Source organism: Diabrotica virgifera, chromosome 9 (genome assembly GCF_917563875.1).
Source record: "Diabrotica virgifera virgifera chromosome 9, PGI_DIABVI_V3a".
NCBI lineage: Eukaryota > Metazoa > Arthropoda > Insecta > Coleoptera > Chrysomelidae > Diabrotica > Diabrotica virgifera.
The window spans coordinates 140,096,033-140,168,121 of NC_065451.1; the positions used below are offsets into that span (position 1 = coordinate 140,096,033).

The 72,089-nt window shown below is 32.1% G+C and overlaps 4 protein-coding genes across 5 annotated transcripts; 1 reads left to right on the forward strand and 3 right to left on the reverse strand.

The window, feature by feature from the left end:
• The first annotated feature begins 19,689 nt into the window (after nt 1-19,689).
• On the forward strand, nt 19,690-22,874 carry LOC126892514 (putative nuclease HARBI1). Of its 2 annotated transcripts, XM_050662070.1 has the most exons (4): nt 19,690-19,987; nt 20,084-20,335; nt 21,999-22,134; nt 22,198-22,874. In XM_050662070.1, the coding sequence occupies exons 1-4, from the start codon at nt 19,703-19,705 to the stop codon at nt 22,722-22,724; spliced, it is 1,200 nt and encodes a 399-aa protein (XP_050518027.1). In that variant the 5' UTR covers nt 19,690-19,702; the 3' UTR covers nt 22,725-22,874. The 2 variants fall into 2 exon arrangements, with proteins under 2 accessions (XP_050518027.1, XP_050518026.1); XM_050662069.1 differs by having other exon boundaries at nt 21,999-22,874.
• Nucleotides 22,875-33,829: 10,955 nt separating this feature from the next.
• Nucleotides 33,830-34,407, reverse strand: LOC126891464 (uncharacterized). The gene has a single exon (XM_050660641.1). The coding sequence runs from the start codon at nt 34,405-34,407 to the stop codon at nt 33,841-33,843; it is 567 nt and encodes a 188-aa protein (XP_050516598.1). The 3' UTR covers nt 33,830-33,840.
• A 38-nt stretch (nt 34,408-34,445) lies between these two features.
• Nucleotides 34,446-39,464, reverse strand: LOC126891465 (uncharacterized). Its single transcript, XM_050660642.1, has 3 exons — nt 38,296-39,464; nt 38,075-38,200; nt 34,446-34,587 (listed from the first exon to the last, which is right to left on the reverse strand). Exons 1-3 carry the CDS (start codon nt 38,384-38,386, stop codon nt 34,472-34,474), a joined length of 333 nt encoding a protein of 110 aa, XP_050516599.1. The 5' UTR covers nt 38,387-39,464; the 3' UTR covers nt 34,446-34,471.
• A 14,788-nt stretch (nt 39,465-54,252) lies between these two features.
• LOC126892718 (uncharacterized) lies at nt 54,253-57,293 on the reverse strand. The gene is made up of 4 exons (XM_050662357.1): nt 56,498-57,293; nt 56,160-56,352; nt 55,424-55,927; nt 54,253-55,358 (listed from the first exon to the last, which is right to left on the reverse strand). The coding sequence occupies exons 1-4, from the start codon at nt 56,735-56,737 to the stop codon at nt 54,721-54,723; spliced, it is 1,575 nt and encodes a 524-aa protein (XP_050518314.1). The 5' UTR covers nt 56,738-57,293; the 3' UTR covers nt 54,253-54,720.
• Nucleotides 57,294-72,089: the final 14,796 nt, after the last annotated feature.

The following is a 72,089-nucleotide window of genomic DNA, read 5'->3' on the forward strand; positions in this document are numbered from 1 at the left end:
TAACAACTAGCCATGTTTTTCATCAATACAGATTTTAAATAAGTATAACAAACTTTAAGGGGTAATTTGCATGAAAAAATAATGACAGTTTGCTTTATAAAAGTATGTTCGCAAATGCTTTGTTTCTGAGATACAGGGTGTTGAAATTTTTCTTACAAACTGACGGTTTATGTATTGCTCTAAAACCGGTTGAGATATGAAAATTAAATTTGGTGGGTTTGAAGAGGTAGCTATTTCGCATTTTTTGACATACAACTAAGAATTTTGTATTCACCAAAGGCGCGCATACGGGTAATATGACTCGTACGTGTAATGGTCTGAACTTTTTATAGAAAAAATTAGTAAACCAGAGATATTTTAAATTAAAAATCATTTTTCTATTCCGCGTTAAATTTGCAACAAAAAACCTTTCTTGCCTTTTTTTCATGTGAGGCGCTGTTTTTATGCAAAAAATTAAAACATCTTAACGTTTACACAATACCCTCCTGGTCAAAAAATTCCGGACACTTGCATTTTGTACATTTTTTTAAATTCTCTATCTGTTAAGGGGTTTAAATGGGGGGAAATAAATATAAATAATAAAAATAATTTATTTAAAACACTAAAAAGTAATAACAGGGAAAATAAGTAACCCACAAGAAAGTAATAAACAACGCAAAAAAATTAACATTGTTGGAAAAATTAAAGAAAAGAAAAAATAACATTTTAATTGCCCACAGTTGACTATTCTTTTGGTTTAGTATCGGGTATTGCCTCCTCTACATCTGCGGAGGCTTTCAGTCCGCCTAGGCATACTTGCAATAAGTTGCTGAATTTGTGCTTGCGGTATATGCTCCCATTCTTCATTCAACGCTATTTTCAGCTCTTGAATTGATACTGGCAATGGTTGCCTCTTTCTAATCTTTTTCCCTAAAACGTCCCATAAATGTTCTATTGGATTCATGTCAGGACTACAAGCGGGCCAATCCAAAACTGGAATTTCGACAGTATTTAGGTAGTCCATGACGATTCGCGCAGAATGTGGACGCGCATTATCCTGCATAAATAAGAAATTATCCCCAACGAAAGGGGCGTAGGGGACAACATTCTCCTCTAGACACTGTCGTATATATCTATCTGCTGTCAGAGATCCATGTTCGCTACACATTAATGAAATAAGTTTCATGCATAATTTACTACTAAGCTGTTATTTTTAATTAATAACAATGAGTGGTTAGATCGTATTGACGCTGCTGTAAATGTGAGTGCGAGTAAGATGCACAATTGGACTGCTGGAATGTCTTCTCTCTCGCACTCAGCATTTACAGCCCCGCACACGTGCATGTCGCTTATTATTTTTATTCAAGTAAAAAATTTATTCAGGATCTTGTAGGGGGCTTTAAACTTTGATTTAGTCATATATTAACTTTCTTAATAATAACTTTTAACCGAGTTATTAAGCCTTGAAATTCGCCATTTTTCGTTTTTTTCAATTTTAAATTGCTTATAAGTCGAAAACGATCAACTTTAGAGAAAAATTATAAGAGACCTTTTTTTGTCCAGAATGGTCCAAAAAATTAAAGAAAATATTGTTCAGGCCAAAAATATTGATTCTTGCAATTTGATTAAAAAAAATTGTTAAAAAAAATTGGCCCACTTTTCACATGGGCGACTTCTTGAACCTTATTCTGGGATGTCTCACGAATGTGATTATGCAAAAAAAATCTCATGGGAATATTTTCCCTTCGAACCCGCCGTTTTCGCCTTGTCTAAACATACGTTTATAAAGCAAACTGTCATTATTTTTTCATTCAAATTACCCCTTAAAGTTTGTTATACTTATTTAAAATCTCCCTATATTGATGAAAAACATGGCTAGTTGTTAAAGTACCTAACTTTTTTATTATCCAACATAAGAGAATGAATCAAAAAACAGAATGTTAAGAAAACATGAGGCTATAGCTGGGTTTTAATTTTAGTATTTTATAAATGCTAGAATATTCTACAGGGTGTGGCGAACTTTTAGAAAAAAATACAGTTTGATTGATACACCCGGTATACAATGACAATTTACCTGTCTAGCAACAATATTATCACAGCGATATTGTTAAAGAATAAGGCTATAACATATTAAAAAAATCACTAAAATCGGACCACAGGTTTATGACATAAGTGACATCAAAAATGACCTATTTTTAAGGTGTCCAGGTTTTTTTTGCCAGGAGTGTATTTGTATCCGGGTTAATAGGCTATTGATTATGTTCAAAATAAGAAAGCTGAAAGGAACTACAACGTTAACGGGATTTTATTGTCTCATATGGTCAACAGACATCTATATTTGAAAAAACCGCGGAGTGCTACCATCTAAATGGGTGCGTTTTTGAGAAAGGGGTGAATTAGTCCCTAGGCACAGGGTGAATTAAGGTGAGTTCCATTCATTTTTGGTACAAACACTTCTACAGGAAAATTGTTCCAGGATAAATTAACTATCAAAATATCATATTTTAAAGTCAAAAGTATTTTTTTTTACAAAAATACATTCAAAAGAAAAGCAAGAAAAAAACTCGAAAGAAAGCAATTTTGTTTTGAGCCCCATAACTTTTTTTCCGCAGGGATATAGGTATAGGCATTGCTTCAGCAAAAAATAACTTCCATCCTTTCTCTTTAAAATGAGGTTTGGTAGAAGACTCTAGGATATATAGTTTCCAAAAGAGAATTTTTCAAAGTTTGCCGCTCACAGAATTTTTGAGCCATTTTCCCAATTATTTCGCAAACATTGTTCTGTAACTTTTTTCTACGCATTTCTAGGTATATGCAGTGGTACATTTAGTAGAAAGAGAACTCAATTACCTTTAAAACGGTCTACAGTATAAGGTCGTACGTCTATTTTTAAATAAGTTGTGCTTTTTCAAGATTTTATGCTTTTAATGATTTTTGATATTTTTTATGATTATTTTTTAAATTTCTCAATATGACTTTTTTTCTTGTACATTTAAGTATATACATTCTGGATTAAAAAAAGCTTATTTTCTTTACTTTAAAATGGTGTATTGCAATCGCCTCTAGGACTATTTTTAAACAAGATATCCGTAGGATATCCAAGGGTATCCGTAATTTGAGAAAAAATTTAAAAAATTTTATTTTTTCAATTAGAAGAATATAATTACATATTGTAACATAATTTTTAATTCCAAATAACTTTTCTTAATAACACTTTTCGATATTGTGAAATATAAGGGTACTTTACTCTTGAGTGAAATTCATATTTTTTAACATACCTCGTACACTATTGATAAAAATTTATATCTGATGATTACATCTTAGGTTTTAGACTATGCAGAGCATTTTATAAAGAATAATTTTTTTCATAAAGTTTAATAATAAAAAGTTTTCCATATGGTTCCAACTTAGTGTGACCTATTGCATGTGTATATGTCAAATTTTGAAAAAGCATATCTTGTTTAAAAATAGACCTAGAATTTTTTACAATACACCATTTTAAAGCAAAAAAAAATAAGCTTTCGTTTTTATTGCACAATGTGTATACCTAAATATACAATAAAAAAGTTATAATGAGAAATTTAAAAATAATCGTAAAATATATCAAAAATCATTAAAAGTGTAAAACTTTGAAAAACCATATCTTACTTAAAAATAGTCACACAGCCTTCTACGATAGACCATTTTAAAGGTAATTGACTTTTCTTCCTACTAAATGTAACATTGCATATACCTAAAGCTGCGTAAAAAAAGTTAAAGAACAATATTTGCGAAGTAACAAGGAAAACCGCCCAAAATTGTTGTGAGTGGCGAAATTTGAAAAATCATATTTTGGAAACTATAAATCATTCAGACTTACACCAAACTCCATTTTAAATAGCAAGGATGGATGTTTTTTTTTTTGTTAAGCAATGCGTATACCTATATCCCCGTGGAAAAAAGTTATAGGGCAAGAAACAAAAATGCTTCCTGTCGTGTTTTTTCTTGCTTTTCTTTTGAATATATTTTTGTAAAAAAAAATATTTTTGACTTTAAAATGTGACATTTCGATAGTAAATTTAACCTGGAACAATTTTTCTGTAGACATGTTTGTACCAAAGGTGAATAGAACTCACTCTAATTCGCCCTGTGCCTAGGGACTAATTCACCCCTTTCTTAAAAACGCACCCCTTTAAATGGTAACACTCCGCGGTTTTTTCATACATAGAGGTCCATTGACTCAATAAAACAATAAAACCCCGTTAACGTTGTAGTTCCTTTCTAAAATACATAATCAATAGCCTATAAGTTTAGAATATGTCAGGATTTGCACCGCGAAACGTTGAAACTTAAACCGATTCATTTCTGGTGAACGCAGCCAATAGTATTTGCCTATATCCAACAATAATTTGGCAACATTGTACCATAATTATTATTCTGACAGGTGGCGCCCCTGGCGGCGTTCCGGAAATATAACTCGCCATCGCCAAATCGCCATCCTCATTCCACGAGGCGTTAATAACCGCTATGAATTCCAAGATTTTATTGGTTAGAACTACCCACGTGATATCTGTGTTCGTATTGGTCAAATGATTAAGAATGACAGAGCGGGATATTTAAATACCAATATTGTATGCAGTGTCGTTTCAAGAAAACAAGTCTGCTGACCGAGGATAACGGATAAATATTTCTTGTTTATCTTACAATTGACAATTTTTGTGATAGAAATAAAAGTGTGGTAGAAAATCAATATTGAAAAACAGTATTGATTAAAAAAACACTATTTATTCGTTTCTACTAGTCTTCTTTCTAGACTGTACCTAGTCTAATAAAATATTTCTTTTATCTCATAAAAAATATAAACAATTATTGTATAGTAATAATATTATTTTAATTTATTTCAGTTGTTCAATACAAACACAGCAGCACTAGAATAGATCTTATAAATTAAATTATAAATGCATGAAAATTAAAAACAGATAATTTACATAAAAGTAAATATACTGGATATGGGGAAAAGTAATTTAGGGGAAATTATATGTTATATTATATAATTATGATTTTCTTAGGCATTTTGTGAAATATAGGGCATGTTGTGTCTTGTGTCCTTTTAAAATATCTGAAATTTCATATTTCATTTACATTTGGATTTTTAAACGTATCACTTATTAATATGTTGCTACGATTTTTGTTTCTTTGTGGAGAAAAACCGTTTGTGTGGTTCAATGCTTTTACATATTGAAACTTTTAAAACACATCAATTTTTTTTATGCAAATTTTGATTAAACTTTTTGTTGCATGTATTTGTTGCATTTGACAAGACAATCCAAACATTGCTGTCACTTAAATTATTTAAATCGGGTGTATGTATTTACAAGCATCCTCAAATCTTCATGATCTTTTTTATTGCAAATTAAATTGATGTTACTTAAATCCTTAAAGTCATAACTGCAGTTTGTTCAATTTATAAAAATCTAGTGGTCACACTATCAGTTTATTTTGATCAAATTTTGTATTGAGAGTTGTGGTAGTATGTACCGGGTGTCCCAATAAGAATGGCTCTCGGCCATATCTCAGGAAGTGTTTATAGTAGAGCTTTGAAATAAAAATTTTTATAACAAAAGTTGCCTCAGGAAAAGCCTGGAAATTATTTTCATAATTCTGGGTCCACCGCTAGAGGGCGTAATTGAATATCAAAAATAAAAAAATCTAAATTTTACAAAATTTTCCTAATGAAGGGGCACTGGAAATCTGATTATTGTATTCTTCATCAAATTCTGCGCATATTTGATTTAACCAGTTTAACTCTACCTTTGCAAATAAGAGGTGGGGGTGAGTGGGAACCTTGTTATGAAAAAATGGCTGTAAGTCCGGTTCTGCTAAATCAAATTTTGAAAACTGGGTCTTGTTGAAGACAGATCTTTTTCTTCAATGTAAGCGTGATAATTTTGAACCATCCTAATAAGTAATAAGCCAGCTGGGAGGCGTTATTTAATTTTTTTCAGAAATCTAGTTTTCTTTCGAAAATATTAAATACAAGTATGCATTTTTAATCATACTTTATAAAATTAGATTAAATTAGCAATGGAATAGCGAAAACCTCAAGATATCTCGAGAAACGTGTAAATTTTATACATAACTTACTATCACCGGTAAACTAAGTTAATGAAAAGTAGTGTGCTGTGGAAAAAAACAAAATAACATTTTCCAGATGTCAACGTATAAAAATATAATTAATTAAAACAACAATATAAAGAGAAACAATACTATTAAAATTAAATATAACACAGAACAAAAATAACTACTTAGTGACGACCTAAATATTCAAATTGTTGCCCATCATACACTACTCTAGAATACATTATCCAGAGAATACTAAACGCAATTCAAAGCATATCGAGAGCAGAAATTGAGACTGCTGTTCAATCTACTGTTGAAAGAGTAAATTTTGCAACGAAAATGATGGGCAAAAATTTGAACGTTTATGTCATCACTAAATAGTTGTTTTTATTTCTTTGTAATAGGGCTTTTCAACGCTTCTCATTTGTTTCGAGCCTCTGTCATATGCCGTATAATCCGTGTATAATATTAATATACGAGATATGAACGAGGCTCGAAACAAATGAGAAGCGTTGAAAAGACCTAATATACGTTGACAGCTGGAAAATGTTTCTTTGTTGTTTCCATAGCACACTACTTTTAATGAATTTCGTTTACCGGTGACAGTAACAGTTATGTTTTTAAATTTACACGTTTTGTAAGATATCTCGAGATTGAAAAAAGGTATTAACATGCGGTTTTCGCTATTCTGTTGCTAATTTTGTCTAATTTTGTAATATGGTATTAAAAATGCATGTTTGTATTTAATATTTTCCAAGGAACACTAGATTTCTGAAAAAAATTAAATAACGCCTTCTAGCTGGCATATTACTCAGTAAGTTGGTTCGAAATCATAACTCTTACATTGACGAAAAAGATCTGTCTTCAACAAGACCAAGTTTGCAAAATTTGATTAGGCAGAACCGGACTCACAGCCAGTTTTTCATAACAAGGTTCCCACTCGCCCCCACCTCTTATTTCCAAAGGTAGACCTAAACTTGTCAAATCAAATATGCGTAGAATTTTATGAAGAATACGACGATCGGATTTCCAGTGCCCCTTCATTAGGAAAATTTTGTAAAATTTAAATTTTTTAATTTTTGATATTCAATTACGCCCTCTAGCGGTGGTCCCACAATTATGAAAATAATTTCCAGGCTTTTCCTGAGGCAACTTTTGTTATAAAATTTTTTATTTCAAAGCTCTACTCTAAACGGTTCCTGAGATATGGCCGAGAGCCATTCTTATTGGGACACCCGGTACATATAGTATTTTTACTACAAAAGCGATATTAGGTAGGTCAAAATTTTTGACGTGAGAACTGTCAAAACATTAGAATGTGACTTTTCTTTATTGTCATGTTTATTATAAACATGGCAATAAGGAAAAGTCACATTCTAATGTTTTGACAGTTCTCTTACGTCAAAAATTTTGACCTACGTAATATCGCTTTTGTAGTAAAAATACTATATCGATACATTTTTGGCAAAGTAACGTAAGTGACATTTTTGAAAATCATGTTTTTCCATTAAACTAACGCTATTATTGTTCAAAAGGCACTGCCAAAGTGTAGTAAGCCTATACATATATTATGTTTAAAGTAATTCTAGGCTTACTACACTTTGGCAGTACCTTCTAAACAATAATAGTGTTAGTTTAATGGAAAAACATGATTTTCGCCAAAAATGTCACTTACGTTACTTTGCCAAAAATTTATCGATATATCAAAACCCACAAGCATTCCAACACTTTAACGAATAATAAGCCCCAAACTCTCTCTCTATTGTAGAAGGGAGACAGTAACTAACCAAAAAGAAATCAAGTCTGGATTAGGAAAAATCTAGAAAACAAACAAGAGTAACTATTGGCTACAAAAGCTGCTGTACAAAAATCAGTGTGCACGCTGAAGAAAGCAAAGCAGGGAATGATCAACGAAACAATTTTAATGTGTAGCTAGGCCACGACTGATAAACATATACAGGGGCTCACAGCTTAAATGATGCAGTCGCTACTCAATAAAGCTAGCTTGTGTCAGTGGCTCAATATTTATTAGAAAAAACTTACATACTGAAAGTAGGTAAGTTAGTATGAGTCTTCTAAAATAGCATAAGCTATGTTTTGGGTTTCAAATATGCAATAATTAACACTCCCAGCGCCTGTGTATCCTTTTAGATACACACTGTCCTCAACACTGTGTACCGAAAAAGATACACATGGCTTGTTGTGTTCGATCTGTTGTGTCACCTAAAAGGACACACTTTTTTAAGTTTTTATATGTAGAAAATAATGCTATGGCCTGAGCCAATTTCCTGGTATAACTGGGTTTGGCCTTACAACATGAAAAGATAGGTTGTATGTAACTAGAAATTCGTAAGAAAAATGTTGCCATGTATGGGCCAAAACAACTTGCTCCAACTCATTATGCAGGGAAAGATTCAAGGAAAATGAAGCATTGGGAGATGCTATACGCTGCACGGATGTACATCAAACGAACTTTTCAGAGCAGCCGTCTCCAAAGTCCTAATAGCTATAGTTCGTCCGCTACAACTTTTCCCATGTGTCACGATTCATTTTCAAACAAATTAAGTCAAAACATAAAGTAAAACGTACGCTGATGTGTGTAGTATTGTATATAGTATACAGTATACAAAATGTATATACACATCGACATTCGTTTCACTTAATGTTTTGACTTAATTTGCTTGAAAATGAATCGTGACGCATGGGAAAAGTTATAGCGGACGAACAATAAGATGTATTGTCAGAGAAATAGCAAATAATCCCAAAAAAGTGCATCAAAATTGAGAGATGAGGTGGAAAGACAGTTTGGAAAAAGATGTAACCCTGAAACAATTAGACGGATATTACAAAATAATAATCGACATAGCTGAACTGCAAGTTCTTTATTAATTTTAGCTGATATCAAAATCATACACAAAATAATTAAAGGATTATTGTTATTTAAGTATATGGTATATCTGAAACCCAAAACATAGCTTATGCTATTTTAGAGGACTTATTTAGAAACTTACTTTCAGTACCTATGTAATTTTTTCTAATATTGAGTCACTGACACAAGCTACAGTTTTATTGAGTAGCGACTGTATAATTTCAGAATTGAGGCTGTGAGTCACTGTAGGTGCAGTACAATAATTTTGCTTATACAAATTATCAGTAATAAATATATTTATTTACATCAAAATAAAAATTCCATCACATAATGATGTCTAACAGCTGATTGTCACTCTGACCAATACGAACACAGATATCACGTGGGTAGTTCTAACCAATAAAATCGTGGAATTCATAGCGGTATTTAACGGCTCGTCTCATTCCAGCTGCGGTTAAAACTCGCCCTGATGGAATACAGTGTTGCCAAATTTTGGCTGAGAGAAATGTCACTTTTGGCGGGCAATTCAAATTTCAGGAAGTCACTCAAGGACAGTAGACTTTAAAAAATAATATTTTCATTTTCAGTAATTTCAGTATTTATGGAGGACGGAGGCTACTGATTGATAATTCCGTTCATCTTAGATGTGTTCAATTGTATGTAATTATTATAATATGTATAATATGCAAATATTTGTTTGTATTATTGTTTTTAGACTATAAATAACAGAGATATAATATAATACCATACATTAATTAAAGAATAGGATTGCAATTGATGTCTATAATTTTTTTGTTGGAGTGTTCAAATGCCAAGAGCCAGGAAGGATGTAGTAAAACTGGAGAACAAAAAAGGAATACATGATATGGATTAATAGTAATAAGGTGTAAGGCGTACAGAAAAATTAAACGAAAGCTTAAGAGATAACCAAAACAATGATAATAAATAACAAGGAAGGCCTAAACAACAGAGAAATAAAGTGCAATCAGATAACATTAAAAAAAGTATCAACCTATGCATACCTAGGTAGGGAATATAATAACTCACGACAGGAAAATAGACGCTGAAATTGCAAACGAAGGAAACAAATCGACACGAATATTTTATACCTTAAATAAACCCATACTAGGACATAAAGACATACAAATGGAAGTGAAAAGGAAGATGCATAATACAATAACACAAGACCAGTAATAACCTATGCAAGTGAAAATTGGACAATACAGAAGAAACATGAGTCAAAAATAGAAGCAATGGAGATGAAACACTTAAGAACGATTGCAGGAAAATGAAAATGGGGTAGAATAAGAAATGAAGAAGAACATAACTAGAGCCGATAGTATATCACATCCAAAATAAACAACTGGAATGGTAGGGACATATCATAAGAATGAAACCAGAAAGGATGGCCAGGAAAATTCTGAAAATGGGAAACGCAACAAAAAGGAGAAAAGGACATCCCCGAAAGAATTGGAGGGATCAAATAGAGGATATAGTACATGTACGAGGGAAAACGAAAGAAGAAATGAAAAGCCTAGCCAAAAACAGAAAAGCATAGAAAAATGGGTGAAAGAAACAACGGACCATAATCCGACACCGTAATAGGCATAAGGAAAAAAGACAAGAAGAATAGATAAACTGAAAGAACATTCATGAAAAATTCTTATTTTATGTCAATTCTATCTATAAAATTTACATTTATATATTGAATTTAAAAATATGGATTTGTTGATACTTTTTTCAAAAAAAAAAGAAGTTTGATAAAGAAACAACAGTTCAGAATAATTATAATTATTTTATTTGTTCTTAAAAATATTACAAAACTAAAATAAAATATACAAAACTACAACCACCCATTTAAGATGAATATACCTTGGGCCGCCCTTTAATGGTAAATTAATTTACAAATGCTTGCATGTAAGAACAATGTAAAATTAGTATGGCAGAGGATCACCAGGATATAATACGAAATTAAATAGCATTTCAACTTATTTTTGTAACTCCACACAGAAAGCAAACATTTTGTTTTTTTTTTAACTTAAAACTTTGGTTTAATAGTAAAGTTTTTAGGAATAAAAATTAAAAGGGACACCACTATCTGCACATAATCAGTTGCATTTATTTTGTGTATCTGATGAAACACATTTTTTTAATACTTAAAAACTTAAGTAACATCAATTTTTTGGTGGTTTCGGTCTACCTGGGGTAAAAACTGAACATACTTTTTTATGAGAAAATGGTGGAGCGTCTAAATTTGGGATTTAATATTGAAACAATGAAAAAGTGAAGCTGAAAGTTTCAAAATTTTATGTCTATTTTGTATAACAAAGTATAATAATATGCCCTTAGACTACTCGTTAAACATGTCTTACACAAACATATGACAAATATCATCAAAAGCTAAACGAGTTAAAAATATTTACTATAACTTTTTTCTACTCCCGCAAGAAGTAAATTTAATGTTGTTCATTATAAAAATAAGATACTTATATTTTTAATTAAAAATATATGTTTTAATACTAGGTACTACATACAATACTGGAAGTATAACATTTAAAATGAAAATAGAGCAATGATTTTATATTTTTATGAAGCAATAATTTTATTGCATCTATAAGTAAGAGTCCTATGATGGCCACATCTACACTAAATTTAAAATTAAGATGCAGTAGAAATAAACAAATCAAGACAAGTTAAATGCTACTATTAGGAGCACTCCTGAATCATAATTTACAATGTATAAACTTTGGAAATCATGATTTGGGATTTACAATGTATATACATTGTAAATTATGATTTGGGAGTGCTCATAGTAGCATTTAACGTGTTTTGGTTTGTTTATTTCTACTGCATCTTGAATTTAGTATAGCATATTTCTGTAAATATTTAGGTAAATTTAAATACCAAAACTAAATATGTTATTACCACTGAATGTAAAAAAGATTTAAGTACAGTGAAAACTATTAAAACTGTATATTTTGTGAAAAGTTACTATTCACAAACTTTATTTAGCAATAATGTATCAAACCCGGTATTACCACATCTGCGAAAGACAGTACCTCCGTAGACTAGGGTAGGTTTGTGACTATGGCCACTACTGTAGACACAATGAAATTCCAGGCTAATGTATGTAAGTGTACATAATATGAAATGGAGATTTATTATTTTTATAACAATACAATAATTTCAATGGTTAAACAGATTAGGTTAATCTTCATTGTACAGATCTATTTATTCTTACGAGATCTTTCCTTAGAACACTTAGAAATGAAATGCACATTGTTTCTCACTGGCCCTGGGAATAAAAATTATGGTTACTATTGATTTGTACACCAAGTTACTTCAGGCAGGTAATATTTTATATTAACCATATACTTTGTTTCTTATCAATTAAAAATGGTCTTCATTTGCCAATTTGTTAACATTTTTTTCAACTCATGTACTGAATGTTCCATTAATTTCACATCTTCCCTAAAACAATATCAATGTAAAATCAAAAATATTGCTTTCATGATTGCATTTAGTTTTGGAACTTTACATACCTTATACTTACATTTAGCAAGAGTAGACATGTTTACATTTTCCACTATTTTCTGCTTTACAAGAACATAACATTTGGCTAATGCTCATGCCATTTGTGAAAGATAGGGTTCCTTTAATTTCGTGGGGATTGGACCTTACCCTTACTGAAGGAATAAACCATATATTTTGATAGTATGCTCAGAACTTTCCTCTATTTTTCCAGCCAAAATAAGATGACCAGAGTTTAAAACTTGTTTTCCTTCTAAAACTTCTTGAATTTTCAGTACCCAAGAACTTCAAATATCCCACGATACTACTTAACTTCATGACTAAAAAATAGAACCAAATAGAAAATACAACTTCAACAATTTTGAAAACAAAACCAAACAATCTAACAATAAAACACGAAAACGTTTGTTTTCTATACTTCCACAAAATTTTATTATATCTAAGTGACTACAGCTGTTTCGGCGGAGTGCCTTTCTCAAGTAATATAGTTTACAATTTGTTTGCCTTTTTAATCTTCAACTGAAGAGGTTGAGGAGTGGGGAGCTGTTTGTCTCGAGTTGGTCATTCAGAATTATATCTGTATTTTTCAGTTTATTAATTTCCATAGATTCTAAAAAAGATAGCTTAAGGCCTTTATTTTGAATATGTAGAATTTGAAACTCTTCATTGAAAGAATGATTATGATCTAGAAGGTGAAGTGCGTATGTAGAAGTGTCTGTTTTTCTATTGTTGAATGCCCTTTTGTGTTCTGCTATCCGTTTGTCAAAAGTTCTGCCAGTTTGACCGATGTACGTTTTCGGACAGTCACCACAAGTTAGTTTGTACACACCACTCTGTAGTTGCTTTCTCTTTCGGCTTTTATTGTTCTTAATATATTTGCTTAAGTTGTTGTTAGTTCTGAAAGCTGGTGTTATTCCTTTCTTTTTTATGTATCTGGCTATTGTTGTTGTTATCTTGCCAGTATATGTGAGAGAGCAGAAGGTACTGGGTTCTTTCTGTGGTGGTGGATACACTAATTTCAGGGCTTTCTTATGGAGTTTTTGGTTTAAAATTTTGTTAACTGTTTGTTCGTTATAGCCGTTGTTTACTGCTATTTGTTTAATGATGTTTAGTTCTATTTCGAAGTTATTTTTTGTCATGGGAATTTCTGTCAGTCTATGTATCATGCTATGGTAGGCTGCTAATTTGTGTTGTGTAGGATGGGATGATGAATTGTGTATAGTTGTGTCAGTATGGGTAGGTTTATGATATATGGAGAACTCATGTTTGTTGTGTAGTCTGGAAATCGTTACATCTAGAAAGTTTATAGAGTTATTCTGTTCTGTTTCTACTGTAAACTCAATATTATTATGAAGTGAATTAATATATGATAGAAATTGGTCAAGTTGTCTGTTAGTTCCTGTAAAGCATACTAGTATATCATCCACGTATCTCCACCAATATAAGAACTGTTTAAATACGGGATGTTTAGAAATTGTTGTTTCAAGTTGGTTCATAAATATATCTGATAGCAATGGGCTTAGAGGATTACCCGTTTTATTGTTAGATAAAATGAACTTCCATCAAGTAACGGTCGAATCCATCAATTAAAACCAAACAAATTTGTTTTTGGCAGAATGACTTGAATGACAGACGCTTTGTGACGGAACGGAACAGTAAATTAGGCAACATTGTATTCCATCAGGGCGAGTTTTAACCGCAACTATCTTTAGGCGCTCCTCTCAAGTGCACTTTACATCAACAATAAATTGAACAATAAATTGACCAAGTTATTCAAGGCCAAATTTGACGTGTTCTCAAAGCACAATTTGACATCCATGTTTGTTCGTTATTAACTTGACGCCAATAAATTCGTGAATTTCTTGAAAGCAAAATTTTCTTGTCCTCAAAAAAATTGAAGGAACTTGGAATAAATGTTGTAAAAATGTCAATATTTTCAGTAGTACCAATGCAACGATTTTTTTATTAGAAGCTTTTGAATGTCGTTTGTTTCTTTGTTTGAGTAAAGTGTTTGATTTGAAACAGAATAGAATAGAACAGATTAATAAAATAAATAAAATAGAGAGATAGATTAGAATAGATATATAGTATAAAATAAACTGAAATAGAATAGAGTAGAATATAATAGAATAGATGTAATATATATGTAGATACTTACTAATAAAGTATTTGATTTAAAACAGAATAGAGTAGAATGTAACAGATTAAATGAAATATATAGATAGATTAGAATAGATATATAGTATAGAATAAAGTAAAATATAATATAATAGGTGAAATGATTGTGAAAAGCAATAGTTTTAAGTACCTAGGATCGGTATTACAGAGTAATGGAGAAATAGATGGAGATGCATGCAGTAGAATTAGGGCTGGATGGATGAAGTGGAAAGAAGCGAGTGGTGTGTTGTGACAGAAAAATTCCAATGAAGCTGAAGGGAAAATTCTATAAAACAGCCACAAGACCGGCTATGATGCGCGGAACTGAATGTTGGGCAGTGAAAAAGAAAGCGGAACAATGAATGCATGTGGTGGAAATGAGAATGCTTAGATGGATGAGTGGAGTGACAAAGAAGGATAAAATTAGATATGAGTATATTAGGGGAAGTCTAGGTGTGGCACCAATTGATGCCAAAATGAGAGAGCATAGGTTAAGATGGTTTGGTCATGTTCAACATCGAGACGTTAATCACCCAATACGAAGAATAGCTGAAGTGCAGATTCCTGGAAGGAGTAGGAGAGGAAGACCAAAGAAGACGATAAGGCAGGACATGTTGGTAAAGGGGATTAACATTGATATGACTCAAGATAGAATTGTGTGGAGAAATGCAATTAGGGAAGCCGACACTGCATAGGGATAAGGCAAAGAGAATGATGATGATGATAATAGGTGTAATGTGTAGATACTTATATAGAATAGGTTTGAAATAGAGTAGAATATAATAGAATAAAGATACTATATACCTACATAGATACATCCCTAATAGCACAAGGATGTCCTTCACAGACTTTAGGGAGGTCCGTTTTCGTCCAAGGAACGTCCTATTTTGGTCCAAATGTCGCGCTACCGAATGTCTGTTGGACGTCCACTTAAGGTCCGAAGGGACGTACATTGGACCTTAATCGGACGTCCTAGGGGACGTAAATTGGACCTTAACAGGACGTCCTATTTTGGTCCAAATGCCACGTTGCCAAACGTCCAATGGACGTCCACCTAACATCCGAGGGGACGTTCAGTGAATGTCAATTGGACCTTCATAGGATGTCCCAGTTTGGTCCAATGTCTTGCTGCCGAACGTCCATCTAACGTCCTGAGAGGACCTCCGGTGGACGTCTAGCATCGATATTTAGACCTGTGGAGAATGTATGGTGGGAAATAAAAAATATATTTTTAAGGAACTTATATTACATCTTATATTAAATTACAATTATTGGATATTACATTATTTACATTAAATTACAATACACTTCTCCAAGAAATTAACGCACCACCTTAAAAATAGGGCATTTTTGATGTCTCGAATTTTCTAAACCTGTTGTCTCATCTGAGTGATTTTTTTATAATATAGCCTAGGCTATAGGTTACATCCTTAAGCTTGTCATGCACTGGTAGCTATACTGTAATACATGTATATTATATCATATCGCTCTCTATAGTAATGAGTGAGCCTGCAGACAGGGAACTAATGGTTCCGTATGTGCAGGCTCACTCATTACTATAGAGAGCGACGTGATATAATGTATATTACAGTATAGCTCCCCGTGCATGACAAGCATAAGGCAGTAACCTATAGCCTCAGGCTATATTATTATAAAAAAATCACTTAGATGGGACAACAGGTTTAGGAAATTCGAGACATCAAAAATGCCCAATTTTTAAGGTGGTGCGTAATGCACTGTATATATAGGTAAACTTATATACAGGCTGTAACAAAAATAAAATTTTTGTGTTTATTTAGTTGGCTATCTATTATAGTGTACAATCATCTAGAATATTTTGAACAAACTAAAAACATGAATATATCATCGAAAAAATAATAAAAAGGTCTTAAAATGCTTGGTTAGATATTAAGATCTAGTTAAAAAGAAACCAAAAACTGTATATTTTCTACAGAACGTAGATTATGAATTTTTAAGCCAGCTAATCCCATTTATTATACAGGGTGTCCCGAAAAGATTGGTCGTAAATTAAATCACATATTCTGGGACCAAAAATAATTTGAATGAACCTAACTTACCTTAGTACAAATATGCACACAAAAAAAGTTACAGCCCTTTGAAGATACAAAATGAAAATTCGATTTTTTCGAATATATCGAAAACTATTAAAGATTTTTTATTGAAAATGGACATGAAGCAATATTATTGCAGTAACATCTTAAAGAAAAATTATAGTGAAATTTGTGCACCCCATAAAAATTTTATGGGGGTTTTGTTCCCTTTAACCCCCCCAAACTTTTGGGTATGTTCCAATTAAATTATTTCTGCGGTACCACTAGTTAAACACTGTGTTTTTAAAACTTTTTTACCTCTTTCTATTTTTTCGATAAAGCTCTTTTTATCAAGATATGGCTTCTTTTTAAAATGGTTCAAAATATACCTAAAAATGTAAATCATAAATAAATTTTCATATTATTAGTCTCTACAATCGTACTTAACCATATACAAATATGTGGTGGATTTGACAAATATTCAAAATATCACGATAAAAACTGACTTCAAAAAAGTACTAAGAGGCAAAAAAGTTTTAAAAACATTGTGTTTAATAGTACCACAATAATAATTCAATTGTAACTTACACAAAAGTTTGGGGGGGGGGGTTTAAACGAACAAAACCCCCATAAAATTTGTATGGGGTGTCGGGTGTCCAAATTTCACTATACAGTGGAACCTCGATTATCTGTCTCTCTATTAACTGTTAACCATTTTGTAAGAGAGACTAAAAACTTTTTTTACAGTCACCTCCTGTTTTCATATGATATTTTTTGACATGTTTTGTAGTAAATTCAATTATCTATTTACTACAAAACATGTCAAAATTTACATGTGAAAACAGATGACCCTAAAAATGGTTTTTCGTCTCCTACAAAATTCATGAAAAAGCAGATAGGAGGTATTGTCACATCACCGACGATATACCAGAAGTATATGTGGCCATACCAAATAATACATCCTTGATAAATATAAACATTTTTATTGCACAAAATATATATATTTCTATATATATATATATTTTTTTTTCCATAATCATCACTACGATGATGATTCATTTGTATTGAATTGTACATTGCAATTCTCTGATGTTTGGGAAAAAGGGCTTAAGTCAGAATTGCACATCGATAATGTTTTGATGATTTCTGGACCAGAAAAATCGGCTCTTTTTATTGGTACATACAGTTTAAGTCTGCAACACTTTTTTTATGGTCCAGAAATCATCAAAACATTATTGATGTGCAATTCTGACTTCAGCCCTTTTTGCCAAACATCAGAGAATTACAATCTGGTCATAACTGACCAATGAGCAATTTTAATTTAACCTAAATTACTACTGTTCCTTAAAATGAAGAGCTTACCCTATAGCGTCTCTTATCTAATCTAACAAGATCGTGCACTATTCTAACATACACAGGCACACAAGCACTACGCTCTGCTTTTCACTATCACCTATCACTCAAACTAGTTCAAAAGGCTTTGTCCTCTTCAATCTTCTAGTTTGTCCAGTAGTAGATATCGAGGAGCTGGATTTCCTCAATATTCTCATACTTATGAAGTTGTTGTTGCTCATGACCTCCTGCTATCTTCTTGATGACTATATTATCCAGGTTCCATTCCTAGGTCTTGATATTTGTTTATAAAGTAATATCTTATTATGCATCGACAATGTGGAGTTTCTTCCAACTAGTCAATACACTTTTTATAGGTATCTTTCTTATTAATACGTTTCCTTCCTGGTTTTTTTGTAGACCACTTTCAGCTGATTCTAAAAAATTAAAATGAATGGTAATTTTTCTATTCTTTACAATTAAAAATCAAAAGAAATAGGAAATAGGTACTACTATTTACAGGTAATAATATGCATAAATAATTCGTTTCCTAAAGAATACAGAAAATTGAAAACGTTTTTATAATACTTACATAATTGTTTAAACAAAAGAGACCCAGCCAGAGCAAAACTAACAGACAGAACTGCAAAAAAGCCACTAATTTCCATTTTCCCACCCCCTTATCTTATATGCATTTTCCAATCAAAATTTTTAGGTTGTCATGAACATGAAAGACTCAACCTCAACAAATAATAATAAACAAAAAGTTATAAAAAGATATTGGACCTCCAAATGATAAAAGTCTTAACCCTTATGGTATAATATTGCCTTTCCTGTAGGGACTGTCTGGCCCTATACGAAGATGTTCCTGCTAATATATATTTAAAAAAAAAAAATTGAGGCTTTAACATATATATTTGGAAATATTCGACTGCCCAGAGCAAGACAAGAGTATTTCCCTGGTGTAAGCTGGGCGAATTATCCCGAGGGATATAACCCAATAAAGGAAGAAGAAGAAGAAGAAAAGCTCTACTTCCACTTCCCGCCAAATGGACACAGGTTGGTGACACTGAATTCACGCCAAATAAATGAAAAAATAGAACAATTTTCTTTTTCGTCAATTTCTTCACGTGAAGTTTATAACAACAAACTTAGATGTCAAAGTGTGCTTTTACACGTCAAATTTGGCCTTGAATAACTTGGTCAATTTCTTGTCCAATTTATTGTTGATGTAAAGTGGACTTCATTCCAGCTGCGGTTAAAACTCGCCCTGATGGAATACAATGGGTGCATTCAGCAGAAAACTGTGATGACTAATCGATTACTAATCGATGTGTAATCGCTAACGAATCTGCTGAATGGTATCTTTTTCAAATACATTTGAAGTAGGTTATGACAAATGACAACTGGCACATTTTTCCAGGGCCTAGATTCCGTACACTGTAGATACCTACATGTCGCTTTCTATCGATATTTGAATATGAAAATATATGACTTTTTAGCTTTAATTGAATTATTTTCTAGTTTTGCTCTAGTTTATCAATTAGAGTATAACCTAGCAAAACTAGAAAATAATTCAATTAAAGCTAAAAATTCAAATATTTTGATATTCAAATATCGATAGAAAGCGACATGTAGATATCTACAGTGCACGGAATCTAGGCCCAGATTTGTTGTTGTTTGTATGGTTGTAAGTTGCATATTTGTTTTGTTGCCGATTTATTTTTTGTATTTTGTACACATAAAGATGGAAGAAAACATTGCTCTATTTTTCATTGACGACAATGATTTAGATATGAATTTAGTGGGGTATATGGCTGCAAATCTAGCAGAACCTTTACAAAATGATTTGCAAATACGCGAAAGACACCCCAGGAACAGGAATGAAAATTACTATGAAATGGTAATTCCTGGATATACAGATTTTCAATTTTATGAACATTTTAGAATGACTAGGGAAATGGCAGAGGTGAGTAAAGTTCAGCTAATTTATAGTATGAAGTTTTTAAAAGGCATTCTCTGTGGGTGTTCTCATTTCTTCACTTAAATTATACATTGGTTTTAGGAGTTGGTACATATTGTTGGTAATAATCATCCATTGGAAGATCGAAATAAGTTGGCCCCATTAAGAAAAAAAATTCTGTTTTCGATTTGGATTTTAAGCAAACCAGAAAGTTTCCTTGCCACAGGTGATCGATTTGGGTTACCTACAAGTACAGGACATCTAATTTTTAAAGAAATTATTAATATAATTTGCAGTTTGATGCCTCAATATATTCGGTGGCCTGATTTGAACGATTATGCAGTTTCATCTCAGGTAGGTAAATTACTGTTAAGATACATTGTACTGAAATCATGTGAAAGACAAATTATTAAAAGTAAAGTTTTTTTTTGTTTAATACATTGATGAGTGTGCTCATAACTGGCAAAATATGGAAAACAATACATTGTTAAATAAAAAGAGATAAAACTAGTACAGGTGGAAATTATCAATTAAAACGTATAAATTAACATTACATTACATAGTTTTCCACCTTTAGACGTCTGTAACAGGAGTATCTTATAAAATTCTCCTGTCACAGTGACAGTTGTCATACCCCTCCTATACGTCTAAAGGTGGGAAACTGTATAATGTAACGTTGATATCAATAATTTTCACCTCTACTAGTTTCATCTCTTTTTACTTAACAATGTCCGTTTTCCATCTTTTGCGTTATTTTGTTGGTTATTAGTGCTCTCATAACTGTATATGGATGCTTCAGAAGTCAAACGGTGTACATCAAGTTCTCCCTAAAAATGACATGAGTTGCAACACCAACGCCAGATAGGTCCTTGCTTGTATTTATGACTATAATAAGTACATAGTTATATTAGGATCAATAAAGACGATTTATTTACGGGCAAGCCCAATTCTATAAAAATTAATTACATTTTTTAATTGAATATAAAATATTACATAAATACATACTGTACAGATATTATCAATAACATTATATAATATAAAAAAAATGTATAGAAATATATACAGGGTGTCCAGAAACTCTACCGACAAACGAAGACGGGAGATTCTTCAGATAATTTAACCCAATTCACTTAGTCCGAAAATTCTTCCTAAAGGAGCTAGAGCTCTTTGAAGATGGCGTCTTGTAATTAGTTTTTCTTAAATACCTCCAGAACGCTCATATTTAGAAAAACAAAAATTGGTATGCGTATTTATTTTCAAGATATAAATCTAATCCATCCATTGCAAATTTCTAGTACCGTTCATAGGCGCCTGTTTTGGGTAGGGCAACGGTTATTTTATCGCATAACTTTTTTTATCTTTAACTTTTATTCATTTCTGACACTGGATTATTAAATTGTGAAGTATTCTAGTACTAAAAAGTACTCTTGTTTTAAATCAGTAGGACAAACCGTTTTCTAGAAAAATCGATTTGAAAATTTTTCACTTTTTGAATTAAAAAAAAACTGTTTAGAAAGACGAAAACTGGTACATTTATTTATATTCCAGAGATAAATCGATTTCATTAAATGCGAATTTCTAGTACTGGTCATAGGCGTCCGTTTTGAGTAGGTCAACAGTTATTTTATAGCATAACTTTTTTGTCTTGAATTTTTGAGCATTTTTGACACTAGATTATTAAATTATGAGGTATTCGAGTACTAAAAGTTACTCTTACTTTATATTGGTAAAATACTTCGTTTTTTGTTGAAAAGTTCTTTCAATTTTTTTTCAAATTCCAAAAAACGAAAAACTTTCAAATGCATCATAATGATTTTTTATAACTTTAAAGCACTTAAAGTTATCAGCAAATAGTAAGGCATTACAATTGTGAACTTATTTTTAATGACTCCTCATGTTTCTGCAACTATTTTCAGAAACAACTTATTATCTCATTTCAAACATTTATTGACTCACACCGATTGGCTCCTGAGGCATCCATATACTTATATATTATATACATACGAATTTTTTTTAGGTGTTTCAAGAGCGTACACATGGTTTTCCAGGTATTATTGGGGCGATAGATGGTTGCCACATACCAATAAAACAACCTATTGGAAATAACATTGATTTCTACAACAGGAAAGGTTTTCACTCTATTATTTTGCAAGGTATACAATTATTATTAATGTTAAATTCAACTTTACACAACATTTTTTATAACTGTGTTTTAGGGATTTGTGACCACACAGGTAAATTTATAGATGTCTTCATTGGCATGCCCGGACGTATGCATGATTCAAGAGTGTTCAGAAACAGTCCTGTTTTCCGAAGAATAAACAATCGGCAAAATTATTTAATCCCTGAACACTTTCACTTGCTTGGGGATGCCGCTTATCCACTAATCACTAATGTAATGACCCCCTTTAGGGATACAGGTCATTTGACAGAAGCCCAAACTAGATACAATAGAAAACTGAGTGTAGCAAGGTCAATAATAGAACGTACTTTTGGCATATTGAAAAGCAAATTTCGCCGTTTAAAATATTTAGACATTGCAAATATTGAATTGGGTAATACAATAATTGCTGCTGCATGCGTTCTACATAATTTTACATATAGAGGTCAAGACAATGATGAATACAATGAAGAATTAATAGATAATATAAACCAAAATAGGCAAAATGTACCTCAAGTAGGTGTGGTAGACGTCACAGCTGTGGTAAAGCGCAATACTATTGTAGCTGGTTTAGAAGATTAAATTGTGTAATAAAAAAATTTGCAACCTGTTAAAAATGTAGTCTTTAGTTTTTAGATAGAATAAATAGTTTAGATATATTTATATTTTTATTATAATTAGAATATTTTTGTAATTATAGATTAGGATTATTCAATAAACAATATAAATGAATGCTTCACAATCTGTTTATTCTTGATGTTTGCTGATGACCTAAAATTAGCTATGTCAATGGATTTTTGACAAAACATTGTAAGCTACAAAACACACATTTTTCAGGAGACAACTTTTTCTTCTAACAACTTTTTGGCTAATATATTTCAAATTTTTAAATTATGATAAATTAGTAATTATTTAAAACAGTTCCACAAGACACAAGAGAAGCAACTGATAAAATCAAAAAAACTAATTGTCAACAACAGACACAAAACATCTGCTCCTAAAAATTCTTTGAATTTCATAGTTTAAAGTGAGTCTTTTATTTTGAAAATAATATCATTTTGTGGACAAAGTTGTGAGTTATACAGTGGCTGTATCCGTTTTTGTCCTATTTTTGAGGTATTTGTGTAATTTGCAATATACTGCTAAAAATAAAATACTAAAAATTTTAATTGTACAAAAAACTAGTTCTGATAAGGTAATTTGAAGATAGGCCAGTTAATGAGTTTGGCTTGTATATGGATTTAATTTAAGCAAGCAGAACCTTTACTCATTATAGGCCAGGTGTTAATTTGATTTTGCTTCATTAGTGAACTTAATATCTCCAATTCAACTTTAAAATGGTTAGCAAATGTTCCAGTTGTAATGATGATCTTCTTGACAAGTTTGTCGCATGTGATAGCTGCCATGTTACTGTGCACCAGTCTGAACACTGTACTGGTTTATGCGCCTCTGAACTACGCGCTGTTGTTATCCAAAAAAGAACCTTAATGTATTTTTGTGCTGATTGTCGTTTATCTTTTAAAAGTGTACCCAAACTTATTAGGGAAATTGACAATTTTAAAAATGAACTTAGTGCTTTGAAACAGGACATGTTAAAACTTAGGCTGAAAAAGGTGCTAATTCATTTTCTGTTGATGATGTGGTAAACGAGCTTCATGAACGGGAAAAAAGATCTAAAAACATCCTCATTTTTAATCTTCCTGAATTAAGTAACACTTCTGAAGATGCTTCTCAAGTAAAATCTATTTTATCAAAGGCCCATGCCTCCATCAACACAAATGAAGTCAAAATCTTACGCTTTGGAAATGTGAACAAGAATGGACATCGTCCCATTAAAGTAATTTTTTCTTCAGCAAGTGATGCTCTTCATGTTATTAAAAACAAACAAACAGTTAGTCGTGAAAAAAAGATATATTTTATTTTAGATCAAACCCCTAACCAAAGAAAGCTTTTAGATAGTCTTAGGTCCGAGCTTTCAGAGAGACAAAATGCTGGAGAGGTTAATCTCACGATTAAGTATTTCAATAACATACCTAAAATCATTCAAAAAAACCTTTAAACTCTACTGACTTGGGCAAGTTTACAGTCTATTACCAAAATGTCCGGGGTCTCAGAACAAAACTTACTGAATTAAGCCTCAATGTTTTTAATTGTACCTATGATATTATCATTCTTACAGAAACTTGGCTCAATAGTGACATTGCTGATGCTGAAATTGGTCTTGTCAATTACAATATCTATAGACAGGATCGTACACCTGCCTCTAGTTCATCTCTTAGAGGGGGTGGAGTATTAATAGCTATTTTAAAGAAATATTCATCATTACGAATCCAATCTGATCCTTCTATTGAACAGCTGTTTGTACGGTTCCACGGCAAACTTATTCTGGGAGCTCTATACATTCCACCTCAATCTCCAGCCTACACCTATCAAGTTCATGCTGACCAACTGATGCTTCTAAGTGAACAGTTTTCATCCCTGAAATTTCACTTATTTGGTGACTATAATCTCCCCTCAGCTAGGTGGAGAGTTGAAGATTATTGCTCTTCTGCAACCTCACAAACTTCATCACCTCTAGCTGTAGTTGATGCCATTGAGGTTGTTTCAAATATGTGTGCTTATCATAATCTTTTTCAATGTAACTTTATATTTAATAGCAGGGGTGTTATTCTGGATCTTATCCTGGCCCCAGAAGAGCTTGTCATTTCTGAAGCTGACGATGCTCTGGTTTCACCTGACTCTCATCATCCTCCTCTGTTAACATCATTGCAGCTTAATGTTTTTGATAGGTCAATTTCTGGCAACGAATATTATTATGATTTCCGTAATGCAAACTTTCCAGCAATTCACCAATGTCTAGAATATATAGAATGGGATAACCTGTTTCGTGGTAGAGATCTTTCCGACATGATCGCTATGTTTTATGACATTATTTACTCTCTCATTGAACATTTCACTCCAGTTAAATATTTTAGTACTAAGAAATTTCCTTGTTGGTATTCTTCTGAGCTTAAGCAATTGTTAAAGGAAAAAATAAAAGCTCATAAAATTTATAAAACCTTAAAGACTCCTGAAAGCTATGCTGATTTTTGTCATCTGAGAACAAATTGTAAAAATCTATCTAAATGCTGTTATGACAATTACATACGTTTCACCGAATTTTCTATACAAAATAACGCAAGGCATTTTTGGAAATTTGTAGGTAGCAAGCGTGAAAACAATTGTATACCTGACTCAATGACCCTGAATGACTCTGTAGCTTCATGTGGCAATGATATTGCCAACTTATTTGCAGATCACTTTTCATCAGTTTATAGTGATATTACTTTAAATTGCAATGTTGACCATATTCAGTCTCAACTCAATATCTCATCATATCGTATCCAGATTTCCAAAATTTACGAAAAGCTTTCATCATTAAGTGTCAACAAGGGTCCTGGGCCTGATGGTATACCACCTAATTTTCTTAAGGAATTCAGTTTTGTACTATCGCGACCTTTGTTTCATATATTTAATAAATCTTTAGATGTAGGTCAGTTTCCGGACTTTTGGAAACTTTCTTATGTCACACCAATATATAAATCTGGTAATAAATCTAATATTAGTAATTACCGCCCTATATCTATTCTTAGTGTTATACCAAAGGTGTTTGAGAGTATTATAACTGATTTCCTCACCTTCGATAGCTCCGGGATCCTAAACTCTCAGCAATTTGGTTTTACTACAGGTAAGTCTGCTGAACTGAGTTTGTTGACCTATGTTGATTTTCTGTCTGAAGCCTTGGAGGAGGGACTTCAAGTTGATTCAATTTATACTGACTTTTCCAAGGCCTTTGACAGAGTAAATCATGAACTCCTGATTCAAAAGCTTAGCTCCTATGGCATAAGTGGACCTTTGTTGCAGTGGTTACAGAGTTATTTAACCGAAAGATTTCAACAAGTTCGAGTAAACCACTTTTACTCACAAACCTTTCCAGTTAAGTCAGGTGTACCACAGGGGTCCCATTTGGGTCCATTACTCTTTAATATATTTATTAATGATATTACCAACTGTTTTCACGATTGTAACGCCTTGCTATTTGCTGATGACTTGAAGTGCTTTAAAGTTATAAAAAATCATTATGATGCTGCCATATTGCAATCAGAACTGAATAACCTCTCTGCATGGTGTTCACTTAACGGTATGAACCTTAATTCAATCAAATGTCATGTAATTAACTTTAACCGTACTCACCACCCAATATTATCAAACTATTACATTGATGGCCAATTGCTCAACACTGTTAATAGAATCAAGGACTTGGGGATTACACTGGAAAACTCTCTTTGTTTCAATACTCACATCATCAATGCAGGGCCGGCCCTAGGGTTTGCGGCGCCCTAGGCGAAAACAAATTTTGCGCCCTCATTACAGTTGAAAAAGTTCAACTAGCACTTTACCGGGACACGGTATTTCAACTCTGTGTTATGTTAATAATTTAATTTAATTTAATAAACCTTTGATTAATGACTGGGATATATAAATAAAATAACTGCTATTTTACATAACACAAACTTTAATTTCATAAAAAGCAAATGTAATTACATAAGACGTACTTTAACCAAAGGCATATGGGTTTAATGGGTCAAAGTTGAATTCTGTACATATAATTTTCATCATAAAAAACGGAGACTCAAAGTTAGTCTACAAATCTTTTATAACACTGTCTTAAACAATACACTGACTAACATATTGCAATATTGTTTGCTATTGGATTACTGTTCTATTAACTTCGGACTGAAAGTCACTTTTAAATACAGATTAGAAATTAACAGTATTTCTTGGCTAAAAACTAAAGTCCTAAGGGCACTTTTCTTGCTTTCTGCTTAGCAAATTCTTGAATGAGAACTTTTAAGTCTACTTGTCTTGCTCTCTCACTTTCAATAGATATTGTCGCCAGACCTACAAGTCTCTCCTGGCACATTGTACTGCGGAGATAGGTTTTAATTAATTTAAGTTTGGAAAAACTCCGTTCTGCACTAGCTACAGAAAGTGGCATCGTAAGCAAAATACGAAGTGCTACACATATGTTAGGAAATCCATTCTCAAGGTTGTGTTGGTAAATGTAGTTTAGGACTTCTTCAGGGCTTGATATAGAGTCGATGAGATGATGAGAAATTGCTTTCAATTCAGAACACAGTCCTACAGCATCAATATCAGATTCAATTAAACGTCCATCTTTTTGAATTCCTAATGATTTTTCTAAGTTGTTGCACATCGACTTAACCTCAGATGTAGTCTTGTTTTTAAGATCAGTAATGTTGTATAAAAATCCAAAGACACCAGATACTGTATTTAACTGGGAAAATCTTTCTTTTACCGCATTAGCAGCCGTGTCTAAAAGAGCAAAATAAAATTGAATCTTGAAACTTTCTGACGGGTCACTGGCAACATTTGCTGATTCATCTGTTGATTCATAATCAAACATTTTCTTCTTTTTTCTTATTCGGACCTTCTCCCTCTCAAAAATTGGTTCTATTCCAACTTCTTCTGCTACTTCCTTAGCATCAACCAGAACTCTCTGAAACTGTACATCACTTCTGGCTGTAACCAAAAACTCTTCGGTTTTTTTCAGGTGACTAACTGCTTTCTGGAGACTCAAATCCTTTTCTTGTAGTATCTTACTGGTTAGGTTTACCTGAAATAAAATATTGTGCCATGTAACAAGGGCAACAATAAACTTGAAGTCTGAGAGGTGTTTAAGTAATCCAAGTGCTTCTACCTTCGCAATACTGCCACTTGATCCTTTTAGAGAAGTGTCCTCAGAAATCTCCTCCAAAGCATCACACACATGAGACAAGTGGTACCGCAGAGGCGTTAGTGCATCAATTCGACTGGACCATCTTGTATCACTTAAGGGTTTTAATGTCAAAGCTGGAACATGACGGCGCAAAACATCCCATCGTCGAGTTGATGCCGAAAAAAACACATATGTTCGTTGAACCACATCGAAAAAAGTAGTAACCTCTACACAGCACGAAGCTGCATCGTTCACAACAAGGTTCAAAGTGTGTGAGCAGCATGGAACATAAAATGCACGTGGGTTGACATCTAAAATTCTCTTTTGAACTCCACTTTCTTTTCCTCTCATGTTGCTTCCGTTGTCATAACCTTGCCCACGAATATTCTCTACAGGCAAAGAAATCTCTTTTAACTTTTCTAAAACTACTTCCGTCATATACTCACCACTGGTACTTTCAGTGAGAGGCACAAATCCCAAAAAGTGTTCTTTTACAAGTACTTGATGATAACTAGATACTTCTGTTGAGGATGCCAGAGATGACTTTGGTAGTTCAACAAATCGAATAATAATTGTCATTTGCTCTACGTGACTAACATCTGGTGTGCAGTCTAAAATAATAGAAAAATATTTAGCCGTATGTACTGAGGACAATATATCTGCATTTATTGCATTAGCTAAAGTTTGAATCATCTCATTTTGTATATTTTTCCCTAAGTAATGAGTGTGCCTGTTGACATCACTTTTGATTTTTCTTAGATGCTCATTCATTATTGGGTCAAACATGGCCAAATATTCAATAAATTTTAAAAAATTTCCGTTGTCATTAACATCTAATTTTTCTGTCGTGCCGCGAAATGACAAGTTTTGGGACCCAAGAGTTTTGACGAGAGCAAACAGCCGTTCTAGAATTTTCTGCCAGTAAATTTCCTCTTGTTTTATTTTTTGTTCATAAACATTGTCAACAGTTAAATTTTTTTTAAGTGCTTTTTTCAGTGTTTTCCATTTTTCAAAGTTTTGAAGGTGATCATTTGATGTTTCGTGCGTTTCAAGGAGGGCCGACATATTGTGCCAGTCATTACAACCACTTTTGCCTAATGAAGAAGAGACATTTATGCCGCCAAACACCTTACAACAAAAACAGAAAACTTTGTCGGTAGATTTTGAGTATTGAAGATAGTCTCGGTACACATATTCACCATTTGGAAGCCTCCTTCTATAATGAAAGTCAGAAAATTTTCTGTTATTCACACCCTTCGGAAATTTTCCTTTTACTTGGTCAGGTCCATGCTCTACTAAAATGGTTCGTAAAGTTTGGCGATTAATATTTAGAGTGTCCCAAGACGCTGGATCAGCATAATCAAGCGTAACTTTGGGTGAGATTGAATTTTCCGGCAGTAATTCCACTGCATTATCTGTAACGTCAACGTCCATTTCAACGAAATTATTTTGAAATTCTTGCAGTTGACGTTCGTTGTTTTCTGCAGAAGTAGATGGCGGTTCAATAGCTGTTATCCTCCTAGGACATTCTTGAGGTTGGATCTGGATGATTCCCCCAGAAGTAGAAGGTGATTCAGTATCTGTTTTCTCTGTAGCATATTCTTGAGGTAGGAGCTGGTTGGTTTTTCCAGAGGTGGAAGGTGATTCATTATAACTTTCCTCCCTAAGAGTTGTGTCATTTGGTTTAATTAAATATTTTTCAAAAGACCCTTTAGCTTTTTTTGCTGACTCCTCTCTTTCCTGTCTTCTTTTCTTAAACCAAGAGCCCGAGTGTTTTCCTGACATCATATCTGGAAAGAAAACAATGATTGGATTAAGCTAACTTCATTTTGAAAAAATGAAAAAATTTTGAATGTCTTTACTCAAGATATGAAATTAGGATTACACCCCCAAGAAGCAAGGACTTCTCTTAAATAAAATTACATTAATAGCCTATTATTTTAATATTATTTATAAATACATTTAAAGTAGGCCTAATTTTGAAATCAATTTGATAGAAATTAGAAGTTAAAAAATTTTACAAAAAAATCCAATGGTCATTCTTGCTTAAAAAGTCAAGTTATACTGTTTTCAACAAAAAATAATTTGTTTTGATAAATATTTGGAAGCAAAATTAGAAATGTCCAGGTGGATTTCAAAACTAATAATTCATTCAACATTCATATTGTGTAATATTAAATAAATTAAACAACCACTCAGTTCGCCCAAATCCCAGAACAGCAGCCAGCATGACCAGCACTCAGCAGCCAGTTCCTAATCAATCACATCGGCATCGTAGGCGAAACAGAGGCAAGTGTTCACAAGGGGTTTTCTTTAAGTTATGATAATTAAACAATCTCAATTTTGATTTGATTTAGGCCTATATACAACAACAATATGACAATGGCCTATATGATATGATGACTGAAAAAAATTATAAATATGAAGAGTATAAGCTACTTACTTGTTAATTCAAACTTCCTTTTGCAGTTTTGTTATCGTAAATTAACAACTACTACTACTGTCAATCAATGCACAAACAAAGTCAACAACACTGCACTACTACACTAAACTGAAAAGTGAAAATGCATAACACGCAGCGCCCTAATGACAGACTAGTACTCTTATTCTGTTCACGCTATGACTGCTGGCTTGACTGAAGTGAAGAGTGTGGGGTTGCCGCGACCACTGCGCCACTAAGTAGGCTTACGCTCAGCGAGGTTGCCAAAACGAGTAATTAATGTTAACGTTAAGTTATAGTTTTGCGTTTTCTTATTTTATAAGACAACTAAAATAAAATATCCTTCACCTTTCATTACCCAGTGATTTTTCTGTCTCTGCGAGTTACACAACTACTACATGAGAAAGTACTACGTCCCTAATTTTGCGCCCTAGGCGGATTTTGCGCCCTAGGCGGCCGCCTAGTTCGCCTATATGGACGGGCCGGCCCTGCATCAATGTCATTCAAACATCTATGAAAATGCTGGGTTTTGTAAAAAGAACAACTCGTGATTTTACAAACATATCCAGTATTAGAGTTCTTTACTTCTCTTTGGTCAGGTCTCACCTTGAGTATTGTTCTTCAGTGTGGTCCCCACACTACTTGGTCTACATTAGGAAACTTGAACAAGTCCAAAATAGTTTCTTCCGTTACATTGCTTTTAAGCTTCATACCTATCAAGATTACGCTGTATGGCAGCATCAACTGCAGGTCCCTTCTCTTGCAAGCAGGAGAAAACAAAGGGACCTTTTGCTATTATTCAAGATCTTAAATGGTATATGCAGTTGTTCTCAACTACTTAATAAGATCGCACTGTTTGTACCACCTCGCACCACTAGACAAGTGCGAACATTTTATGTACCATTCCACAGGTTTAATTATTCACTTTTTTCATTCGTACCCAGAGTCTTGAATTTAGCAAACTCCCTTTGCAATTTACAACTGTTCGACAACTCCATCAGTCGTTTTAAAAGAAATTTAGATGGGATCAATATTTGAGTGAAGCGTCTGTAATTTGTTAACTTGGTTTTGTAATTTGTTAACTTGGTTTTATGATATTATTTCATAGTACATATTTACTTCTAATATTATATTTATATTTCTGTATGTCTGTTTTTTATATTATATTATGTTATTGTTTTTTTTCTGTACACTATGTATTTTTGTAGAATTGGGCTTGCCCGTAAAAAATAAATAAATGATATAAATAAATAGTAAATAACACAGGCCTACAGAAAAAAAAAATTGTTTTGGTGCCGTGAATCCTTAAGCTGATTTTTACTATATTAGGAGCGAAATATGGATTTTGTTTTTTTGTATCAGCTCTAGTTTTATGGATTTGACAAAATCCTAAATTAGAGCTTTAATATTTGAGATAATGAAGAATGTGCTATTCAAAGGAATGTACATTGTTAATTAAACTTATTCCTCAGTATATATTTGTTGTCCTCACTGTATTATGCCTTATTTATGCAAGAAATGATACTTTAATATCGTTACATTACTATTTTATAAGGAAATAAAACAGCTTGGAGAGTATTTTTAAACTTTTAAAATGATACATTTACCACTTGTAAACCCATTCAGCCTCCACCTAATAATGGCTCATAGCCCATGGACCATGCTTCGCCTACATAGGAAGGAAGCTTCCCCAGATAAGTATGGAAAAACTTAAAGCTGGAATCTTTGATGGACCACAGATCAGACTTCTTACAGAGGATCCGGCTTTTGTGGGGTCAATGAATGAGGTAGAGAACAAAGCTCGGCTTTCATTTTTGGATATTATGAAAAATTTTCTGGGAAATCACAAAAGTGAAAACTATGCTGAGCTGGTAAACCGTTTGCTGAATAACTTCCAATCACTTGGATGGAATATGAGCATTAAAGTCAACTATCTTCACGGCCACCTGTACCGTTTCGCTGAAAACTTAGATGACACAGGTAATGAGCAAGGTGAGAGACTTCACCAAGAGATAAAAACCATTGAGGACCGCTACCAAGGAAGATGGGGCATGGGCGGCCTATGAAAAACTCAAAGACATCTTTAAAAGCGATATACCAATTTCTTTAAAACGTAAAACATGTGACTAATGTGTGTTGATTTATGGTGCCGAAATTTTGACATTGACAGATACAACTTCTAAAATGCTGCAAATAACTCAGAGGAAAATGGAAAGGTCAATGCTGAGTATATTGCTTCGTGACAGAGTTGGAAATTACGACTTAGACTAAGAACATGAGTTACCGATGTAATTTCCTGAATTGCCACCCTGAAATGGAACTGGGCCCGGGCACGTCGCCCGAATCAGTGATTGGAGGTAGACGAAGAGATTAGTTGAGTGGAGGCCGAGATTAGACAAAATAAGTAGAGGAAGACCCCCTACTCGTTGGACTGACGATCTCAAGAAATTGGATGCAAAGTGCTCAAAATGGAGCACAATGGACAAAAATGAGGGAGGCCTATGTCCAGCAGTGGACGCAAAGGGCTGGATGATGATGAAATGGCTTAAAATATACTTATTTTTTAATTGTTTGGTTTTTATTTTAATTTAGTATATCCATATCAGCATATTCGTATTTTAATGCATAATATATGATATATGTTATCTTGAAAACTAGAGCTGATAGAGCAAAACTAAGGCCATATTCGGAATCAGTACCCCAAATATACCCACAATCAGCTCTAAATACTTCGGTACCAAAAACACTGTAGGCCTGTGTAATCTATCATATAATTTATCATAGTTTCAAAATTTTAATTATATTAGCTAAAAACTTGGAAGAAATTTTGTCGCTTACAATGTTGTCAAAAACCTATTAATGTAATAAAATCTCCTGTGGATTGTGAAAAACTGAAATATGATTTAAATAGCTTGCTAGAATGGTGTAAAAGAAATGCTGTCGTTTTTGACTATAATACTGCTCACTAGACCCTTGAAAGAACTTTCCTTTTTAAAAACTTGGGGTTCACCCAGATGCATCCAGAATGACAGGATGTTTTGTAAATGTTGATAATTTTACAAAGCTCCAATTTGGCAGCCATAAAAATCGTATCAATTTCCATATTCTGTATACACAAAAAATAAAAATGAAATGAAGCTTTACTTGGTCACCAGCACTTAGAACAAAGAAGTTGGTTGGTACTTTCACACATTCAAAAGAAACTGTTTTGCAAGTATTGTGTTTTATTTTTCTAATGAAAAAGCACTCAAAAGTATGTAAAAAGTGCCTTAAAATTCACCATTTTAACCCTAATTTTTAAAAATTACTCCCAGACTCCCTCCCCAAAATTGTAATTGGTTTTTGCCCGTTAATAAATAAATAAAATCTATAGCATTGTCACATTTTGTTAAATGACTGTACAATAATTTCAACTTAAAAAGTGTAGTGACTATTGACCTCTATTTGCATTTATGTAAATAAAACAAATTTATACATTTTTATAGTTTTAATAACTTTCGTAACAATTCGTTTCTCTCTTCCTGAATTTTGTTGCTTTTTTCAACGGCTTCTCTCAATAACTTTATTTCCTTAACTCTTTCTCTTTCAACTATGAGTTGTTCTCTTCGTAGGCCATATATAATGCGACCTTTTTGAGCCTTGCTCTTTTTATTTGGGGTTTCAGCTATGAGTGTAGTTGGAGTAGAAACTTCTTGAAATAATGAAGGTTGCAAAGCTTCTTTTGGGGTTTCAGCTATGAGTGTAGTTGGAGTAGAAACTTCTTGAAATAATGAAGGTTGCAAAGCTTCTACCGATGTAGAAGATGTACCAGGTTGCGCAATATCGATTGGCGACAAAATATCTCGTATTCCTGTGGACGTAGTAGGAATATTTAGAGATGGTGGCACAGTTTCTTCTATCATAGAGGATATTGTGTGACCAATATTAATGGTTTTATCTTCACCAAAGATATCCTCCATAATATCAAAATACTCCCATGACACCTGTCCTCTTCCTGTCCGTTTTTTGTCTTTATTATCCTTAATTGTTTTGTGCGTTTGTTTCATGTTACGGAATTTCCTTTCAATTTGATTTAGATCCGTGTTATAACCTTTGGTTATAAATTCCTGTTTAATTCCCTGCCAAATTTGTTTTTTTTTTAATTTTCGGGTCTCTTAACATGCCCTTTCTTTCTCTGATGGAGTTTAAGAGCAGTAATGTGGTTTTCTTGCTCCACGAAAATTCATCTGCAACAAAAGGTATGTTAAATGATTGTGTAAATTAGTAAATACAGTTTACACTATGTAAAAGTGATTAAATATTTTGAATGCCTTAAGGGCACCCTAATGTTAACACATTGTTACCATTATGTCACATATCTCTGTAACCAAAGCACTTAGAGACCTAATTCTTTTTTTTTTTGAAACTATATGTATTTTTTAGTGCCGCGTAGATTTTTGTAAAGTTGGAGTAAAAGAAACATTTTTTTTTTAAAATACTCCTAAAAAAAACCTAAAAAAGTTTAGATTTTATTTTTTATTTTACTTGTTTTTCTACATTTTTCAATAAAATTTTACGCGGCACTTGATATTGTCTATCTACAACTACTGTAAAAAATTGGAACTTCTACTATCTAAGGATCCAGAGATATTTGACATCAAAAGTTAAAAACCTAGTATTCGGAAAATCGCAAACACATAAAACACTCTAATAGGTTATAAAGCTACCGGTATACAGTAAGTTGAGTGCAGACGTTCAGAAAACAAATAATTTGGTAACCATAGATATCTTTACTATAATGTGTTATATATAGTTGGAAAGAGAAGATTTCAGAGAATAATTTTCAATCATAACCCAAAAAAGTTAAAAAATTCAATTTTTGGACTTTGGGTGCCCTTAAGGCAAAAATATACCTTTCAATTCGGTTGAACAATGTGGATGAATAAACCAAAATGAACCATGCATTTTGTAATTTAATAAAAGCGTTCAACAAAATTGAATGTTTAAATAAGTTGGAAACAATTTCTACTTTTGTTCAACTTTGTTGTACAACTGGGTTGACTCATCCACATTGTCAATTCTGGGGTTCGTAAATAAACTACACTATGTCATTTCAAGCAACAAAGTTTAAAGAACTTATGATGTTAATAAAAATCTGATATATCTCATAATTGGTTGAAAGACAATATGGCCATATTTTAATAATAATATATAACCAATTTGTATAATCCAACTAATACAATAATTAGATTAAAGGAACCTATTCAAAACAACACCATGTCGACATAGTATAGTTTACCTCCGAGGTCCAGAATTGTGTTCAATTCAACTGTTTATTTCATTTTGACTTGTGCTGTGTGAGTTTCATACTCTATTACAAGAAGTGATACAACTTTTGTATTACAAGAAGTTGTACACTTCGCGTCATATAAAACTGGTACACTTTTTTTTCCCAATGTAAACCTGTGTTCAGACTGACAATTATTGTTCGTGAATCACTTCGTTGTTGCCATCAGAGATAACAGAATTGCACTAAATCTAAATACAAAAAAATAACGTTTAAAATGTATACTTAGAATTATTGTAATACATATTTAAATTCCACACTTGTTCACTGTAAAAGTTATTCATTTTGTATTAATTTCAAATTAAATTTTTAATTTTTCCAGTGTGTTTTATTTATTCTACACAACTTAATGCAGTTTTGTCCTACAATTTACGAGAAACCAATCACACCTCTCGATTTGACGTTAAACATAATAATTTAAAGTCATGTCAAGATTTATTATCTATCAATATTTTTGAATTGAAATATTTTCATAAATTATAATAAAACATGAATCAATGTATCCATATACTTAATTGAGATGACGGAAAATTACAATTGTTTTAGTTTTTAGTATATTAAAAATGCGGTCTGTCGCACAGCCCCGTTTTTACCTAGTTTGATATAATGTTTTCGTTGAACTGGCAACGTTGCCCTAGAAATTAGAATGACACTTGTGACAAGATCAACTTACACAACTTGAAAAACACGATTTTCGGTTATAAGAGTTGTACCAGTTTTTTTTGACGCGAAGTGTACCACTTCTTGTAATAATGTATCAAGTTTCGTACTTGATCACAAGAAGATCTATTGTCTCTAATTAACTTTAATGTTCCCTTTAGAGTTACTAGAACATCTCAAAATGTTGCAATTAAATTTCATCACTGCAACTTTGGTAGTCATTCTCTGCTGAGTAGAATAAATCTAAATGGAAATAGAATAGACTTTGATTTGTTGCTGTGCGCTTCGAAAAATGTTTGTAGACAATGTTTAAAAAAATTTTTGTAATCTTATGTGATTTATATTTGAAGGGCCACGGGAAAGAACAATCAGAGTCCATTTTTGGTCAAAATTTAAATATTGGCACCATATTTTAGCTTTTCGTGGAAAGAACCCAAGCATGGTTTCGTCTGTACAATAACGAGCACTGCATGTTATAATTAAAAATGTTTTGTTTAATTTTCCTGAACCAAACTATACGAACTAAAACTTTCAAATTGGATTTTTACAAAATGAACAAAATGTGACTGATTGTTCTTTCCCGTGGCTCTTCATGTGTTATTTACTTTATATTATTTTAGTATTTGTTTTTTCTATAGAGCTGCATCGTCAATTTTTGTCATACATATCGTCAGCTTAGAGACACACAAATCTAACTACATTTCAGGTAAGGGCGAACTTCCTATGATATTATCATAGGAAGTTCATGTGCGATTTGTGTGTCTCTAAGCCGACAATATTTACTATATCTTTATATTTATTGGATCACTAGATAATAATTATAATATTTCGTGTATATATTAAATTGGGTGGTATCCTGTTAATAAATAAATAAATAAAAAGTAATAATTTCATTTAAAAATAATGCATATACAATACAGTGATGAGCACACTAATAACCAGCAAACTAACACTAAAAATGGAAAACATATTAAGTTGCGAGATAAAAAGAAATAAAACTAGTCGAGCTGGGAAATTTAGCGATATTAACTTATAAATTTACATTATATTGATTGTTTTCCACCATTAGATGTACTGCACGAGTTTGGCAACTATCACTGTCACAGTGACAGTTTTAGTTGACATACTCCACTGATACGTGTAAAGGTGGGAAACAATCAATATAATGTAAGTTTATAGGTTAATATCGCTAAATATCCCAGCTCTAATAGTTTTCTTTCTTTTTATCTCACAACTTAATACTTTTTCCACTATTTTTGTGCTATTTTGCCGGTTATTAGCGTGCTCATCACTGTATAGAAATACAAAGAGAGTCCGATGTTTCTAGACTTATATAAAAATCACAAGTGCCTCTGGAATAACAAATCAAAAAATTATAAAAACGGGTATTGAGAGAGAGGGCAATAAAGACCCTTTTATCAGAATTAAATATTGTGGAACTTTCGAAATTTTGAAACGAAAAGACTAAATCAAGTGTATGCTTTTCAATTTAATTGAATCATCTACATTGTTCAACTTATTGAATTGTTGAACTTACTGTTCAACGTTGAATGAAAAATAATTGAAGCATGTATGCTTTTCAATTTGATTGAACAATGTAATTGAATCATCCTCATTGTTCAAACTGAATTGAATGGTGTATTTGCTCCTTTAAATATTGGGCTACTTTCAATGTATGTTACCTATAATATAATTGGTATAAGTACCTAGTTCGATTCTTAACATACCTTTTTGATTTTCCTTCTCCTGTTCATTTTGGTTGGAAGGATTGCCATTGGAGTCATCAACGCTAACGCTCACTATTTCAAATGCATTGAGGTTAGCAGATAGGTATTGGAAACAAAAATCATCATCTGAAAACGAAAATGATCATTTACGTGTCTGTGTAATACATAAACAACAAATTTTGTATGAATATAGCTCACATTAGTGAGTATCTATAATTTACCTGTTTGCAATTGGCAATGCAGTTCTTCCGTGCCATACACTCTATAAATCACTCCATCAAACTCGTAGAGAGTATCAATTTCTATAGACATTATGAATTATAAATTTTTGACCTATTTATAGGAATAATTTATATTATAGGAACAAAAAAATATAAGCAGCTAATTTATTTACCAGCGTGGTTAAAATATAACAGAACAGAACAGATAAAGATAACCTAACAAATAAAACTTAAAATACAGGTCACACGTCATACGTCAAATCTTGTTTAGAATCGCTAAATAATCATATTTCAAAACTGATGTTTAAAATGGCGACCGATAAGTCATCGCATGATAACTAATCGACAATTTATGTGGCATTCAGCAGAAAATCACTAATCGATTAGTTAGCGATTGCGTCTGCTGAATGCACCCAATGTTGTCTAATTTACTGTTCCGTTCCGTCACAAATCGTCTGTCATTCGTCATTCTGTCAAAAACAAATTTGGTTTTGTTTTCAAAGTTCGACTTCTGTATGAGCTTTCGTAACGTTCGGTTGTGTGACAGTTCAGTGTGGAAGTGATAATTCAAAAAAAACGCAGGCGGCAAAAACAAAATAGGAACTACATAATAGAGGTAACTAACAAATTTCCTATCTGTTGAATTCCTAAATTTCCTGTACTTTCTTTGAATAAAATAAATTATACATTATCTAGTTAGGTAAAAAAGAGACAGCTTTGCATTACACGGTTAATTATGGGGGATACTACCGGGGGGGCTAACCCCCCCGGTGATGAGGAGATGTTAGATAATATAGAAAACACTGAAAAGAATAGTAGTTTAAATAATACACCATTACTTGATAGCAATGCTAATTCAATCACTAATAATAACAATGAAATAAAAAAAGGAAAAAAACATTTCTATTATCAGTACACTGATACCGGTCCCTTTGAGGTATTTATGGAGTCAAAAGGCGATAACGTCGGTAATTATAGTTTTTTGAAATTAGCAAAATACATAAATGACAAAAAAATCGAGAATGTACTTAAACTTAGCAAAAAAGGAAAAAACCGAATTAGCGTTGCTTTCAAGAAATGGGAGGATGCTAATAAATTTGTTTTAAATGACGTGGTCAGAAATGATGGATATGAATTGTTTATCCCGGCAAATAACGTAACATGTAGGGGAGTCGTTAATAATGTAGATACTAGTATATCGGATGCAGATCTAATCAAATTTTCGGGATTGGCTTCGGCCAACATTAAAGTACTAGAAATAAGACGATTTAAACGGAAGTCTAAATATGACACGGAGAAATATATTGATACAGAAACGGTCGCATTTACCTTTTCGGGAAAAGTAATCCCGAAGGAAGTGAATATATATGGGATCCCTTTTAGGGTAAAACCATACATGATACCAGTGGTTCAATGTTATCGGTGTTTTCTTTTTGGACACACAAAAAATCTTTGTAGAGGGGGAGAAAAATGCAAAAACTGCGCGGAAAAAATACATGAAGGGGACTGTTCGATGAAATGTTTACATTGTAATAGCAGCTTTCATATAAGTACCTATGAGGAGTGTCCAGAGTATGTGAGACAGCGGAATATTAAGGCTGTCATGTCTCTGGACAATCTTTCATACTACGAGGCATGCGAGAGATTTCCTTATGTTTCTACTAGAAAATCGCAAGAGAATAATATATTCAGAATGAGCCAGGAGGAATTCCCAACATTACATAAAACTCAAACAAATAATTTAGAGACAATTCCCATCAATATGCGATGGATAGAAAATGTAAAGAGTAACCCTGAACACCTGTTTAGTAGAAAAATTGAGAATAACTCAAACAAAAATAAAAGAAAGGCTAATGAAACAAATAAGACATACAATAAAGAAGTACACAATCAATATTTATTATCTCCAAATGGGAGAAGCGAAGAGAGAGCTCGTGCAGTAAACAATGAGACTCCTGGATGTTCCCGTACAGAGCAACTAGAGAGGGACACAGAAAAAACACTGAATGCGATATTAAAAAAACTAGATTGGAAACATAAGGAACATATAATCAATTACTTGAACCAGCTATTTATACATGAAAGCTCATCGAATCAAAAGTTGCTAGATTTAGATGGATATCAAGAATCCACTTATTATCCAATGGAACATAAAAAGTTTAAGCAGTAACTATAACAGTCTGAAATATTTCATAAGCGAACATAGACCCAAATTAATTCTATTAAATGAAACTTGGCTAAAAAATAATCATCACTTCTATCTAAGAGGATATGAAATACATAGGTTGGATCGAGGGGATGGTTATGGTGGCCTAGCTACTGTGGTTCATAATAGTCTGGATCACAAAATAGTATATAGGTATAATAATAATGTTAGTAAAATTCAAATTTTAGCAATAAAAATAATAGATTGGGACATTACAGTTATTAACATTTATATCCATCCTAGGGCAAAAATAAATTTAAATAGTTGGGTTGGACGCATAAATAAAATCAGGGGAAATAAAATTTTAATGGGGGATATGAATGCACATAATGCACTTTGGGGAAGTCAAGTGTCTGTTAATGTTAATGGAAGAATAATTGCTGAATCCTTAGAGGATTTGGATCTAGTTTGCTGCAATGATGGGAGACCCACGCGGATTACCCTACCTGGACAGAATGCCTCAGCGGTAGACCTAACACTAATTTCCTCGGAAATTGCAAATATATGCCAATGGGATGTGTTAGAGGATTCTGGAGGCAGTGATCATTTTCCAACTTCTTGCAAAATCGCAATTGTAAATGAAAATATAGTAACACAAAAAAGTCATAAAAGAAATACAAAGAATGTCAATTGGGAGAATTATGCTTCAAAAATGGAAGACTTGATGAAGAATGGGTGTGAAGACTATAATTCATTTACACAAATTATGGAAATGGTGAGTGATGAGGAAATACCTCTCTTGAAAACAGAAAAATCTATAAGAAAAAAGAAAAGCCCTCCCTGGTGGGATAAGGAATGCTCTAATTTAATAAAAACAAGAAAAGAAAAAATTAAAAAATATAAGGAAGAAGCAAGCAATGAAAATTATATTGAAATCAAAAAAATATTTGCATACAGTAAAAAAATATTTAAAACAAAAAAAAGAAATAGCTTCAAAAGCTTTTGCAATGGATTGACAAGGGACACTCCTCTATCTGAAATATGGCGAACAGTTAAGCTATTCTCCACATATCAAAATGCTGTAATCCCTGCTAAACTTCCCAACAAAAACATAGCTCAGAACATATTAAATAATTTGGCAATTGACATAACAGATCCTGAGTTCACGGTTACCCTAACTAACGAGGATGTGGAGGACATTTCAAGGCAAGAAATAATAAGTGCCATAAATAAAAAGGATAAGGCTACTGGCTTAGATCTTGTAACATATAGCATGATAAACAGACTTCCCCTGGTGGCGCTAGATGCATTGTCAAAAATATTTAATCAAATAGTTAAAAGAAACACAGGTTTTCCACAAGAATGGAAAAACACCCTTGTCATTCCCTTTTTAAAACCCAATAGAGACCCTTTATGTGAGGATAATTATAGAAACATAGCTCTAGAGTCATGTGTAGGCAAAATTTTGCAAAATATAATTAAATTAAGAATAGAACAAATAACGGAAAAAAAATCGATACTAAGCCCTAAGCAGTTAGGTTTCAGAAGAAACAAAGGGTGCAACGATAACTTAGCTTTAACAATTAATTATATTAGAACTGGATTTAGTAAAAATTTAAATACAATTGGAATTTTTTTGGATATCAGTAGGGCATATGATACAGTCAATATATATTTGCTATATAAATACTTATTAAAGTATGACATCCCAATAACTTATGCAAACTTGATCTTGCAATTTTTGCTCAACAGAAATATCTACGTTAAAGACAAATCAAATAATATATTAGGCCCAATGCAAGCATCCACTGGATTGCCTCAAGGGTCTCCACTCAGTCCAATATTATTTAATCTCTATACTAGATCCCTACATGATTTAATAAACCATGAGATGGAGTGTTTTCAATATGCAGATGATTTTGTAATTCTGGTGCAAGGATCTGATATATACAAGCTAATTAATTCCTTAAATACCCATATAATAAATTTACAGGAGTGGTTTGAGAAACACAACTTTAAAATTTCAGCACACAAATCAAAAGCAATAATATTTAGAAAAAGAAGTCAGGCTTATAACTTCCCACATTTGATATATCAAAATATGGAAATTCCATGGAAAAATGAAATAAAGTATCTGGGATTTCATTTACAGTGCAATTTGAATATGACAATTCAAATTAACGACATGATAACTAAAGCAAACAAAGGAATAAATGTCATGAGAGCAATTTGTGGTACAAAATGGGGAGCTGACCCGAACATTCTTTTGAGTTTATACAAAGGAATAGTTAGATCTCATTTAGATTACGCAGCCAATCTTTTAAACCCCTGCAGTAAAAGTTTGATGATGAGGTTGGAACAAGTACAGAATGTTGCCTTGAGAATCGTAACGGGTTGTCTACGTTCTACACCCATCTTAATATTGCAAGCAGAATGTTCAGTAACAACGTTACAAGTTAGAAGGGAGATACTAGCACATAAATATATACTCAAACAAATGCCGGAAAAAAACAATATCATAGTAAAGAGTCTAAATAAGCTAAACGAAGCAATAAATGCAAACAATAGATTCTGGAGGAACAAGGTCATACCAGATTACTCACTAGCATATACAAATATACTCAAAAAAACAAAAAACATAATTAGATATAAAATCAATCCGATATATGAGGTAGAAAGAAAAACTCTTCTATACCCCATTACAATTAAAAGTCTAGAATTTGAAAAATATGAAATTGAATCGAACGAAAGGTTCATAGCTAAATATGGTGGAATATATAATAATCATACCCACGTATATACAGATGGATCAATAGACCCACAAACAAATCAATCGGGATTTGGAATTTACATCCCAAGCATCAATTATAAATATTCGTCACGACTCCATAACTACACACAAATCTGCACAACTGAAATAATAGCGGTATACAAAGCCATGTCGGTATGTATTGAAAAGGAAATCATGAAAGCAGTGATCTTTGTAGATTCAAAAAGTGCCTTATCCAAAATATCTAGTCACAAATGGGACCAAATGGATTATGTAACTATAATGACCAAAAAACTATTGGTAGATGCAAATAATATGGGATTTTCAATAGGATTAGAATGGGTACCGGGACATCAGGGGATTAAAGGCAACGAGGTGGCAGATAGCTTGGCCAATATTGGGAGAGAATTAAGAGTACCATATGATGTAAAAAACATCAGCACAGATATCTTTTGTGTTACAAAAAAGAACATCTTGACTCAATTTTACAATAACTGGTATTCCCAAATTAAAGGTAAATATCCGGACTATTATGGACTGCAGGATAGTTTCCCTATAAAACCTTGGTATAACAAATGTGGATATTTGGGTAGGAACAATATTACTAACCTTAATCGTTTACGAAGTGGACATTGCAAAACTCCTTGTTATCTCCACAAAATAGGCAAAACGGAAACACCGATATGCGAATGCGGTACTATGGGAACATTGGTACACATCATCTTTGAGTGCCCCATAAATAAACATAAAGATATGGATTTGTATCTAGAACTAATAAAAGCTGGAATAGACAGTCCAATATCTTTACAGAGCATTTTATATAAACCCTCGAATAAAGTTATTAAGATAATCAATAAATTTATCAAATTTTTTCAAGTAGATCTATAGAATTTTCAAAAAATAATAATAATAACAATAACAATAAATAAATACTTCAGAAAATACAGGGAATCTCCTAAAATGTCAAAAATTATATTGGTATCCTTAAAATCCTTAATCCTAACCGAAGGTAGCCAGCCCTAAACCTATGTGAAAATGTTTGGAAGCTACCCCCAAACGAGAAAAGTCTTAAGTTAACCTTAAATGTTGTAACACTTTTCCCCCTCTATCTACAGAAAAACAAAAACAAGAAGGACAAGGACCACATAGGACCAAAAAAAAAAATAGATCTGAAGTTGACAGGACACCTGGTTGTGCATTGCCTTGAGCAAGACGCGCATAACCAATAACATGTACTGGGTAAATGATTAAAAAAAAATCGAAACCCAAAAAAAAAGGAAGAAGAAGAAGTTTTCAAAGTTCTATTTTGTTTTGTTCTGTTTTGGTGAAGTTCTATTTTCTATTTGGTTCTATTTTTTAGTCATGAAGTTAAGTAGTATCGTGGGATATTTGAAGTTCTTGGGTACTGAAAATTCAAGAAGTTTTAAACTCTTGGTCATCTTATTTTGGCTGGAAAAATAGAGGAAAGTTCTGAGCATACCATCAAAATATAATATGGTTTATTCCTTCAGTAAGGTCCAATCCCCACGAAATTAAAGGAATCCTATCTTTCACAAATGGCATGAGCATTAGCCAAATGTTATGTTCTTGTAAAACAGAAAATAGTGGAAAATGTAAACATGTCTCTACTCTTGTTAAATGTAAGTATAGGGTATGTAAAGTTCCAAAAATAAATGCAATCATGAAAGGAATATTTTTGATTTTACATTGATATTGTTTTAGGGAAAATGTGAAATTAATGGAACATTCAGTACATGAGTTGAAAAAATGTTAACAGATTGGCAAATGATGACCATTTTTAATTGATCTAAACATTTATAGAAACAAAGTATATGGTTAATATAAATATTACCTTCCTGAAGTAACTTGGTGTACAAATCAATAGTAACCATAATTTTTATTCCCAGGGCCAGTGAGAAACAATGTGCATTTGATTTCTAAGTGTTCTAAGGAAAAATCTCATAAGAATAAATAGATCTGTACAATGAAGATTAACCTAATCTGTTTAACCATCGAAATTATTGTATTGTTATAAAAATAATAAATCTCCATTTCATATTATTTACACTTACATACATTAACCTGGAATTTCATTGTGTCTACATTAGTGGCCATAGTCACAAACCTACTCTAGTCAACGGAGGTACTGTCTTTCGCAGATGTGGTAATACCGGGTTTGATACATTATTGCTAAATAAACTTTGTGAATAGTAACTTTTCACAAAATAGAGTTTTAATAGTTTTTACTGTACTTAAATATTTTTTACATTCAGTGGTAATAACATATTATATTTTGTTTTGGTATTTAAATTTACCTAAATATTTATAGAAATATACTATACTAAATTCAAGATGCAGTAGAAATAAACAAACCAAGACACGTTAAATGCTACTATGAGCACTCCCGAATCATAATTTACAATGTATATATGTACAGCTGGTTCCTAAAAAAACTGATACGACTCTAAGTAAGATTTGATTATTTTGAGCAGTGTATGATTGGTCTGACATTATATTATATTTATTATGACAGACAAATAATAAAATAAACAAACAAACAGCCATTTTTTGAGGTTGAAGTTATCTGACAAATTTTAAGATTTGTCAGTGACAGTGACAGCATGTAAATAATAAGTATTTATTCTTCAAAATATAATAAATTAAATATAAATAAACTCATATTCATTATATCATACCTCATCAAAACCTTTTTACAAGAACATAGTCAGCGATTTTGATGTGGCTTAGAGCCAGACTACCTCAAGATCGCCTATAAATCGTGCTGGTAATTGCCTTGCAGCGAGACCAAAAACAAAAAGAAGAAGAAGAAGAAGAAAGTACACTGCTCAATTTTCTAGAAAATACGCTTTAAGAGTCGTATCAGTTTTTTTTGGAACCAGCTGTACATTGTAAATCCCAAATCATGATTTCCAAAGTTTGTACATTGTGAATTATGATTCAGGAGTGCTCCTAATAATAGTATTTAACTTGTCTTGGTTTGTTTATTTCTACTGCATCTTAATTTTAAATTTAGTGTAGATGTGGCCATCATAGGACGCTTACTTATAGATGCAATAAAATTATTGGTTTATTTTCATTTTAAATGTTATACTTCTAGTATTGTATGTATTACCTAGTATTAAAACATATATTTTTAATTAAAAATATAAATATCTTATTTTTATAATGAACATTAAATTTACTTCTTGCGGGAGTAGAAAAAAGTTATAGTAAATATTTTTAACTCGTTTAGCTTTTGATGATATTTGCCATATGTTTGTGTAAAACATGTTTAACGAGTAGTCTAAGGACATATTATTATACTTTGTTATACAAAATAGACATAAAACTTTGAAACTTTCAGCTTCACTTTTTCATTGTTTCAATATTAAATCCCAAATTTAGACTCTCCACCGTTTTCTCATAAAAAAGTATGTTCTGTTTTTACCCCAGGTAGACCGAAACCACCAAAAAATTGATGTTACTTAAGTTTTTAAGTATTAAAAAAATGCGTTTCATCAGATACACAAAATAATAATAAAAACTTTACTATTAAACCAAAGTTTTAGTTAAAATAAAAACAAAATGTTTGCTTTCTGTGTAGAGTTACAAAAATAAGTTGAAATGCTATTTAATTTCGTATTATTTCCTGGTGATCCTCTGCCATACTAATTTTACATTGTTCTTACATGCAAGCATTTGTAAATTAATTTACCATTAAAGGGCGGCCAAAGGTATATTCATATTAAATGGGTGGTTGTAGTTTTGTATATTTTATTTTCATTTGTATTATTTTTATTTTAGTTCTGTAATATTTTTAAGAACAAATAAAATAATTATAATTATTCTGAACTGTTGTTTCTTTATCGAACTTCTTTTTTTTTTTGAAAAAAGTATCAACAAATCCATATATTTAAATTCAATATAAATGTAAATTTTATAGATAGAATTTACATAAAACAAGAATTTTTAATGAATGTTCGTTCAGTTTATCTATTCTTCTTGTCTTTTTTCCTTATGCCTATTACGGTGTCGGATTATGGTCTGTTGTTTCTTTCACCCATTTTTCTACGCTTTTCTGTTTTTGGCTAGGCTTTTCATTTCTTCTTTCGTTTTCCCTCGTACATGTACTATATCCTCTATTTGATCCCTCCAATTATTTCGGGGATGTCCTCTTCTCCTTTTTGTTGTGTTTCCCATTTCCAGAATTTTCCTGGCCATCCTTTCTGGTTTCATTCTTATGATATGTCCATACCATTCCAGTTGTTTATTTTGGATGTGATATAATATTGGCTCTATTTCTCTTCTTCATTTCTTATTCTACCCCATTTTCATTTTCCTGCCATCGTTCTTAAGTGTTTCATCTCCATTGCTTCTATTTTTGACTCATGTTTCTTCTGTATTGTCCAATTTTCGCCTTGCATAGGTTATTACTGGTCTTGTTATTGTATTATGCATCTTCCTTTTCACTTCCATTTGTATGTATTTATGTCCTAGTATGGGTTTATAAAATATTCGTGTCGATTTGTTTCCTTCGTTTGCAATGTCAGCGTCTATTTTCCCGTAGTGAGTTATACTCCCTACCTAGGTATTCATAGCTTGATACTTTTTTTAATGTTATCTGAGTGCACTTTATTTCTCTGTTGTTTAGGCCTTCCTTGTTATTTATTATCATTGTTTTGGTTATCTCTTAAGCTTTCGTTTCATTTTTCTGTACGCCTTACACCTTATTACTATTAATCCATATCATGTATTCCTTTTTTTGTTCTTCAGTTTTACTACATCCTTCCTGGCTCTTGGCATTTGAAAACTTCAACAACAAAAAAAATTATAGACATCAATTTCAATCCTATTCTTTAACTAATGTATGGTATTATATTATATCTCTGTTATTTGTAGTCTAAAAACAATCATACAAACAAATATTTGCATATTATACATATTATAATAATTACATACAATTGAACACATCTAAGATGAACGGAATTATCAACCAGTAGTCCTCCATAAATACTGAAATGACTGAAAAAAATGAAAATATTATTTTTTAAAGTCTACTGTCCTTGAGTGACTTACTGAAATTTGAATTGCCCGCCAAAAGTGACATTTCTGTCAGCCAAAATTTGGCAACACTGTATTCCATCAGGGCGAGTTTTAGCCGCAGCCCTCATTCCTCATACTCAGCGTTGCCGTTTCGGTACAATTGTACTGAATTCAGTACACTTTCTATTACTACCTTTTGCAAAAAACTCTAATTTCAGTACAAAATATGATTTTTGTAAGTTAGCTTTGTTAAGTTAAGATTATATAGAAATAGAAAGCCATAGAAATTTATTTTTTTTGAATATAGTGAAATTCTAGTGATTTTTGTCAGTGAAATCTAGAAACTTTTATTAATTTGAGCTGGCAACACTGATTAGCGACAGTTAGCGTCATTTGTCATTTGCATTATTGCATTTTCGATTTTAAAACTCCTAAAAGTTTTATGAGTGCTGTGCATTTTAGTGAAGAAATTTAAACAAATCTTTGTTATTATCACAAAATGGATAAGTAAGTATAAATTTTATCAATTATTTTATCAAAATATAGATAATTATTTAGGATATTGTCAGTGCAACAGTTACTAATTTTGTCATTGGTAAGAGTGCCTGGGAAATAAACGAGGAAACAGTTTACTTCAGGTTGAATATATTATAGTCTTTACACCAACAATAAATTGATGAAGAAATTGACCAACTTCTTCAAGGACAAATTTGACGTGTACAAAATTTATGGCTTGTTGTACATACGAAACACAATTTGACATCCAATTTTATCCACAGATCACCCAAAGTGCTCTGTGATTTTACCGTGACCTTGAACAAGTTGGTCAATTTCTTCATCAATTTTATTGTTGGTGTAGAGCGGGTATTACTGTTTATTTTTTTTATATTATTGTAGGTACTTTATTTTTGTTAGACACCTTGACTATTTTATTCATTACAATGTAATAAATGATTTAATAAAACTAAAACTTATTTTTAATTTGAAATTCCCGCCTTTCAGTACATTTTTGATAAATTCAGTACATTTTACCGAGAAATTTCAGTACGTTAACAAAATAGGTCGCGGCAACACTGCCATACTCGTCCTCGGCGTCGGCCATTTGCATTAATTTGCCATTGACTTTTGGTTTTAGGTTAAAGTGTAGGGAGTTGAATGTGAATGTGAAAATAATGAAGAGTAACGTCGACATTGTGTTAAGTTTTAATTGTACAGGTGGTGAGAGAAGATCATATATGCTGTTTTAAAGTGGAATGTTACATCTGCAGACATATTCTCTCTAAAAGATGAATCTATTATCAAACCCTCTAATTTGTATTTGATTACATCTAAATGTATGGTGGACAACTGAAATGTAAGTAATAAATAATATGTATTATGTACTGGGATTCTTTATTTTCTGTAATTAGGTAATTCAAATTTCTAAATATCATGAAACGATCAAATTATAATATTAATATAACTTAACCAGTTGCGGTACTTAGGACAAGGAACATTACCACTGAATAACCAAAACCAACAACTCTTTCAAAGTTTCAAAAAGAAAACACCTTAAAAACTGGGAAGTAGGGGTAGGTGGGGAGCCTTGAGACAATTTTTATGTGGACCTCGTTTTATTTATTTTGACTAATACCTTCTTAAAAAAAACTAACTGCATTTTTGCAATGCAATTTTGGCTTTTATTTAGTGAAGACCTAATTTAATTATAGCAACCGTTTATCAGTGATAATATAAAATGAAAATGTAGGTACTTTGTCTCAAGGCTCCTTAGACATGTGATGGGAGGGTTGAGACAAAAATAAACACATACACTATTTATGAAATAAAGAACAGCTACCCCTACTATATTTATAAAATAATCACTTCTGAAAACTACAAAACATTTTCATAATTACTAAAATTAAAATCAAACGTAAAATTCATCCTATCCATTCCACTAAGGTAACCAGGTTGTGGAAGTTTAATTACATCCTTGGAGCTTACTATTCAAATATCCTCCACATCGGGATAACCACATCCGTCATTTTTTTTCTCAGGAAACTCACTTCATGCTCATCACCCTCAGTTTTCAAAATACAACCAACATAATTATAGACTTTACTTTTAGTGGCAAATCTTACTAAGATGTACTCACCTGTAACCGTCTTGTTTGAAAAAGGTTCATCAAAAACTTCTTTGGCATATTATCATTCACATCAGAATATCTAGACTAGAGTGGGAAGAAAGCATGCTAACTGATGATTCTAAAGTTGTTGATGTATGATGTTGAATCCTTCGAGCTCGATTGATTTTCTTAAAAACGTGACTGTTCTTGTCCAATTCAGTTTTTTTTTAAATTCATTTTCTCTATTTTCTTTGCTTTTACTACTTTTCTTCTTACATCTTAACTTCCCCATTTCATATGCTTCCTCTATTTGTGTTTTAATGGGAGTGTCTGTAGCGATCATAGTTTTACTTGGTTGTCTACCACATTTTATTATAAAATCCTTTATAAAAGGTATATTTGTTAAAATCCGTATACAGGGCTACATCAAGAACATAACTAGTTTCCGATCGGTTGACTGATCATCATCAGTGTTTGCTCAGAATCCAACATGCTAACCACCAAAGTAAAAAATATTCGGGTAAAAACCCTTTACAAATAATTCGTCATCGGAACATAGAAAAATGATGTGAGTTGTAAAGGGTTTTTACCCGAATATTTTTTACTTTGTCTCTCTGAATTTACGAATGTTAAGCATGGAGTTCCACAAGGTTCTGTTTTGGGCCTTCTATTATTTATTATACAGTGAGCACGTAAAGGTTGGAATAAATTCATTTTCTCGAGAATGGACGATTTTGGAAAAAATCCCAAAACAGGTCAATTTTTGTTTTTAAATTGCCACTTTTTGGCGTATGCATGATACTAGTGACGTCACACATTTGGGCGGGATGACGTAATCGATGATTTTTTTAAATGAGAATAGGGGTCGTGTGATAGCTCATTTGAAAGGTAATTAAATTCTCTATTCAGTAATATAAACATTAATATAATTATTTATACAGGGTGTCCAAAAAAAATTGTTTTTAATTAAATTTATTGACAAAAAGAAGAATGTGTGTAATTTATTTAACTCAAAATACATTTTACTGCTATCAGAAAACAGTAAATAATGTTTATTTGACAAATAAATATTGTTTTTTGCCTAAATTCAATATTAAAGCGCCACTTACCGTTCACTCTGACATATTGAATTTAATGTAAGCGAAAAGCAATGATTATTTTTCAAATAAACATTTTTTTCTGTTTTCTGAGAGCAGTTAAATGTATTTTTGACTAAATAAATTACATTCATTCTTGTTTTTATGTTAATGAATTTAATTAAAAAAAAATTTTTTTGACACCTTGTATAAATAATTATGTAAATGTTTATATTACTGAATATAAAATTAAATTACCTTTCAAATGAGCTGTCACAAGACCCCTATTCCCATTAAAAAAATCATCGATGACATCATCACGCCCAGATGGGTGACGTCACTAGTATGATATATATGCTAAAAAGTCGTATTTTAAAAATAAAAATTGACCTGTTTCGGGATTTTTTTCCAAAATCGTTTATTCTCGAGAAAATGAATTTATTCCAACCTTTACGTGCTCACTGTATATGTTAATGACTTGCCCAATTTTATGGCTCCATGTAAAACAGTATTATTTGCAGATGACACTACTTTTATTTTTTCTGACAGAAATCGTTCTCTTTTAGAAACCACTTCTACAAATCTGTACATAGGAAGCATACTATCCTAAGTCACATTTTCATAATTTTACAGGAGGAGCACTTAAACATTATATTTGATTTTTGTTCAAAAAATGATAAGTAATTAATAATTGTAGTGAAAACTATTGTCGGTATTTAAAAATAGGGTCATTCCATTGTCACGGGTGGGACAGTCAGACAGAACATTTATTTATTTATTTATTTATGTATATTTACGAGCAAAGCTCATTGCAATAAAACATTACAGAAGATATGAGGAACTAACAAAATATTACAAATATACGTAAAATACAATAAGATACAATAAACGCTACGACAATAAAGCAAGTCAAAAAGTAAAAATAACAGGTAAAGATATATAATCACAAGTTTAAAATATTCAAGAACATAAAACTAGAGGGTGCAATCCTTTAGCGTTTTTAAAAATCGCGAACTATCCGCAAAGAAATCCACACAATTGGAGCAAGCATTTGTCTGTCTAGAAACCCTCGTTATTTTTCAGGTTGTATTACTGTTAAAAATAATACAATTTAGTTTAACACTATAATTAGTGACGTAAGAATACTTCCTCAATCGCTGTAAAAAGTTTTAGTTACCTGATGAAAAAAACATAGGATATATCTGATGTCAAACTCTTGTCACGGGTGGGACAAATTTTGGAAGTGCCTCTTAACAATAGGTGTTACTTGTGGAAAATTCTGTGAAGTCTTTACAGTAACAGCACTAAAAGCAGTCCAGGTTGATGAAATATGAGCATCTGGGTAAAATGCTCTTGATAGGCAAATTTTAATTCATTTCAGTCATTTAAAATTAATTTTTATTTGCTGTCACGGGCGGGACATGGAAATGTCACGGGTGGGACACAATAAGAAAAATCAGTCAATAGCAGTACTTTTACACAGTATTTAATTACAAAGAAAATAGTTCAATTCAGTTTATTGATGTCAATATACAAAGTATTTACATAAGTCAAAGTCTGTTAAAATGCACCATTGAAATACATTGGCAAGCTAACACTTAATAAGTAAAATCTATAAAATTACCTATGTGAAGTTAGCAATAATTTCAGCAATAGATTTTATATCTTCAAAATTATATTTGTACGTTTGTAAGTCTCATTTATATAAAATTCAAACATGTTTTCCGACCTTTCCATTCAAATTAAACAAAAAACTATAATTATCGTTTATTAACAAAAAATTAAAAAACTTTACAACTTTACATATATGACGCTAACAATCAAAGTACATCAACTGGAATGTAACTTTTTTTTGTTTACAATCAAAGATCAATATCTTACTAAGCAAATATCAAAAAATCAGGATGGATGCCCCCCACCGTTATTTTTTTATTTACACTTACATTTTGCAATTTTCGAAGTATCAATGGATATGAAGACGTCTGCATATATGACGCTAAAAATCAAAGTACATCAACTGGAATGTAACTTTTTTTTGTTTAAAATCAAAGACCAATATATTACTAAGCAAATATCAAAAAATCAGGATGGATGCCCCCCACCGTTATTTTTTTATTTACACTTACATTTTGCGATTTTCGAAGTATCAATGGATATGAAGACGTCTGCATATATGACGCTAAAAATCAAAGTACATCAACTGGAATGTAACTTTTTTTTTGTTTAAAATCAAAGACCAATATATTACTAAGCAAATAACAAAAAATCAGGATGGATGCCCCCCACCGTTATTTTTTTATTTACCCTTACATTTTGTGATTTTCGAAGTATCAATGGATATGAAGACGTCTGCATATATGACGCTAAAAATCAAAGTACATCAACTGGAATGTAACTTTTTTTTGTTTAAAATCAAAGACCAATATATTACTAAGCAAATATCAAAAAATCAGGATGGATGCCCCCCACCGTTATTTTTTTATTTACACTTACATTTTGCGATTTTCGAAGTATCAATGGATATGAAGACGTCGAGGGGTAAACCACTAGCCTCAAAATTGTACAATGATTTCCAAATTTGGCAATCATTGCTTAATGATTCCCAACTATTTCTGATGATTCCTAAGGATTTCTAGGTTTTGCAATATGATTCCTAGGTATTTCCATATGATTTCCAAGGATTTCCATATGATTTGCAAGGATTTCCATATGATTTCCATGTGGTTTCAAAGGATTTCCATATGATTCCCATTTCAGTTTTTATTATTTTATAGGATTTAAATTTAAAACCGATAATAAAAATAATTAAAAACCAATAATTAAGCAAAGTAGCTTTATTAACATAATAAATAACATAAAAAAATATGTTTAATTTTTTAATGATTTGATGGATTTGATTGTTTTGTATTTCTGTTTAATAGCAATCAAATCATTTCTTTTTAAAGAAAATGGTTCAGTTCCGCTTAGACTAACTGGTCCATAAAATATAAACTCTTTGTGAACATCTTGGATATCATCTTTTTTGGGCCACTTAAAAGTATCCAGGTCTTGTTGTAAAAATTTCACTTTAAACTTTTCTGAGCTGTAGCTGTTGATGACATGCCCTAGATACCATTGTGTATCATAAAACACAGCATAATAAGATTCTAGCTGAATTACTGGCATTTTTGTACTTTCGTTATGGCAATCTTCTAAGTCAGAGAAATCTTCACTCAAAGTTTCACTTTCTAAGCTAATCTCATCTGATTCAGATCGAGATTCAGATGTACTATCTTTATGAGCTCGTTCATGAGGTTGACGAAACATTTTTCTTTTTTTGATATTGCCTGCTGGTTGAAGTCCTTGGCCTGGCTTTTTCCTGAACTGTTTTTTTTTTTGATAACCCCTTATGCGTATTTTTAACTGTCATTCCCTTTACCCGGAGCAGTCTGTCGGTTGATAAACGACCCTGTTTTTCCTGAAAAAACCAAATTAGAGTAGATTTTTTTATAATTCGTGTTTTTTTGTCTTTAAGTGTCACTGACAGACACGATTTTTGTGCTTTCTTTTGACCCGTATAGTCTCTCAAATGTAAAGAGTCATAATTATTAAATGTAGAGGTATATTCAAGAAACTCCCGGTCTTCATTAGAAAAGTCTGGCTCGAGGTCTGGCTCATGTTCCTTTGAAATGGTATCAGTGATAATTATACTTCCCTGCACCTCTTCTTGCTCTTCCGGATTGTCACAAGTCGGTAAATTAATTTCTATACAACAATCCCTGTTCATTTCCATCCCAATTTTTTTAGCGTCAGATAGTGCGTCTTCTTGGGCCTTTTTAATTATGTTAATCATTTCATCAGTTGATGGAAACTCAGTTACTTTAAAGACACTTGAATTATTTCCAAGTCGTTTGTTTTCTTGCCTGGGGAATCTAAAATTGGGACCTGGAAAATAAAGGATTGATCAAATCGAGAATTAAAATAACTTTAGCAGCCAATATGTTATTTACCTAAGTCTGTGCTTATCTCATGCATAGCTTGTATACGTTTTAATCTTCTTAAAACATCCAGCAGTGTATAATTTATCATAGTTGAAAATGTGCTACTCATGGACCGAGTTTCTCTAAATACTTTTTCACATGGCTGACTGCTATACAGCCATGGAAGAAAAGCTTCTGAAATTCCATTTTGCCGAAGTTTTTCAATGACTAAAATAATTCCATGAGCGTTTATTTCTATGCATGTATAGGCATTTGTGGTGATAAAATTCTTTTGGATATTTTCACCATTTTTTTTTAGCCAGGCTTTCCAAATACGCATGAAAAAAGTTGAATACCAAATTAGGTATACTCGTCTTTCAACACTAATTTCTTTTAACAAGAATGCATCCAATATGTTGTGAGTCAGTATTAAATATTGCCTTGTAGCTTCGGCGTTGGGAACTTCCTTAAGCATATTTGTGACATGTTCAGAACTTAACTTGTCTATTGCATTGAAGTTCATTTTGTCGGAAGCTAAAAAGAAAAGTGTCAGTGCATAGCTCAAAAATGTTTTGTGGACCGAAAATTATTATCTATGTAATACAGCCAAATGCATAATAGTCCTACCATAGCTACATACATACATACATATATATCTAGTTGGGACTTTAATTTGAATAAAGCTGACAAATTGATATATTTTTACGTTTTTCTGGAAGATTCTTGATTAGAAAAGTAAGTAGCAAATTTATTCTAGTATACTTACATTCAAGGAAGCTCTTGCATAATAAGTGTTTATCTCTAGGATAGTTTTCAATTATGTACCGGATATTGTCAATAGATACTCGTTTTCCTCCCATATTCATAGAAATATTTTCATTTAATAAACGAGTCTTAAGCTTCGTTGATATATGTATAGTGTCTTGAAAAACTGCTGGATTTTCTAAATTGTAATTCGCCTAAAAATAATTACAAATTAAGTATAGAATAGTAGAGCAAAATATGTATTGTTTTCGAGATTGTTTTATAGTGAGAAAGAAAATAAAAATTTTTGAGGTTTTATAAAATTATGAATTTAGAATATCACAGTACTATATAACTAACCTGAAAATAGGGAGAGTAAGGGTTCAATGAAGTAAATGACAATTTCGATATAATTTTCATACTTTTTAAGCACCGAGTGTCACCATCGCTTGAAAAGCCCAAAATTGTAATTCCATGTTTTCCTGCTTCCTTTATGAGATATTGCCATCGTTTATAAACATCTTCTGAGGTAAATCTATTATCACTGCCAAATATTGATATACAAAATGCGGGTGATCCATCTACTAATGGCTGAGCCATAAAATATATGCATTTATTGCTAATGTTTTATTCTTAAAAGCATTTTCAATGTCGCTAACTGAATCAACTGGGAATTTGTTAATGCGAGGAAATCTCGTCTGTTCCTGTAAAGGTGCTACAAAGCCAACCATTTGATTTGAAGCTGAATCATATTGGACTTTTTTGATGAGTGCAGTTTGATCTTCGGATATAAAAATTATGGGTGGATAATTTCTCTTTTGTAAATAAAGTTTTAAGTCTTCAATTCTCACTTCACCCTCTAATATATTATTCATTTCTTCTAGTTGTCTGTGAATAGTTGTGACAGAAGGCAGTATATTTTTTAAATTTGAGTGCAATATTTCATAACTCATCCTTCCTGCGCTAATGAATATATAAAGCCAGAATCATTTCATTCCATCATCAAATTTATTTGTGTGTCCTGATTTATTTTTAGAGTTTCTTATTGCTGAGTCTAATAGATATTTTAGTAGGCCTTTGGTGCCATAATTAAATTTATTAATGCCTTGATTTTCGGTAAGGATACTTAGGGTGTTTGTAACTTCTGGGTTAGTGTCTATGGAATGATTTATGGTATTTAGAAAAGTTGTTATTTGTGTTTGATGATATGGTAACTCATTTAATATGCGCAAGCTTCTTTCTCTTCTGGAATTGCTATCATCAAATAAAGATTTAGCTTTGGGAGACTTTACTTTTTCAGAACCATTATTGCTTTGATTGATTTCCGCTACATTGTCAAGAAAGAAAAAATCTTCCAATGGAGATGAATTGTCTGGATTATACTCTAATTCAGATACTGGGATATCATTTACAACTTGGCTGGCTCCTTGATGTTCCTCAGTAGAAAAATCATTAACAACAATTGTTCTTAGTTGACTCGACGATTGATTATCTGTTGGAGAGTCTGTGTCGAGGTCTGTGTTATAGTGTAAAAAAACCCCATTAGGATTATTTTGCTGTGCCTCATCATGAATTTCGTAATTTTGGTCAATGAACGAATCATTTTGACTCAATTCAGTAGTCAATTCCAAGTGCAATCCAGATGATGTCGAAGCTCCATAATTTAAATCTGTATTGGGATCGGTTAGGTCAAAGAGATTTCCTCTTGGATCTTCAAAATCTTGGTTTAAGTCACATTTTTTATTAGCATCTTTTTTTATAAAGTTAAGTATAGTGGTCTGAATTTCGGGTTTCTGCGGTTTAATCGGTAATTTTTTAGTTAAGTTGGTTCCATCATCTTTAAAATGTATTTTATAATGTCTCAGGAAGTTTGAAATCACCCATTTTCTTCCGGTTTTGGAGTTCTTCACTGAATAGGCTGAAGAAATAAATGTACATAAAGGGCAAGATATTTTTGCAGTAAATTCACCATCCATTTTGACTTTAAGGTTTTTGGAATTATTTAAAACATCTTGTAATCGTTCTTCACTAATTTTGCCTTTGTCGAATTCATTTCGTGAAAATTTATCGATATAGCTTCGACTAATATTTAAAACATGCTGCATCGCATAATTAACTTGCTCTTCATCTTGAGAAACACAACCATCATTTGGAGTACAAAAACCATCGCCTTCATTACCACTCTCAGATCGAGATGTACTTTTATTTGTCACTGTTCTTCTCTTTTTGGGGAAAGTTTTTTCAGCTGGACAGCCTTCAGACCTTTCACAAAGAAGTGGACGTTTTAGCAGTTTAATTTTTTTTTCTGATTCTTCCTTTACAAAGCGCAAAAGCTTTTTATGGCCTTCCGGAATTTTAAATAGAGAGCATTCTTCGCTGACAATTCCAAACATTGCTTTTTTTTCTTCTCCTTTCAATACCTTTGAAAGGACGTCCCTTGCATAACACTCCATTCTCTCAATGTCTTCATCAATATTAAACTGTGAAAGGGAATATAAATTATCAAATCCGTTGTATATAAGAAGTGATTTGAGATAAGCGGGAACTTCAGCTTCAAAACTTTTTAACAAACCATTAATATATTCCATCGTAAGTAACCTGAAAATAATAACAAATCTAACTCTTAAATAAAGCAATGCCTTTTTACGAGTATATCTCGGAGTATATATAGTACCTATTCTTATTAGATACATTATAACAGTGCTGTCAGATTCGAGCACAGTTTGATTGCAACGACGTACTTAAGCCATACTCTCTAACTTTTACACTGTTCATAATAATTTTATTTTATTTTAATTATTATGTAATGTTAGTTCAGCTAGTCCTAACAAGAAAGGTATAAATTAGTTATCATTAAAAATGTAAAATTTATAGGGCCTGGTTGGAAATCAAAGAAGCCAGAATGTTTGCTGGGTTTGTTAATAATAAATACAAATTAATAAATTTAAATACAGTGAATGCAATATTGACCCTTTAAATTTACATAGATGCAAATCAAACAAATCTAAACAATTCAACTAGATTATTAGCTAAAGATGCTGATAATGTCGGTACAATCACATATTTTTTAAATTCCATACTCAAGAATTAGTATTACTTACCAGTTTTGTAATTTTTTAGCACTAAAAACACTCAAAAACCCACAAAATCTAAACAAAAACAAGGCAGCTAAAACATGTGTGAACACAAGTGATATTAAAAAGTGAGGTTATTTCTATGGATTTCCACATTGATTTCCATGGATTTCCAAGTGATTCCCATGGATTTCTATGTGATTCCCATGGATTTCTATGTGATTCCCATGGATTTCTATGTGATTCCCATGATTTCCATGTGATTCCTATGGATTCCCAAGTTGATTCCCATGTATTGCCAGGTGATTACCCAAAAAATGTACAATGATTTCTAATAGTGGTTTACCCCTCGGAAGACGTCTGCATATATGACGCTAAAAATCAAAGTACATCAACTGGAATGTAACTTTTTTTTGTTTAAAATCAAAGACCAATATATTACTTAGCAAATATCAAAAAATCAGGATGGATGCTCCCCACCGTTATTTTTTTATTTACGCTTACATTTTGCGATTTTCGAAGTATCAATGGATATGAAGACGTCTGCATATATGACGCTAAAAATCAAAGTACATCAACTGGAATATAACTTTTTTTTGTTTAAAATCAAAGATCAATATATTACTCAGCAAATATCAAAAAATCAGTATGGATGACCCCACCGTTATTTTTTTATTTACGCTTACATTTTGCGATTTTCGAAGTATCAATGGATATGAAGACGTCTGCATATATGACGCTAAAAACAAAAGCCACATTTATAAATGTCTGAAATGTTAATAGCGCAAACCTTATGATCAAGTCTTTTGCAATTGATACATCCCATTTCTCCGTTGGGAAGTGCGCAATACAGACAGTTGTTTTTGAGATTTTCTGAAGAATTTAACATTATCGTTAATATATAATGTCTGTAAATAGCTGGCTCAAAATTAAAATCTAATTGAATTTTTTTAACTATGGTTTCTGCAAAATATAAAACATATACCCCACAATTATATCCATCTTTTTGATAATTGGATAATTGTTGTAAATAATATTTAAAGTTTTAAATATGAAATTAAATTTATTATAGTAAAATTTTGCTTTATGACTGCTACTAAACTGAGGATCAAATAACTGAAATGATTTCTGTTTTAAATTAATGTAAACAAGTGACCAATGACCAGGAGAATATATTGGAAATAAAAATTCTTCTATGTTTTCAATAGAAAATATAATTTTTTGATTGTTTAAAAATAAGTTAACTTGGTTACAGAAAATTGGTTTAATATCTGTGTTTTTACATATTAAGCACAAAAAATAATCGATGACTTCGTTATCTAGCCACATTTCTGTGGTATTGGAATGTGATAACAACGTAAGAAAACTGGAACGATATAATTTTTGGTTTTCATGTTTAAAAACGACATAATCTCTTCCTATTTCAGGGAAATGAATATCATGCACATTTTCTTTATAATATAAAACATTTGTTTTTACCGAAGGCTTTTCATAATTTGGAATGTCATATTTTTGAATAATTTTCTTAATTGTTTTTTGTTTGAAATAAGTAGTTTTACTTTTTTGCCTTTTGCACCAACGTTCTTCTGGAATTTTAATTTTATTTTTTCGTGTTGCACATTTTTTCCGTGGAATATTATACTTTAGTTCTGCATGGAGAAACAGCACATGTTTTCTTACCTTCCTAACAAACCGGGAACATTTTAAAAACGATTCCTTACTTAAAATGTTGTTTTTCAATATATTAAAATAACTTTCTACTAAAGCGTTACTGCTTCTAGTCGAATCTATTTGTGATGTCCACAGAGGTAAATAAGGTATATAGTGTTTTAAAAAGAAAGTTGCAAATCGTTCACTAAAATATGGGTTTAAAGAATTTGAGGAAGGTGGAACAGCTCGAGATGAATTTTTGATTTTATCAAAATAAATTAAAAAATGTTGGTAGTACTTACTATTTTCATAAATATTTTGAAATGTAAAGTTTATTTCTGGATTAAAATTGACATTATTTTCATCTGCAATTAGGTTTTTAACGGTAGGATCGATAAAAGATATAAATAAATTATTTTTACTATTAATAGTAGTCGTCATACAGGAGGAGTTCTAATTTATACGAAAGAATACATAAAAGTCAATAATATCAAAACATTTATTATTGACAAGAGTTTGTGGGTTTTGTCTTTGGATGTTGTAATTAATGGATCATATTATGGAATAGTGGGTATTTATAGATCGCCAAGTGGTAGTATAAGTGAATTCATTGATGTATTTTTCAAGTGGATGGATGATTATTATGAATCACATAGTAGTTGTAGTATAGTCATTGCTGGAGATTTCAACATACATTATGATAAAAATTGTCAGGGTAAAAGTAAATTGAAAGAATATATAGAAAATAATGGAATGCAGCAACTTGTAAATGAATATACAAGAATTTTTAAAGATTCTAAATCTATGATTGATCTTGTCATAAGTAATGACTATACGTTAACTGCTCATGTAGAAAAAAATTACATAATATCTGATCACTGTATTGTCCATGTGCTCAATAATAAAGTAACTAAAAGTGAAGTCATTGAAACAAAACAAATTCGTTCTAAAATAATATATGATAATATGGTAAACATGTTGATTGAAAAAGATTGGGCATATTCTTCGGTAAACATCGATGAAGTTACTGATACTTTCGTCAATAATATCGTAGATGTTTTGAATAGAGTGTCACCAGTTAAAACTGTGGAAGTTAAGAACTTTGGTAATAAATGGTTTGACAACACTTGTAAATTGGCAGTTAAGAATAAAAATATTGCTTATAAAAGATTTTTGTTTACAAACGATTGCGTAGATTGGAATAACTATAAAATTGAAAGAAATAACTGTGTTAGAATTTTAAAACAAGTTAAAATTAGATTTTATGAGTCAAATATTGATAGAAATAGGGGTAATTCTAAACAAATGTGGAAACATCTCAAACAGTTAGTAGGAACTAATAAAACTATATCACAATTTCAAAGTCTTGAACATGAAGGTGTAACATATAGTGTAAATTTGGCAAACATATTAAATCAATATTATGTTGATAGTATTAAAGATATTATTGTAAGTTTTGACCAAAATAGTGATATTAATTTAAATTTGCAGACAGTTGTTTCATCTGATGTAAATTTTGAAACTTTTGAGAGCATATCACTAAACCAACTATATGATATAATCAAATTACAATATAAAAAAAATAGTACGGATGAAGTAGGTCTTGATATTATCAAAAATCTATTTCATGTGTTAGGTTATCCTTTATTAAATTTAATTAATATGAGTTTAGAGAAGGGCCTGGTGCCCAAGCAATTTAAAATATCAACTATAGTTCCTGTTCCAAAAGTTCCTAATACTAATAAACTTGATCAATTACGTCCAATAAATATGCTCCCATTTTGTGAAAAAGTTTTAGAAATTGTGGTGTACAATCAGCTGATTAAATTTATTACTTCAAATAATATCCTGTATAATTACCAGTCTGGATTTAGAAATTCTCATTCATGTGAGACCGCATTACAGTTAGTTGTCTCAGATATGAAAAGTATTTTAGATACGACAGGGGTCGGTATATGCGCAGTTTTTATAGATCTCAAAAGAGCATTTGAAACAATAGATCGTCATATACTTCTTTTGAAATTAAAGAAATATGGTTTTAACGGGACAGTTTTTAATTGGCTGGAAAATTATCTGTCAAATAGGTACCAAAGGACTAAATTAAATAGTGAAATGTCAAATCCACAGTTAAATGATATTGGTGTGCCGCAAGGCAGTGTACTTGGACCTCTACTTTTCATATTATACATTAATGATTTGGGAAACGTATTAAGCAAATGTAAAATTCATCTTTTTGCTGATGACACATTAATATATTTTTATGGGGAAGATTTTGTTGATGTAGTGGACACGATGAATCGTGAATTGCATTTATTAACTGAAAGATTTAAGTTAAACAAATTGAAAGTCAATGAGTTAAAATCCAAATACATGTTTATTGGTAATAATACTCTTTTCAGGAAATTCTTAAGTTTGGATGTTCACATTAAATTAAATAATGAAAAAATTGAAATGGTTCAGGAAATAAAGTATTTGGGATTCATATTGGATAGGGAACTAACTTTTAGTAAACATGTTGATTACATTTGCAGAAAGATAGGGAAAAAAATAGGTTTTTTTCGAAGAGTATCACCATTTTTGACATTTCAAACTAAATTAACAATTTATAATTCGTTAATATTACCTCACTTTTTATATTGTTGTTCATTGATTTATACAGGATGTTCTAATTATGACAGGCTTCAAATTCTCCAAAATAAGGCTATGCGAGTAATATTGAGATGCAATCGATATACTCGAATTCAAGATATGCTGAAAACTTTAAATTGGTTAAAAGTTGAACATTTTATGTATGTCCAATCTATGACATTCTTATTTAAGATGGTAAACCATTTATTGCCTGAGTATTTGAACAGTCAGTTGGTCCCGATAGCAAATGTTCATGAGCATAGCACTAGAGCTGCAAATTCAATAAATTTTTATGTTAGAACAACCAACAAGTCCAGTTCAATGAAAAGCTTGTTTCATAAAGGAATTGTACAGTTCAATAATATACCTTATCACATTAAAAATAGCCATAATGCAACTATCTTTAAGAGATTATTAGTCCATTATATTAAAACTAAGACTTAGAAACCAATTGGAAATGTTTGTTGTACTTCCAGTGTTTTTATTTTATTTTTTCTTTTTTTATTTATATATTGAATGTTTCTGCTTAATTTAATTTGACAATGCTTATTTCTTTATTTGTTTAGTCTCATGTTTTTAATTTTTGTAAAAATTTTTGTAATACTTTATGATAATTATACAGCGCTCCTTGCCTTGACAATTCTTATGTAATTTGTACAGGTGTGGAGTGCAATGTTTCTGTTTTGTGTATTATCTATTATGATAAATAAATAAATATCTATCTAATAACGATTTCGTTTTCATATTTATATAATGTTAAAATAAATATATCTCTTATGCCTGAAATAATTTGCTGTTCATTATATAAATTGAAAAATTATGCTAAAATTTCTTTTAAAACAGTTTTTGTTGTTTTGCAAGTGTAACATTTGTTAACTAAGTTTGAAAATAACTTTATCATATGTGCACAACAAAGTTTAATTATACAAAATTTTTTTGAAAAGTTTACTTTCAAATCTTCTTTCAAATTATAAAAACTGTTACAATAGTCCTGTAATGATAGACAATTCCAACTAATAGATACAGCATTTAATGTCGCCATACTAAAATCGCTTGTTATACTACGAAACAATGGCCATTTTAATCCTTGTTTTAATGAAAAAAATTTAAAATTTAAAAGCCAACAAGCAATTGTACATGTATCATGCTCAGAAGATATCATTTCTAGAACAGGAAGGATTCTGTTGTTTTTGCACTGAATAACCCCACAGTAATATTTTGACCATGGATATGTGGTCATCTTCTTTTCTGGATAATAGGCTGATTATTTCTTCCATGTGCTCATCAACGGTGTTCATTTCTTTAGTGTGGATTTCAATACGGGATAATGCATCAGCGTTGGTGTTGAATTTTCCTTTTTTGTATATGACTTCGTAGTCAAATTCTTCAAGTTTTAACCTCCATCTAACAAGTATTGAGTTCGGATCTTTTATAGAAAATAGCCATTGAAGTGGTCGATGATCGGAGAGGATTTTGAACTTTCTTCCAAATAAATAAGGTCGAAAATATTTAGTAGCCCATACGATTGCAAGCATTTCCTTTTCAATAGTGGAATATTTGAGCTCTGTTTCGTTCAGTGTTCGTGATGCATATGCGATGGGTTTATCTTGTCCTACAGGACCCTGTGACAGGATAGCACCTACAGCAAAGTTGCTTGCATCTGTGGTGAGGTTGAAAGGCTGCGTAAAATCCGGGTATTGTAAAAGTGGTTCGTTGGTTAGCAGGTTCTTGCAGATTTTGATACAGTTGAGGAATTGTTCAGTGTGTTCTATCTTGGCATCTTTCTTCAAACATGAGGTGAGAGGCTTTGTTATTTTTGCGAAATCCTTGATGAACTTCCTGTAATAGCCAAGTAGTCCGAGAAATCCTCTAATCTCTTTTGCTGTCCTTGGTATGGGATAGTCTATGATGGCTTTAATTTTGCTTGGATTTGGCTTTATTCCTTCAGGAGTTACGACATGACCCAAAAATTCGACTTCTTTTTTCAGAAATTCGCATTTATCTATCTGTATCTTGAACTTCGTTTCTCGTAGTCTCTCGAAGATTTTCTTAAGGTTGACCATGTGTTCCTGGAGTGAGGTTGAGTATACGATAATGTCATCCATGTATACTAAGCAGATGTCTCCTACAAATCCTTTAAGCACGTTGTCCATTATCCTCTGGAATGTAGCTGGTGCATTCTTCAATCCAAAAGGCATTCTGAGATATTCGTAGTGGCCATTTTCAACGTTAAATGCTGTTTTCTGTATATCTTCCTCTGCCATTTCTATCTGGTGAAATCCACTGGCTAGATCAAGCGTGGAAAAATATTGACAGCGTCCTAGTTTATCGAGGATGTCTGTGATATTCGGGATTGGGTATCTATCGTCTATAGTCTTCTCATTCAACTTCCTGTAATCGACTACGATTCTCCATTTGATTTTTCCTGAGGCGTCTGGTTTCTTCGCCACGACCCAGATTGGCGACGACCAGGGCGACTGACTTGGTCTGATGATGCCTTGGTCCAGCATTGATGTTATCTGCTTGTTAACTTCTGCTCGATGAACATGTGGATATCGATATGATTTTGTGAAAACTGGGACTTCATCTGTTGTTCTTATATGGTGTTTTATTTGATTTGTAAATGTTAAAGTCTCATCAGGATTATGGAATATGTCTGCAAATTTTCTGCATAAACGTCTGATATGCATCTCCTCTTCTGGATTTAGATGATCTGTTCTGATGAGGGGATCAATGTCTATTAGTGTTTCTGTTTCCATAGGAATGATGTCCGAAGTGTACAGATGATATTCATGAAGATCTATTGGATTGCTTTTAACAGGATCGGTGAGTGCTACTTGAATAGGTTCATCGGTGTTGTTGATCATTTCGGTCCAGGCTAGTTGATTGCAGGCTTCGCTGAGAGTTTCTCTTAAAATCGCCCCCTGTATTTCTTGTTTCGGTATAAGTATGGTGCCTTTTGTTTGTTTCACTGGAAGTCGTACTTGTGTGATTGTTCTGGGTTCTAATTGAATTGTATAAAACTGTGTCTTATTGGTTTCATAATAAAAGATAGGGAGAACTGAAGTTAGTGTGGATGCTGGGAAATTAAGATGTGCTTGTAGAAGTTTTAAGTTATCAAGGCCTATAAGGCCATCAAATGTTTTATGAAATTTAAAAAGGTAAAATTTTAGATTAATATTAGAATTAAATTCAGGGAAGATGGGAATTTCGGCACAATATTCTTGTGAATGGTTTTGAAATATTGAACTGACTACAAACGGTTCGTGCTTGATGAAATTTTTATAAAATTTGGAAGCAATTTCGGGGTTAAGAAATGATTTGGTTGCCCCTGTATCAAGAAGAAGTTTGAGTGGGGGATTTTGGATTTTGATATACGGAAGTTCTTTTTTGTCTGAATAAGAATTGAGTTCGACTACGTTTCTTCGTTTTTCTCTTGGGGTTTTGGAAAATTTACATCTTCTTCCTCCTCGTATTGGGTATTCTGGTAGTCTTCTACGTGGTAGTCCTCCGAATATGTGTCCTGATTTGGGTAGTAATATGCCTGTTCTCCATAGTAGGCATTGGTGTCGTTTTCGTCTTGCTGTTCAATATTAAACAGCTCTTCTACGATGATATTTGGAGCGTATTGTTGCTGTGGCTGTGGTCTAAAATTTCTGAAGCTTTGTCCTCTGTTAAATCCTGTTTGGCGTGTGCTTACAGACATCGGTGTTGTCTTTTATTGTTGCGGTGGTTAGCTTGCCCATGGGTTAGGTCTTGGAGGTTGTGTATTTGTTATGGTTTGTTGTTTGTGGTTGGAATCGAGCGGGTTGTATTGGCCATCTTGGATTAAATGTAGACTGTTGTGGTCGTGACGGTCCTGGATTATTTCCAAAAAATGATTGATGTAACTGGGGCCTGGGCATGGGTTGTTGCCATTGTGGTGCTGTTACGAACTGCGGCTGTCTCTGGGGTTGTATGTGAGTAGTTTTATTTGGCAATGAGAAATTGGTTCTTTGTAAGTATCTGATATTGTTCTCTTCTTGGATAAATCGGAGAGCGACAGCGAGGCTTGTAGGCCTCATTGATCGTATGGGTGATCCTATTGGTTCCCTTAATCCTGCTAGGAACGTAGTTAGGGCTTGTTGTTGAAAGAATGTCTTTTTGCTTGCTTTTACAGCTTCATTATCGTTATGGAGTTCGATATGATTTGAAATTGTGTTTAAAAGTGTCATTACTTTTTCATGAAATTGTTGGGGAGACTCATTGGGCCCTTGCTTCAAGTTTACCATATCTCGTGTGAGCGAATTTTCATTGCGTTGGTCGGCAAAATTTTGTATTAGCGTGGTCCTTATTGTGTTCCAGTCTTTACACCCATATACAGAAATGACTTCTCGAGCACGTCCTTTAATTTTATTCATTACGCCTCGAGTCAACATGTGATTTTGAAAGCTTTTGGGATTAGCACGATCCCAGAAATGATCAAGAACCATTGTAGTAACTTCAATGAAGTTATGCAGTTCGTTAGGGTTTCCATCGTAATCAGGTACGACAGATAGATGTTTATTGACATCAAAAACAAGAGCGGGAGCGGGTGCCACGGCCATAATATCTAATTGACCAGCGGGAGCAGGAGTAATAATTATAGACGGTATATCTAAGCTTATTGGAGTATTATTTGAAGAATTATCGTTAGCTTTTAAACTAAATTGAGCAACTGAGTTATTTTGCGAAATAGAAGCAGCACCAGGTTCGACAATCGATTCACTGATAGTTGCAAGAGAATTACTAATTTTAAGCGATGAAATTTGTGAAGCAATTAAATTAGGATTAGAAAAAATATTAAATTTGCTTACAGATAAAAGATTATGCTTTGGTGCATTTCTTCTCGAAGGAACTGGCTTCTTTTCTGCTTTCTTCTTATCGTCTTTCGGCATATAAATGGATTTTTACACTTTGACACTGGTCTTCCGTAGACTTCTGGGGTTGAACGGCTGTGGTTTTCCCTGGAAGTTGGTTCGTAGCGGGTAAACGTTTAAAAACGACGAGGATCACTAAAGGACTCTCCCACTTATCTTACTGCACTGTGCCACTTAAAGGTTTAAACTCACTAAGGTACTTTTTAAAAAGACCCTTTATTAACTTTTACAAATATACTTCACTTTTAATTGATCGAAAATAACTGAAATTAATTACAATGATATTACTTTTATATAAAATCAAAATGCTGAATATAAAAGGTAAAACTGCTGATTGCGATCGCTGACCTCTGGGGTTATTGCACCATAATTCGGGTGTTACAAAGATTGGACAAGGTCTTTTGCAGAGGCATGAAAGTAACAAAAACTCTGTTCATTTTGCAATGTTAATAATTTGATATAATTTTTTATTTCATTTTAAGGGTCTGCTAAACATAATTCTATAGTTCTATTATTTTTTAGTGCACAAAAAGTAATTTAAAAAATATATACAAGACTGTTACGGGTGTTACAGAAAATGTTACGGGTGTTACACTGTGTCAAGAATTGTCAGTTTTAAGTACTTTAAAATATTTTTACCATCAGTGAAAAACTTCTTTATATTTTTAAATGAAAATACCTTATTTTTTGGTTTTTTTTAAGGTAGTTTAATAGAAAAACAAGTTTTAAATAAGTAAAAAAGATTTATTTGCGTGTGAAACCAACTAGTTGATGTTTTATATCAAAACAAACTTACCGAATGCCGAGAATCGGTTTTACCTTAAATAAAGAGTGATTTGATTTTGGTTTCCAAAGTCTTGTCCACATAGTTATGAAACTCTTGAGCGTCATTAATTACGACCGCTCTTGATTTGACAGCTGTCCAGACATTTCTTTTAACTGTGCCTCCCAATCCATCTACAGCTCCTTTTCCGTGGGAACTGGCAAAAAAATTCCATTCAACTTCTAAGTTGAAATCTGTTTCGAAAAAGCACAGATTAGATAGTGTGAATCTACTCTTAAACTGCCCAGCACAATTGTCAGAAAAAATGTAGATCTTGTTAATTTGTTGGCCGAGATTTACCTCTTCTACTAAGGCTTTCAGGAAAGTGTATATAGAATATGTGTTATGTGATATGTCGTCACTTACAATCACATACGACTCTACCACCTTTTCTGATAACCAGACGCAGCAAGTGAACAAAGTTACTAGAGCGTGCGACCAATGCGCACTTTGGATTTCGTCTTGGCTGACAAGAGCATAGTTCTCGGCAAAGTCACATTGCATAACCACTTCATTCACTGCAATATTTTTTTGCACTTCTGAAAATAGTCACTCTGTATCTTTTTAACAAAAGCGTGTTTTTTGAACTTGGGTAACAAATCAGTTAAGATTTTGAGAGCATTTTCACATGTCCCACTGTGATCATGTAGAACAGGACGACTGTTGTTGTCTTCTTCCCATTGTTTCCAATGAATTTTCTTTTGCAAATCAACATCATTTGGAAGCAATACATCAATGTTGTTGTCACATTTGGAACATATTCCATACATACAATTCTCGTTTTGAGGATCACAGCACAAATATTTTAGTAATTCATTGTGACATCTTGGAATAACTGGGATTCCTTTGTGAATTGATTCCAATAAGTTAATGAAATTGAAGTGAATTTTGCAGACGCAAACATCATGAGGCATGTCAGACACTAAGCATACATGTTCTGGCCGCCAAGAGAAAAAATTAGATTTGCCGATATTCACATGTGGAAACCTTTTCTTAAATTCCTCGTACGCCTCTCCCACAGTCATAACCATGAACCGTTTTTGCAACTTCTGTTTCTGTTTACCTTTTTTTCTTATTGTCTTAACATCTTTGATACCAGGAGTCTGGCGACTTATGTCATCTCGACAGAAAAATTCCACGACAAGAGCTCTGTTTTCTGCAGTTACATGTGCATGTTTTACTTTTCGTGTGCTTGAAACCAAAGACTCAATGCCAATTACATCACTTACAAGTTTTTTTAGGACTGCAGTTTTCTTGTGTGGGCTATTTGGGAGGCTATGTTTAACTTTGTTCACAGCTTTTCCAAAAGTCCGAGGGGAATTGTAAGTTCCTATTGGTGATTCCGTTGGTTTACTCGTTGATTCAGCAGATGCAAGAAGTTTCTTTCTCTCCCTGTGAGCTTTGACTCTGTCATTTACTTTATTTCTGACCTGTTGCTGCAATTGGGGATTAGTTTTTAAGATTTCTTTTTTCTTCAATCTTCGTAACTTGTCTCTTTCCCTTTCTTTTTGAGAGCCTCCCACTTCTCTGGATCTTTTTTTGTTTTCTCTCTATGTTTTTTACACGATCCTTGACTGGAGCCATATTCTGAAAAAAAAAATCAACACGTGAAACTTAATTGCATTACCATCAAGAGAGCTTTAAATAATCTCTAAAATGTACAGGATTGGCATTGCGCCTCATAGGCTAACTGCATGCTTGATTGGCAGTCGGCACAGTTGTAACCAGTATTGAGATCTGACAATTAATATGGTAATCTATACCTAATGTGACCTTTTTTTAATGTTTCAAAACTATGGAATGCCAAAATAGAAATAAAGAAAGGCAGATCTTGAATTTAACTTCATTACATAGTGAGTAGAAAGGTTTAGGCTAGGAGGGTATAACATCGTGATTTGTAAAATTGATAAAATAAGGTAATGGATTAATTATTATCATGCAATAAACTTTTATAAGAAGAAATTTCTTTTGGGGTTACTGAAAATATTAACAAAGCCTCCTAAGATTGAATAAACACAGAAATTATCAATGGTTGATTGATGATTACTTTGTTACAGGTGTTACATGGATGAAATGTAACACCCGTAACTCTTAATGTGTAACACCTGTAACATGTATTTAGGAGTTAAAACGGTTTTAAAGAATTAAAGAAATTACAAGATTTTACTAAATATAAACATAACCTCACTTTTACCAGAGGGTTTGGCAAACAAAAATTTTACTTGGTTCCTGTTGAAACTTTAATATGTTTTGTGTTACGGGTGTTACAATATGCAATGATTTCTTAGATTATTTATAAGAACAGAAATATTATACTTACAGAAACAATAACAATGTGGAGTTGTTGTTAAAGCTTTGCTCTTCACTATTTCAGAACAACAATCAATATCAGCTGTTTCCAGTGTTCCATTACCAACCCTGTTAAAGTAAACAAAAAATCCCTAACTCCCTACCAACCAGCTAGTAATTTTAAAATTGCTGTAAAACATTAAAAAAAAATCAAGTAAAAAAATCATTCAGTTATTGAAAGATCACACTTTTCTGTAGTGAAAAATTGATGTTAAACCATTTTATTTTTTTTTATTTATTTAAGGGTTTCCCCAATTTCAAAAAAAAATATACATATATAAACAATAAGTAGAAGTAAAAGTAGTATTAGTAAAGTCCAGTAAAACAGTAAAAAACTAAAAATAAAATTAAATGAATTAAATGAAAGTGTGACAGCATAAAACTGTAGTAAGTACATTACAATAAAACTAAATTTAACATACACACAATCCACGTTATGCAGTGACAATACATAATAATATAATATAAACTGACATTAATCAACTAACTACAGACAATAAAAAATTAACACATTACATAATACAAAAGCA

Coding starts and splice junctions, on each gene's coding strand:
- LOC126891464 (XM_050660641.1), bottom strand. CDS start 34,407: ATGAAACAAACGCACAAAACAATTAAGGATAATAAAGACAAAAAACGG.
- LOC126891465 (XM_050660642.1), bottom strand. CDS start 38,386: ATGTCTATAGAAATTGATACTCTCTACGAGTTTGATGGAGTGATTTAT. Junction 38,201..38,295: donor GCATTGCCAATTGCAAACAG/GTAAATTATAGA, acceptor TTTCGTTTTCAG/ATGATGATTTTTGTTTCCAA. Junction 34,588..38,074: donor GGAGAAGGAAAATCAAAAAG/GTATGTTAAGAA, acceptor CTTTTGTTGCAG/ATGAATTTTCGTGGAGCAAG.
- LOC126892718 (XM_050662357.1), bottom strand. CDS start 56,737: ATGGCTCAGCCATTAGTAGATGGATCACCCGCATTTTGTATATCAATA. Junction 55,928..56,159: donor ATGCAAGAGCTTCCTTGAAT/GTAAGTATACTA, acceptor TTTTCTTTTTAG/CTTCCGACAAAATGAACTTC. Junction 55,359..55,423: donor TGAGATAAGCACAGACTTAG/GTAAATAACATA, acceptor TTTATTTTCCAG/GTCCCAATTTTAGATTCCCC.
- LOC126892514 (XM_050662069.1), top strand. CDS start 19,703: ATGGTTGTAAGTTGCATATTTGTTTTGTTGCCGATTTATTTTTTGTAT. Junction 19,988..20,083: donor TGACTAGGGAAATGGCAGAG/GTGAGTAAAGTT, acceptor CATTGGTTTTAG/GAGTTGGTACATATTGTTGG. Junction 20,336..21,998: donor ATTATGCAGTTTCATCTCAG/GTAGGTAAATTA, acceptor AATTTTTTTTAG/GTGTTTCAAGAGCGTACACA.